At 38.0% G+C, this 72089-nt stretch overlaps 2 protein-coding genes and 1 long non-coding RNA gene across 7 annotated transcripts; 1 reads left to right on the top strand and 2 right to left on the bottom strand.

Moving 5' to 3' along the window:
* On the top strand, positions 2284 to 9689 carry LOC109233101. The gene is made up of 2 exons (XR_002069038.1): positions 2284 to 2912; positions 9242 to 9689. It is a non-coding gene; the product is annotated as an uncharacterized LOC109233101 (long non-coding RNA).
* LOC109233099 (probable peroxygenase 5) lies at positions 17386 to 26079 on the bottom strand. 5 transcript variants are annotated; one of them, XM_019398861.1, is made up of 8 exons: positions 25889 to 26079; positions 24711 to 24724; positions 24521 to 24616; positions 24123 to 24208; positions 19015 to 19109; positions 18426 to 18551; positions 17794 to 17939; positions 17386 to 17702 (listed from the first exon to the last, which is right to left on the bottom strand). In XM_019398861.1, the coding sequence occupies exons 1-8, from the start codon at positions 26020 to 26022 to the stop codon at positions 17689 to 17691; spliced, it is 711 nt and encodes a 236-aa protein (XP_019254406.1). In that variant the 5' UTR covers positions 26023 to 26079; the 3' UTR covers positions 17386 to 17688. The 5 variants fall into 5 exon arrangements, with proteins under 5 accessions (XP_019254406.1, XP_019254404.1, XP_019254405.1 ...); XM_019398859.1 differs by having other exon boundaries at positions 24711 to 24746; positions 25905 to 26079; XM_019398860.1 differs by having other exon boundaries at positions 17386 to 17714; positions 24711 to 24746; positions 25905 to 26078.
* LOC109233098 (ubiquitin-conjugating enzyme E2 variant 1B-like) lies at positions 32551 to 39754 on the bottom strand. Its single transcript, XM_019398858.1, has 5 exons — positions 39485 to 39754; positions 37715 to 37854; positions 33545 to 33670; positions 33342 to 33468; positions 32551 to 32833 (listed from the first exon to the last, which is right to left on the bottom strand). Exons 1-5 carry the CDS (start codon positions 39525 to 39527, stop codon positions 32775 to 32777), a joined length of 495 nt encoding a protein of 164 aa, XP_019254403.1. The 5' UTR covers positions 39528 to 39754; the 3' UTR covers positions 32551 to 32774.

The raw sequence follows: 72089 nt of genomic DNA, 5'->3' as shown, positions 1-72089 counted from the left end.
AGAAAGTGGTTAGTCAATAAACAGGCAAGGTCTTTCAAGTTGAAATCAAGGTTATCATGGCAAGTGAATGAGCAATCGCCCGCAAAGTCAAGGCCACAAACCAACCACCACGTTTAAACTCATAAGTTTTCTTTATTTGAAACAGGGACGAATTCTATGTCCAAATCAAGCTTGGAAGCATGAATTTTTAAGTACCGTGCCCAAATTTTGTCAGCACAAAGGCTGTGCGAGAAGGTTTTTACTTGCAGGTGCAAACTGGGGCAGAAAAATTTTGTTCGTTTTGTTTGTTTTGATTGCAGGCACCCACATGGAAAACAAGGGAACACAGAAAGTTTCACCAATTAGGCACCCACCTGGAGAACAAGGGAAAACGGTTCAGGTTTCAAGGGAAAACAGTTCAAGTTTAGAAGGAAGACAGTTCGGGTATCGGCAATCAGGCGCCCACCTGGAGAACAAGGGAAGACAGTTCAAGTTTCAAGGGAGAGCAGTTTCGAAGGAAGACAGTTCAAGTTCAGCAATCAGGCGCCGACCTGGAGAACAAGGGAAGACAATTCAAGTTTCAAGGGAAAGCAGTTCCAAAGCAAGACAGTTCAAGTTCAGCAATCAGGCGTCCACCTGGAGAACAAGGGAAGATAGTTCAAGTTTCAAGGGGAAGCAGTTTCGAAGGAAGACAGTTCAAGTTCAGCAATTAGGCGCCCACCTGGAGAACAAGGGAAGACAGTTCAAGTTTCAAGGGAAAGCAGTTTCGAAGGAAGACAGTTCAAGTCCAGCAATCAGGCGCCCACCTGGAGAACAAGGGAAGACAGTTCAAGTTTCAAGGGAAAGCAGTTTCGAAGGAAGACAGTTCAAGTTCAGCAATCAGGCGCCCACCTGGAGAACAAGGGAAGACAGTTCAAGTTTCAAGGTAAAGCAGCTTCGAAGGAAGACAGTTCAAGTTCGACAGTCAGGCGCCCACCTGGAGAACAAGGGAAGACCGTTCAAGTTTCAGCAATCAGGCGCCCACCTGGAGAACAAGGGAAGGCAGTTCAAGTTTCAAGGGAAAGCAGTTTCAAATGAAGACAGTTCAAGTTCAGCAATCAAGTGCCTACCTGGAGAAACAAGGGAAAACAGTTCAGGTTTCAAAGGAAAGCAATCGAAGTTTCAAAGGAAGACAGTTCAAGTTTTGGCAATCAGGCGCCCACCTAAAAAACAAGGGAATTCACTTCAGAATGCAATTCAAGTCAGCAACAAAGGAAGCTCACCTGGAGAGTACGAGTCAACAGTCCGAGATGATCAACAGAAGTAATCTCAATCCAGAATATAAAAAAAAGGAAAGGGAAGTGAATCCAAAATGTAGAAGCTGAGACGAGAGGTGGATTGCTCAAGACATGACTGAAGTCACAAGCACAGTGTGTCCGGTCTTAATCTGAAGAAGAATGAACTAGCACCTGCAGCTAGCAAGCGTCAAGGTTCAAATTTAAAGTCTGCATGAAGAACCATTCAAGACTCAAGATCAAGCTTCAAAAGACTTATAGATAGGAATCTTGTAACTCATAGTTGACAGGCTTAGTTAGGTCTTTTTCATTTTTTGATTTTGATGTAATAACAGGACCGCGGACCGGAACCTCGACGGAACCGCACCTCAACCGGCTCTCCACCTCGGTATACTCCATCACTGTTCCTACTTCTGAACTACACATGGCCTGATTCCTTTATAGCCAAGGATATGTAGGCAGCTCAGATACCAGGGCTCGGTCACATTCTCTTTTCTTTAGTTTTTGGTCTCCCTAAATAAGGGTTGGGTCAAAAAACATGTCTAGTCGTTCTTTGTCTGAAAATACTTCGTGTTTCCAGTCAAAGAACGGCAGCTGTAGACATGTGATTTTTTACCCTCCCCAAGATTTTACATATTTTAGCATTTAAATATTTAGTTTAGGTCTAATATAGCTATTTCAACTAGTTTTGACTCTTTTACTTTATTTTATCACAAAAATAAAAATTACAAAAATAGTTTCGTTAATGATTTGTAGTCATACTATTTTACTAGGATTTTTATTTTTTTTATATAATCTTGAAAAAATACCAAAATAGTCTCACAACATAATACTGTCTATTTTAATTAATTAAGATTAGTCTTATATTTTCATGTTATAAATTGTATATAATTTTTAGAAGGAAGAGTTAGTTTTGGGTTGGTTTTTCCCATTTTTATGAATTTTTGTAGTCCATTTTTAGTTTTTGGCCCAATTTTTAAGGCCCAATAGATAAAAACCCATACTCTTAACCTAAAAAACCCTATACATATACACACTCTAAGACCTAGATCCGGGGACTCTAAAAAAAATCCATCCGCCGTTACACCAAGAGACCCACCCCCCCTGAAACTTGGTCTTCTTCTTCACAGACCTTAGGAGACCTATAGGCACATAGAGACTTGAGAAATCCGCCGCAGAACAACAGAACCCCACCCCCTGAATACCATATTCTTCGAACCCACCCCACCCCAAACGTCAAAAGCAGCAACCCCTGCTACCATCACCAGCTCGCCTCACCACCCCTGCCCTTCATCTTCAATCTCCAGACCTTCACAACAGAACACCCAAAACCAGACCCACCAGTGAACAACCAACGACACCCATCCTCTATACACAAACCAAGCGCACAATCTTAACCACACACAACCGCACAACTTCTCACCAGACCCAACCTAGTTCGCCGGCGTTGTTCCTTGCCTTTCTCTCACAGATCTGTGAAGATGTACACATCCAGGAAAAAGATTTACAAAGATAAGGATGTTGGACGTATTGAGTTTGAGTGAGTTGATTTCAGTCAAGATCTGAGGCTGTCGTTCGTTGGTTCCAATTTAAGGCTATTGTTGCGTCCGTTTCTCGATCAAGTTCGAGTTTGCCGGGATTTTACATTGCTGTAAACAAGTTAAGATTTCTCCTTTTTACTTCACTATTGATTTCATGGATTTAGATCTCACCTCATAGCTCTACTCTTTCCTTGCTCTTTTTGTTTTCTCGATTTTTCTCATAGGAATGGTCCAATTTATTTGTTCATCTTGCTCTAATTGTTGTTCTGTAACTAAGTTTGTCTTGGATGTTTGTGTGGCAGTAGTAATTGCTAAAGGATATAACATTAGACATGGGCAAAGAAAGTTAGTTGTTTCTCTGTTTTGAACGAGAATTTGGACCTCTTGAAAAAATCCAATTTACCGTGATAATTCTGATTACAATGTTATGACTATGTATTTTGTTTCTTGTGAAATCTGTGCGAAGGGCAATGTTTTCTCCTGTGGTTTTGGTCTTCTTGTTGCTAGTTTTTCGTGTTTAGGTAATTAGGTGACCCATGTTTAACTAGGAGGTCATTACCCGGTCTATTCCTCCCAGTCTTCATTTCCGTTTGAGTAAATCTGAACTTATTTCCTTGTTGTTCATCGGCACTGAATCTTGATTGTGTTTGAGTGAAGCATTTTTGTTGGAGTCCGTTTTATTTGTTCAAATATGATTTTGGCTTGTCTTGTCTTGAAATTAAGTTATAAGGTGTACTAATTGTATAGTTTTGTGAAAGTAGGAAGTTTTCCTAACTTAGTTGCATAGCTAGATGTAAATTTAGTCCTAAACCATAGGATAAATTAATTTATGAATATGTTAGTATGCTTTTAGACCCGCTTTTAATCTATCATCGTGATTGTGTACACGTTTGCGTGACATGATTACGATCTTTCTCAAAATAAACTGAGGTATGCGTTCACGCAACTTTGACCAAAATTTCTTTATAATAATAAAGTATTATTAATCGTGGACACGTTCGCGTGACATGATTTTTGACGCGCCAAACAAACGGGTACACGTACGCATGACCTGTTTTAAGATAATTTCTTAATTAAAAAGGGAAATGCACATAGGTTCTAAAATAAGTAATTAAGCAATTTGATTAAGCCAAGTATGATCAAAGCGACCGTGCTAAAACTACGAAACCCGGGAATGCCTAACACCTTCTCCCGGGTTAACAGAATTCCTTGCCCGGATTTCTATGTTTCGCAGACATTCAAACAGAGTCAAATCTCCTCGATTCGGGATTCTAAACCGATGACTTGGGACACTATAAACTATCCCAAGTGGAGACTCTGAATTTAATATAAATAATCTCATTTCGATTGTCACTTTTAATTGGAAAAAACTCCCTTATATCCCTTCCGGGGAAGTAAAAAGGAGGTGTGACAAGAATGATAGAACAATAGCTTCAATTTTTAGTGAATTGATTAAAAGTCTCAAATTTCAGAGTAGTCGAATTAGTGAGAGTGAGAGAATACAATGAATAAGGTTCGTTCAAGGGGATTTAGGGGAGGGGTTTATATAGTAGTAAAATCAGACGAGTAAATAAGGAAAGAAGTCAATCAAACATAAACAAGGAAAGGAAAAAAATATGCATGCAATCATAAAGCAACTAGTAAAGCAAAGAAATCGAGAATCAAACCCTAATTAGGGTTCAATATTTAAAAATTCGTCTACTGGTATGAGAAATCAACTATTCTTCCGTGTATATGGACGAGATATTGTCCAGATCTTAGCGATTGAAGTTGAACGGGCTCGAATCCGAGAGATGGTACTTGCCAAGTTTAGGCAAGTACTAAGTAACACCATAGTCTTGCAAGTAACAACGAGGTAACGCGTAAAAGGTAAATAAATCACAGAGGGAATCCATGGTTTGCTCGGATTTGGAGAAGATTGGGGAGGCGGCTAGGGTTTCTGAAGGAAGGAGAAGGAGAGATGAGAGAATACAGAGGCGACGGGGTGGGGACTTTGTCTCTAGGGTTTGGGGTTATGGGGATATAAGGGGAGGTAGGCATTTATTATGGACCGTTGATCATTTGAGACCAACGGCCGAGATTGAATAGGAAACTGGGCGGGTCAGAAGGTAATGGGTCGTTTGGTTGGGCTACTGAGGTTATTGGGCCGGGGGTTTGGGTATGTTTAGTCCGAAAAATAGCTCAAAAATTGGGCCAGCTTTTATAAATGAGAGATTAAAGGGAAATAATTTAATAAAATAGTTAAATAAATATAGAAAAATGTTATTTATGCAAATTAATATTTTAAAATAATATTAGAAGAATATAAAAATGCAAAATATTATTTTGGCCCTGAATAAAATGACAAATGCAATAAAATGCAAAATATAGGCTATTATTACAAGATTGTGCAAATAGCTTTAAAAATACTAAAGTAATTATATAAAATGAAGTAAAAAAATTGAAACATGCATTATGGATGCAAATAATATTTTTAGATTATTAAGCCATCACAAAATAATTTTAAGGAGTAATTAATAAATATTCAAGTAATTTAAATGCAAGAAAATTAAAGTTAAAGCTCAAAAAAAATTATGGAAAATTATATAAAATGCTTGTATAGATTTTGTAAACTAAATAATGATGTTAAATGATGTTTTGAAAGTATATATACTATTTGAGAAAATATGAGGGCAAAATTGGGTATTAACAAGCGCCTCATAGATTTGTGTTTTCCAATAGTTTCCCACCTCCTTCGAGTTGGTCTCTGGCCACAACGTTTTGAACCTCCAAACTCATTAAAAGTTTAACTACTTGACAAACCACAAAAGTCAGGACATAAAACATATTATATTACCGCATAAGCTTCAACGAGCACATGAGTAGGTAAATTGCTACGTGCTTTTTGTTTTTCTGTTATACCATCGGTGGCGTGGCCACCCTATGCCAATGGTGGTCAACACTTCCCCTTAAGATAGTGAGAGGTGGAGTTACCACTCCTAGCTTATTTCAAAAACTGCAAACATCTGCTTAGCTAGTGCCTTTGTATGAATGTCAGCTAGTTGATCGTTTGATCTAACAAATCTTGTGTTAAGCTGCCCACCAGCAACTTTTTCTCTAACAAAATGATAGTCCGTCTCAACATGCATTGTTCTCGAATACATTACTGGATTGACTGTCATATATAGTCCACTCAAGTTATCACAGAACAGTATTGGTGCAGTCTTTATATGAACCCCAATGTCATTGAGAATGTATGTGATCCATGTCATTTCAGTTGTTGTTCAAGCATGTGCTCTATACTCATCTTCTGCACTAGACCTTGCAATTGTTGTTTTGGATGTCCAAGATATACAATTAGTTCCAAGACAGATATTGTAGCATGTAGTTGATCTTCTAGTCGTAGGACACCCTCCCCAGTCTACATTAGTGAAACCATATAACCTGAATGGTTATGAGATAAGATCCTTAAACCAAACTCAATTGTGCCTTCACATATCTAAGGATCCTTTTTACAGCTTGGTAATGAGCGATGTTTGGACTTTGCATGAATTGACTTGCCAAATTCATTGCATGAGTTATGTATGGTCTTATGAGGGTTAAGTATTGTAGACTGTCAACAATACTCCTGCATAATGAAGCATCCACTGGATCATCTACAACTTCTTGTAGACCATGCTTTTATGCTAGAGGTGTGCTTATTAGTTTAGCATGTGCCATGTTAGTCTTGGCGAGCAATTCTACAACATCCTTCATAGCAATTCTACAACATCCTTAAACATACTTAGTTGAATTCCTCCAGTAAAGTAGGTGTGTGTATGCTTACTACCCTTAAAACCAAGGTGAAGCATATGTAAGTTGAACTTGTCAAACCAGGCTCTAGGTTTCTGCTTAAGGCCATATAGTGCTTTCTTTAGAAGGCACACACTGTCAGGATATCTAGGTTCCTTAAAACCTTGTGGTTGACTCATGTGCACCTCCTCCTGCAGATGTCCGTATAAAATGTATTCTTTACATCTAGTTGTCTAATACACCAGTGGAGACTCACAGCTATTGAGAGAACTACTCTTCTAGTGGTTCCTTCAACAACTGGACTGAAGGTTTATTTGAAATCTACTTCTTCAAGTTGTGAACACCCCTTGGCAACTAGTCTTGCCTTGTACCTGTCAATGAATTCACCAGCCTTTATCTTGGTTTTGAACACCTACCTAGAGCCAACTATATCCATACCAGCTGCCTTAGGCACCAATGTTCAGGTCTTGTTTTGCTGAAGTACATTTATCTCCTCTTTCATAGCTGCAAGCCATTCTGGGGAGTTGAGTGCCTCATTCATTGTCTATGGCTCCTTAGCTGCAAACAGACATATGCGCCTTACTGGCATGGTTTTTGATTTTAGCCTTGTCACCATGTGATGATTTTGTGCATTGGATGTGTGATCTGTTGGTTTTGCCTCATCAGTAGGTTCTTCTTGTGTTGGTATAGTTTGTTCATCCTGATTAGATTCAGTGTTGAACCAGTGAGACAAACCAACTTCAAGCTGAAATAATATTAGGTTTAGGAGGTGCACTGTCCTGAGTTGAGTTGTTTGATACTTCACTTATTCCAATGGACTGAGGTTCAGAAGAAGTATCAATTGTATTTGTTCCAGTGAACTCTGACTCAGTAGGAGTGCCAGTTGTGGTCAAGGGAAGACTAGGAGTATTTGCAGCAATGTGATCATCTATTGGTGCAGGAGCTGCTGCTGCAGGTGGTTCGGCAGGCTGGTGACTTGTTGGTGTAGGAGTAGCATGAGCAACAATTACACGTTGATCACTAGTTGGGTCACTATTTGGTGGTGCATTCAACACTTCCCCTGAAGTAGAAAGGTCCACATCTGATTTGAATTGTCTTGCAACCAAGAGAAAAACTCATAAAAGGTAGCAAGATGAGTAGTGTCACTTGAACTATCTAGTGGTGCATCTAGTTGCACATAGGGCAGTGTGTTCTCATCAAAGAACACATGCCTTGAGACAAACACTCTCCTGGAAGGTGGATGATAACAAATATAGCCTTTATGAAGACTATTGTATCCAATAAACACAAGGATAGGTCTTTGGGAAGAATTTAGTTTTGCCTTTCAAGTAGGGAAAATACCTGCATCCAAATACTTTCAGATTATTATAATCCGAATTTCTCCAAAAAGCTTAAAAGAATGGAGACTCCATTTTTAACATTGGTAAGGGCATTCTGTTAATTAAGAATACAACTGCCAAGAAAGCTTCAACCCAAAGGAACTGTGACAACTTTGCACGAAAAAAATAAGGTCAGACATGTTTTTACTATATGCCTATGTTTTCTTGCAGAGACTCCATTTTGCTCAGGTGTATGAGGACATGAGATATGTCTAATAATCCCACAATTATCTAGATGCTCCACAAACTCAGTATTATTGAATTCACTCAACTATCTTCTGAAACTTAACAAAAATATCATAGAATTAAGATGTCAAGTTTTGAGTCATTTCCAACTATTATCTTATCAGGGCCATTATAAGTCTAAAGATTTGACAATTACTTGTTAAATTGGTTATGTGACTACTTGCACCAGAGTCAACATACATGGTCTCATCCTCAGCTGGTGTATTCTGCAGATTAACAGCAGAAAAATATCTTTTGTAGCCTGGTAGGAATAGTCCTACCTGTAGAAGCATTTCAAGGATGTGCGGTTATTCCTTCCACATATTTGATTATTATTCTTGCTCTTTGGTTTACTTATTCTGAGTAGCCTGAGTACTCTAGTTGTTTCCTTGTCCTGCAAGTCTAAAACCTCTTCTTCTTGAGGAGAAGTTTGAGTTTCCTTTTTTGTTTAGAGTAACCCCCACGACCTCTTCTCATTGAGCAACAAAAATCCATGTAATAGCCCTGTTGAGTCACCTCTTCTTCATCCTCTCTCATGTTAAATCCTCTAAGAGAACTGACAAACTGGTTCAAGGTGGGATATGGAGTCTTTCCCAACATGATTGTCCTAAAAGTCTTGTACATTGGACCAAGTCCTCTAGAAAAGTTGATTGCCTTGTTGTCTTCAGCAACGGGCTTGTGTACGGCTGAAAGACCATCACATATTCCTTTGAATTCCTTCAAATATTCATCAAGCCTTTTGGTTCCTAGCATGATGTTCTGTAGTTGCTTCTTAAGCTGAAATTCCTTGTCCTTAGTTGTCTACAGGTATGTTTCCTCTAAGCATTTCCACATCTCTTTGGCAGTTAAAAATCCCACAATGAGGTACATGCTTTCCTCAGTCATTATAGCAGAAATCTAGCTCCTCAGGAGCACATCCTTTTCCTCCCAATCAGTGTTATCATCACCTTTGTCAACAACCTTGTCAATTCCATCAGAGGAGGATGAACTGCTTGCGTCTGGCTTTCTTTCTTTGATGATCATGTTTGTCTCCTTCATTACCTGAATCAAATGAATTATTTGTGTCCTCAAGATTAGGTAGCTTGATGGCTTCAACTTAACTCATCGGGAAGCAATGAGATGGTGCAGGGAAGCAGGTGATAAAGACAAGGAGGTTGAGGATGTTGTTATATCCATGTTTGATCTGGTTTCTGTTTTGGACAGCGTAGCTTTAGAAAGCTCTGGTACCATGTAGAAAAATACAAGATTGAGAGGAGCTTATATTGAGCAGTCAAGTGTTTTCATATATGTTACAAAGATAAAAGTGATTGTATTTATGCAAGTCACAAGTCTGGAGAAAAACAAGGCTAAGTATGTTAAGTCGATATACAATGACTTAGAGTTCTACAAGACGTATGACTATTACATTGAGTTGAATACAAACTCTACAATGCTAACGAATGAAGCTCATCTAGTGGTGATCTTATCCTTATCATGTTCAACTTTTTCAATATTATGTAGTCATTTTCTTTCTAGCTGGATATTTATCTTTTCTCTTAAATTTTCAAGTCAAGTTTTTAATGTTACAGTGATAGCGGAATATACAATAGGTGTTGTAACAGGAAGATTAGCCATGGAAGGAGAAAAGGAGCCATGAGAATTTGTGGAGCCATGAATATATGAAAAAGAAGTAGGAGGATAACCAGGTCTCTGATACCAGTAAGGCATCAATAATAAGTACCTTCAATAACTAAATAATTACAAGTGGTATTTATAATATATATATATATATATATATATATATTATATATATAATAAAAAATAAAAATATTAAGCTAACCTTCTAACTATACAAAATATATATCTAGCAAAATATATTAGTTATTGAAGTAAAGTAGCTAGTACCAGCAGTGGCGGCTGTAGCTTCCAAGATAAGAGTTCAACTAAATCCAATAACTTTTATACGGAATTTAGACAAGGACAAAGGGAGAGCATTAGCAACGGGTTTGAACGAATCCAATAATTTTTGCTCAATGCCTATATTTTTACAAAAAAAATCTATTACATATGTAAAAATATATAATTGCGAACCCACTAATTAAGAGAGATATGGTTCAGTGGCAATTCAGAACCCGTAAACTCCAAATGCTAGCGTCGCCTCTGAGTTTAGATAATACGTGTAAAAATTACTAAAATTTCAATAAATATTGCGTATTGAACCAATTATTTTTAAAATGCAATGAGTATAATAATAAAACCATAAAGAATGAACCCATAAAGTAAAAATCTCGAATTCGCATCTTCACGAGTACCATGGTCATTTTAGGCATGCAAAATGTAGGCATTCCATATTTGGAAGGTAGGACTAAAAAGGAAAAAAGGACAAGTAACAAATGGAAAGATAAAAAGAAACTCTCACTTCTCTCTAAGAAATACCAACCCCACCAATCAACAAAACAATCCTATACCGGAAATCAAACAAAAAACCACACTGATCTAGAGAAACTACCTCCAAAACTACCGGATATTAAATTCCCTCAGTTAACTGAACCCATCTCATTCAAGGATAAACTCCTAACTAATGAACAAGAGAGAAGCTTCTAAATATCCTCACCCCCCTTGTATTTATTGCCTATGGCTATTGATATCATCGAGGAAGAAGGGGAAAAGGCTTCTGAAGCCCAGGAGAATGAATATACGGTTCCTATAACTGGGGAAGACAAACAACGCATTTATTACCAATGGAGATTCTCAGTAATAATCAAACTCCAAGGAAAAAATATCCTTCACCAAATTCTCAGACACAAATTGACAGATGTTTGGAAGCCAACAGAGGTATTTTCACTAATTGATCTTGTTGAAGATTACTACAAAGTGAGATTCAACAAAGAGGAAAATATGGTAAATGCATTACAAAATGGACCGTGGTTCATCTTTGGTCACTTTCTATTGGTGCAATGCTGAGAACCAAATTTTGTACCTTCAAAAGCCAAACAAACACTCACTGCAATTTGGATACGCCTACCCCCAGCTCCCCACAGAGTTTCATGATGGGAAAATTCTGAAAAAAGTGGGCAACACAATTGGAAGGCTACTCAAAGTTGATGCCTGCACAACAATAGCTCTACGTGGGCGTTATGCCAGACTTTGTGTCGAATTACCTTTGAACAAACCAGTTAAATCTAATGTATAGATAGGCTCGCGTAAACAACAAATCTTATATAAATGTGACAAGCCCCTTTATTTGAACTTTGGACATCTAGGGCACTCAACAAGCCAGTGCACCAAGATTAAGCAGCAGACAACTAACCTAGTAACAAAAGAAAAAGAAGACAATGAGCAGAGTGGCTACATGCAGGAGAAAACATCCAGGACCAACGAGGGATGGAAGACAGTCACATTTCACAAAGGGAAGAAAAGGCATGTGATGAATGAGAGCTTAGAAACATCAACAATGGCAGGTATAAATGTCAATATTTTTTACGCCACCACAGGTAAGTTCCTTAGCTCCCAAATATTAAACTACAAAGCCCGTCCTAAAACAATCTCTCTGGAGATAACAGAACGGAAAAAAAAACAATTGCTGGGGAATACCTCACAAACAAAAAAGATATCCATTCAGAAAACCACTTTTCAGCTCTAATGGAACAGGACATGGTTTTGGATAATACCACAAACCAGCCACCCGAAAAATAAAAGAAAACAATATAGAAACCAAGGAATTACATAACGAAGACAACTCAAATGGACACGTGTCCACCATTACAGACTGCTCACCTAATTACACTCTCTGTAATACTACTAACGGAAATAATCAAACTACTACTAATCACGCCTATACCGCAAAACACTCTACTACTGATAATAATTGCCCCATGCATGCCACAAGTGACAAAACCTACCTGTCAAAACAAGAATCATCCTTGTTCCAAATGGCCAATGCCATGGAACACGTACCCAAAACCCAATCTGCTCCCTCTCTTAATAAATACTCTACACTACTCCTCTCAAATGACATGCAAATTGAATCCATAATCATTGAAACAGATTCAGTGAATTTTCGAGAAACCAACAGCGTTCCTAAGTCCTCTATAAGATCTTCCACTTTAATAAAAAATTCCAAGAATACCTATCTCCCACAGGAGACGTTACAATCGCATTCAAATCCTACGTCACAATCAGCTTAAAAACATGGCAAACCAAACATCTCCCAATCCACAAACAATGAATACTCCCACGATCTTTATCCAACCCCCACTGCCAGAGAATCACCAACCACTATCTTGGGTAGAGTTGGGACTGATGGGTCATGTCATCTCTTTCAATATCATGTTGGATGGAAGAGAGTTAGTGATTGTACTACAAAACTCGCACTATCTCGCCCAACTAATTAGGGTATCCAGTTATCGATGAATAACTACATGAACCATGTTTGGGTGAACAATATTCTTCACCCAGTAGCACCAAACTTGACTCCCAATGCAACTCAGATGATGATGGGAGAGTGGAATCTGCCACCCCATTTGTTCCAATCCAAAATGCAAACTCAGTGACGGGTCTACCATTCTTCACTCCGGAGATTACGACCAACATCAACCCAATATTTACACCATGGAGTGCACATGCAAACCAAACTTTAACTCCCAATGCTCAGCATGCACCTCCAATACCTCATCAGGTCCATCACAGCCTCATGCACAAACAAACTTACCACACCAAGAGGACATGATGGAGGAGTCAGTGGAACTCATCAACTTAATCCCAGAATAAATAATCGAAGATTCAAATCTCGACGAGGTAAAACTGTTTATCTTCACGGAGATGCAAGAACAGAGGCAAATTCTTAATTGTCCAATGGCACTTTACAAGTGCACAATGGACATAAGAGCACTAGTCGATCCAACAGTAGGGCAACATGCAATGATCCCAGTTCCCTTTCAGAGAAGGAACCCAGTGCATGCACCAAGAGTGCTGGAGAGTGGAGACCTACACAACTGGAATATCAACATGAATAGGGCTATCTCATTCATTATATGGAACGTTCGTGGTGGAAACAATGATAATTTCAAATTAAATTTTAGGAAAATAATTGACACCCTCGTCCTTGCATGGTCACCTCTTGGAAACAAGAATGGACAACCATATGCCTCTTTTAAACCCATTTGGTTTCTCCGACATGATCAAAATTCCGGCTGATGGACAATTGGGTGGTATGGTCATCCTATGGGACCATACTCTTGTCAATGTCCATAGCTTTGTTCGTAGAAGCCAAGAAATTAGTGCAACCATTGAGGTAATTCCTACTCACAAAACTTGGTTATTTACCTCTATATATGCTAGTACTAAAACTAACTATAGAAATCAAATGTGGAATAACCTTATCAACATGCACGCTAATTTTAAGTGCACATGGCTAGTAGGGGGACTTTAATGATGTATTAGATTCAAACAAAAAATTAGGTGGTAACCATGTTAACAGAAATCGTACTAAATACCTTTGGAGCTGCATTAATAAATGCGACCTCATTGATCTAGGATTTAAGGGATGCAAGTTCACCTGGACAAATCGTAGGAAGAAAAATAAAGGTCTTATTATGGAGAGAGTAGATAAAATCTTTGCTAATAGCGATTGGATCAGTTGCTTTCCGAATGCATCAGTAACACATTTATCAAAAACTCACTCCGATCACAACCCTTTACTTCTTTAAATAATCCCTAAATTAAACATTGCCTTTCCAAAACCTTTTAGACTAGAAACCTATTGGTGCAGGTACCCCGACTTTAACAACCTAGTAGAAGAAAGTTGGAAGGGATCTAGTTACCTTGAATCGTCTAATTCCTTTCTAGGAAATGTTAAAGCCTGAAAAAATAAGGTCTTTGGAGATATCTTCAGAAAGAAAAAGAGAATCCTGGCTAGGTTAAAAGGCATCCAAGAATCCAAGCACTACCTAATAGTATCTTCCTTCAACAATTAGAACATCATTACAAATTGAATACAACAACTTTCTGAAAATAGAAGATGACTACTAGAAACATAGAGCCAGAATCTCTTGGGTTCAAGAGGGTGATGCAAATACAAAGTTCTTTCACATCATGGCATCTAACAATAAAAGGAAAAACAAAATTATGTTCTTTAAACATGGTGCGGGTGACTGGATCAATGATCCTTTGGAACTTCTAAAACATACCCACCAATATTTTCTCAACACTTTCACAACATCCCATCAATCCACCAACTGGATGAACATTCGTCGAGATCCTACAAGCTTCAATAAAATTGATCTCAAGACCTTCGATAATCCTTTAAATGCCTTTTGAGGTCACAAATGTTGTTTTCTCTTTTAAACCCTTTAAGGCACCAAGGCTAGATGGTATACATCCTTTTTTCTATCAAAAATATTGAAAAATCGTTGGGCCATCAGTCATAAATTATTGTCTCCCAGTATTCCGCAACAATACACTCCCAATGGGTATTAATAATACATATACCTGCTTTATTCCAAAAATCCATAATGCTAACAATTTAAAAAAAAAAAATTGGCCAATTGGGCTCTGCAATATGATGTACAAAGTCATTACTAATATTATTGCTAACACAATAAAACCATTTCTCAATGACCTGATTAGTCCATTTCAAGCAAGTTTCATTAAGAGTAGAAGAACTAGTGATCATGCTATCATAGTCAAGGAAATTATCAATCAATTCAAAAAGATAAAAGGGAAAAAGGACAATATGATACTAAAGCTAGATTTAGAAAAGACTTTTGACCGACTAGAATGGTCACTTATCTATCGTACGCTCAAATTCTTCAATTTCTCACCATCAATCTCCAAAATTAATCATGCACTGTATTTGTATAAGCAATATAGCAATCCTAGTCAATGATTCAACTACTGAATTCTTTAGTCCAAGCAGAGGTATTAGACAGGGTTGCCCCTTATCACCTTATATCTTCATACTTTGTAGGGAAATGTTCTCCCGTCTAATCTATCATGAAGTAGACATTTGCCAATGGGATCCCATACACCTAAGCCCCCGATATCCCGGCATATCTCACCTATTCTTTGCTAATGATCTTACTCTAATGGCTAGGGTGAACGAGAAATCATGCAACTCCATCAAAAATAGCCTTTCTCTCTTCTGCAAATTATCGGGCCAAAATATCAATCTCCAAAAATCAAAGATCATTCTTTCAAAAAGACTGTGCCCCTAATTTAGCCAAAGAAGTAGCAAGCAGCTTCAACATCAACATAAGCAATACTTTTGGGAAATACTTAGGGTATCCAACTCTCCAGAATCAACCAAACCAAGGGACTACCAATTCATTATTGATAACATGCAAAGAAAGTTGACTTCCTGGAGAGCAAACTTTCTTAATATAGCTGGCAGAACAACCCTAGCGATCTTCACCCTAAACTCAATTCCTAGTTATGCCATGCAATACACCTATCTTCCTACAAAAACCGTCAAACAAATAGATCGTATCCAACACAACTTTATCTGGAGATTAATGAATCCAAGAAGCTTCACTATGTAAGCTGGACTAGTATTACCAAAACAAAAGAAGAAGGGGGCCTTAGCTTAAAAACAGCCAAAACCGAGAACTTAATAACATTAAGCAATCTTGCTTGGAGGATTCTCACAAATCCCACAGCTATATGGTCGAAGCTCTTCATCTTCAAATATGCCAATAAAAATCCAAAAATCACCACCTCCTTCACTTGAAAAAGTATCCTCAAAGAGTAGTTGATTTGCTCAAAAGGTATTACGTGGCAGCCCAGTAAAATTCGAACCTTAGTCTTTGGACTTCCAATTGGGTACCAAACCTTCAACCACTAAGACAATGCATTGAAGGACCTCTTAGCAGAGGAGAATCAACCATCAAGGTCAAAGACATCTTTTCTAATGGCCAATGGGATCTCAAAAGAATTTCCTTTGATATTCCAAAGGAGATTAAGATCAAAATTGATCAAATACCAATGCAATTAAAGCCTGGGAACAATATACACCGGTTTGGAATCTCAACACCAATGGGTGCTTTATTAGCATATCTTGTCTTAACATTATCAATAATACCACCATCCATCAATATGACTTCATGTGGATATGAAAATTGAAATGCCCTAATAAAATAAAATTGTTCCTTTTGCAATGTCTTCATAATAGAATTCCTTATCGCCAATACTTGCAGCATATTGGTATTAACATTGATAGCAACTGTCCTATGTGCAATGAAGGAGAAGAGTCCATTGCTCACATCTTCATTCGATGCCCCATAGTTCAAACCCTATGAGACAATCTAGGAATCAAAAATCTAACCACAACTGTCACAGAGCACTGGCTACTTCACACCAAAAATCTTAGGCCAAGTTTTAAATCACCCCACATTGACCGGCAAGACCTCTTTCCCTTTATAATATGGGGAATATGGATAAATAGGAATAATAACAACACCAGCAACACAACTCTCCGCCTGTCACTCCAAAAAATTCTAAATCATTCCCTAGAATTCCACTTCATGATCAAAAAATCCTTCCACTCAAACCATCACAACTATGCAAATAATTGGCACGCCCCACAGAAATGTTGGATAAAACTTGACATATACGGAGCGTTCGAAAATTCTAAGTGTGGCTTAGGTGGAGTATTTAGGGACAGTACGGGAAAATGGATATTAGGATTCCATAAATACTGTCATGGCCTATTTCCTTTACATATTGAATTGCAGGCACTCCAGGAAGGGCTACGATTGGCGGACAGGTTTGACCTATTCCTATTGAAAATAGAAACGGACTCAACGGAAGTGATAAATGCTATTAACAATGGACATGTGATACTAGCTAATCTGATTTACTCTTACAGGTCATTAATGTGCCAGGAGAAGGGCCTTCTACTACGACATAATTTCTGACAAGGAAATGCAGTTGCGAACGCTCTAGCAAAAGAAGCAAAAAACAAAGAAAACAAACAATATAATCCGGGAAGAACTAAACTGTTTGCTGAACCGCCTCTTTTTGTGAAACATCTTACCAAGGATATGAGCTGGGAATGCAAATTGTCAAAACAACTACCTATCTCAGTTTGTAATATGCTTAGAACTCTAGGAAATCAAAATATTGCAAATGACAAAAGCTATTTGTCTGCGGGGATATCTAGCCTCAATGTCATCTCTAGTGACACTATGACATGTAATATGTTAAGCTCTATTTAGTAAGTAACATAAATCCTATTAGTACTCAAAAAAAAAAGATAAAAAATTTATTAGATAACAAGAAAAAGAGAAAAAGAACAAACAATTAAAGTGTCATAAAATGAGACAAACTCACTTCCTATCCACACAATTCAAAGAATATTCCACAATTACAAATATTATGAAAATCCACCAGATTCCAGCTAACACTCCATGTATGATAACTGTACTTCTTGTTTCATTGTTGCTACGGTTATAGCTACACACAAGGCACAACTGCAGCAGACGATTTCAAGAGCCCTCCATTTTTATGAACTTGATGTAGCTCTGAAGTGAAAATAAAATTATATCACAATTTTTTCCCTGTTCAATTTACTGGAGAAATCAATTGCAAAATATATTTGAGAAATAATCAAGAATTAAATTTAATTAGGAGATGAAGATTGATAATTACACTTGCAATTCTTTGATTGGTGCTCCTTGGCCATTTGTTCAAATAGGCTACCATCATAAACACCTCTAACCTTTTCTTTTCCCAACAATCCATGCTGGTCTTTGCAAAGGAAATAAAGGATTTTCCACTCTGATAAAGCAGCAATGCTGCATAATCCAGTTTATTATATTATTACTTTTTTCAAGAGGCCATAAAAATGGAGTTTAACTTTTATAAGCCACAATGTAAAAGAACTTTTATATATTAAGTCATCTAAAATATAATAGCATGTAAATCTAGCAGTCAACCTCGTGAAAATAGCACGGGCTAGCCAGTTTTGGGGCTGGTAATTGAAAAATAGCTAGCATTTGGAATGTCATTGAAAAATAGCCACTATTTGCTGTAACACGGAAAGTTTTAGCAAAATATACTGGAGATTGGTGCACATGTGTTTGAACTTCCAGCATATTATGCTGGAGATTGGTGCACATGTGTATGAACTTCCAGCATATTATGCTGAAACTCCAGTATATTATGCTGAAAGTTCACATGTAAAAACTTCGAACTCCATTATATTATGCTGGAATATTTTCCAGATTTTATAATTTATTGTCCTTTAAAATCCAAACTTGACAATAAGAAATTTATATTACCGTCCCTTAGAGTCCTTTGGTTGCTCATTTGCCTTAAGCATTTCATCCAATTCCTGGGCTGTCAAGGCGTTTCCATTTGAACGTGCATGTTTCCTGAATATCTCTTCGAATTTTTCCTGAACAAACCTTCAAAATGGCAAGATAGAGTTTGAGTTTCGCTGTTCAAGCATGCTAAAATATACTACTACTTTACAAGCAGTGTAGAACCCTTGTTAAGCATCAACAATAAGAGACTGAAGTTTTATTCACTGACGATGTAAAGAATTTATTTGTGGTTATCCAACTAATTTATTTCCGGAAGCACTTTTTTGAGAAGTACTTTTGAGAAAAACACACTTAAAAGCACTTTTTAAAAGCTTGGCAAACACTAATTGTTGCTTAGAAGTACTTTTCAAATTAATTAGCCAAACACAAACTACTTTTCACAAAGTTCGGGAGAACTCAGTAACTTTGATCAAAACTTTGCATTAGTATGTAAACTCGATAACTTAAAAGGACTAGAATTTCAAATTTATAAACTTCAAATTCTAACTCCGACGAGTAGAGGGAGAGGTTCTAGTGGAGCAAAAGAGAGGCATGAGATGCGTACCTTCCTTCAGTGTCATAGGCTCCACTATCACTGCCATGCTTTGCTAATTTGATGTTCTTCACTTCAATAGGAAACAGTAAAGAAGGCCACTTCCCCTGTGCATGGTACAGTTATAAATAGTTATCAGTTTCTTCCCTCCATCATTTTTCTCAAGCAAACTATATATTATTGGTGAATATATACTTTGTATTTAAGAACCAAATTCAATTCTTGTCCTTTTTTTAATTAACAGTACGTCCTCGCAGTGGCGAAGCCGGAAATTTATCTAGGGTGTACAAAGCTGAAAGAAGTAAAAAAAATCCTCAATAAAGGGTGTTACAATATATGTTATATACCTCTAAAATCTAATGTTTTACCTATATATACAGTATAATTTTTCGACGAATGTGGTCAGTTGACCACCTTTAGGGCTATATAGCTTCGCCCTTGCGTCCTCGCATGTCTAAATCTTGAATAAACTTGATTAATTTGTGAATTGAAGTTGTATCACTTATGATCATAGCTCTATCATTTCCGATAGTTCATTGATCTTTAATTAATGAAATTAGTTCAATAAAAGAAAGTGGGGTTTGTTCAAAAAGATTGACATTATCTTTTTATTACTCTGTTTCAAAAACATTGACACCTTTCAATATTTCCTTAATAAGAAGTATTTATAGTCATACAAATGGTATGGCGGGTTTCATACCACAAGATTCAAAAGTTTTACAGCCACACAGATGTTATGGCTTATTTAAGATCACATATTTTAAAAGTCTTCCTTTCTTTATTAAAGCTTGTGCCAAGTCAAAGTAAGACAATTTTTTTGAAACATAAATAACAAATTACAAGTCAAAATAAGAGATTCCTTTTTGCTATATTCCGGTTGTTATGAGCTTACTCTAACTCGTGTCTTCCACACATGGACAGTCTAATAGGTTATTGGCCAAGCTTCTAAAATTACCTTATTTTGAAAAGCACTTTTGGTGAAAAATAATTTATGTTTGGCTGATCAATTTGGAAAGCATTTTTGAACAGCAATTAGTATTTTGTCAAGCTTTTAGAAATGCTTCTAAGTGTATTTTTCTTAAAAGCGTTTTTCAAAAAAATACTTTTGAAAGAAGCTACTTTTTTTTTTTTTTTTGCTTCTCAAAAAATACTTCTGCTTCTACTCACAAGTACTTTTTTTTTTTCCTTCCTATAAACTTTGGCTAAATACCTTTAACTTTGAAATTGGAAAAGCTTAGCCCAACAGATTATAAATTGTTTTCATTTAAATTCAATTACATGTAACTTCATATGAATAGTGCCTATAACTTACGTAATTCTCTAAAAGGTGTCAAAACTATGAGAATCTTTTCCTAAAAATATTGGAATTAGAAAACGTAACAAAATTAGAAAAGAATAACTTCAAAACGTCATTAAACACACCATGCAAGATAAGGTTTCTAACATGTTAAAGTGTTAATACGACAATTTATGTTAAAACAATTTATGTTTGGCTGATCAATTTGGAAAGCATTTTTGAGCAGTAATTAGTATTTTGTCAAGCTTTTAGAAAATGCTTTTAAGTGTATTTGAGTCCGTTTAGATTAACTGATTGTAAATAGCTGATAAGCTTGAAGTGCTGAAAAGCTTTTTTAGGTGCTGAAACTGATTTGGATAAAAGTGGTGAAACTGATATTAATAGCTGATGTGTTTGATAAAAATCAGCTATTTTTGGCAAAATGACTAAAATACCCTTGATTTTTCTTTCGAAAGATTATAAATTAAAAAAAAATTGTAAAGAAAAGAATTAACACCAAATACGGAATGAAAAGAAAGTTAGAAAATTTATTTTGCGAAAAGTATTTTGTGAATTAAAAATTATTATTAAGGATAAACTAGTAAAAATGTTGTCAAATTAAAAGTGCTTATAAACTGAAAAGCCATAAGTTGAGGGTGATCAACTTATGACTTATGACTTATGGCTTACTTAATTAGCTTATAAGCACTTGGCTTATAAGCATTTTGGGTGTTTACCAAACGCATAGATAAGCCAAAAAGTGTTTATAAGCCAGTTTCACCCGCTTATAAGCTTAGCCAAACGCCCTCAATTTTCTCAAAAATATTTTTGCAAAAAAATGCTTTTGGAAAGAAACTACTTTTTTTTTTCTGCTTCTCAAAACAGCTTCTGTTTCTACTCAAAAGTTTTTGTTTTTTTTTCTTCCTAGAAACTTTGGCCAAATACCTCAATTTTGAAATTGGTGAAGCTTGGCACAAAAGACTATAAATTATTTTCAGTTAAATTAAATTACATGTAACTTCATATGAATAGCGCCTATAACGTACGTAATTCTCTAAAAGGTGCCAAAACTATGAGAATCTTTTCCTAACAATATTGGAATTAGAAAGCATAACAAAATTGGAAAAGAATAACTTTAAAACGTCATTAAACACACCATGCAAGATAAGGTTTCTAACATGTTAAAGTGTTAATACGACATGAAAGGCAGGTAATCTTTGGTTTATTTAATTTGCATGTGAACAAGACTGCCTGATTAATGTGCACTACTTAATTAGGGATAAAGTAATTACCAAGAATATGAAACTCAATTCATGAAGTGAAAGGAATTAAGATAGGCATCTGCCAGCTTGCTCCATATTTGGCACTTTCCAAAATCATGTGCATATTAGAATATATGACAATGTGTATAGAAAAAATTAGTATCTTATTGCTCCACTTTTGGTAATATTAGGGTCCATTTCCAGCCAACCAAACCACTTCTATAAAAGCTTTTACGAAAATATTTTGCCTAAATATAAATTTTTCACTATCAATACTTTAACTTGTTTAACTTGCTGTAGCAAGTTGTTTGTGTTATTTTCCAGATTACTAATAATGTAAATATTTTTTTCGCTGTCAATATAGAGTAGTTAAACTCTCTTAAATAATGGAGTAATATATTGATACTGTAAAGTGCATTTGTTTTGTTCTCCTACAGTGAAGTGTTTATTTTCTTTTTTTGTTTCTCCAGAAGGGAAGGATCCGTCGTCATATATGTGGATACTAATATTTTAGCAGAATACCTAAAACACCTTCTAATTTAGCACAAATTATTTAGTTGCACACCTAAATTATGACAAGTCCCAAATTTATGTGGTTGTTATTAAGTCTGTTCTTTTATTAGTAATCTCTCCGTTTCAATTTATGTGAAACTTGTTTGACTGGGCACGAAATTTAAGAAAAAATGAATACTTTTTGAATTTATTATCCTAAACAAGTCAAAAAGGGATCTAGAGTATTTGTGTGGTTATAAAAGCTTCTCGTTAAGGGTAGAATTGGAAGTTTAAGCTAAATTGTTTCCAAATTTAGAAAGGGGTCATTCTTTTTTGAACAGATCAAAATTATTATATTAGTTAGTGTTTTGATGGGAATATTTGAGAAGAGGTTGCTTTGTCCCTCATTGGAAAAAGAAAGAAAGGAAGAAAGCACTTCTTCGTCTTACATGATTTGAATATTTTAAAGATGTTTTGGAGGGAAACTAGAATTTGGCTATATTAGTAGGCACTTGGGGCACTTGGGCCAATTAAATAGCCCAAAATTTATTTCTTTTAGCTACCTATTAATTTTATTAATTAATAAAAAAATATTTTAATTATTAAAACGTTTTAATTTTGAAAAAGGTGACTTGTTTTTTAAAAGGTGCATATTGGCAAAGGTTGAGTTTGTTAATCCTAACAGATACCTAAAGGGTTTATAAATACCCCTTTCCTCTCCAAAACGAAAATCATCAGAAAAGCAACAGTTTTATCTTCTTCTTTTTCTGCTATCTTCAATTCACAAAGTTTGTTCAAGTGGAAATTTGAGTTAATTGATGGTACTCGAATTTCAGAGGCTTTGTAGAATCCTGGAGGAATTCTGCCATATTCCTTGCTGCAACGAAATTGGGAGGCTTGAATTCCTTAAGGACAGTGACTACACTATCAAGGCCTAATTATTTCGTCCCTATATTCTGTTATTTTTTCTAACAAAGGAAATAGGTCCACATAAACTGGCACGGAGGGAGTATCATTTTTCTTCCCTCCTACGACAGGGAAGGGTGCTTCTCATAACCCTTGCATCTACAAATTAATACGTAAGTAATAGTTCTCTTCTTTCTTTTTTCTATTCCCGTGTCCGGTATCCGCATTGGGGTCTGACTAAATTCGGATTCGCTCCGGGAAGTCCCACATTAGGGTAAAGCGCTCCCTAACAAAGGCAACTCCATATCCAGCAAATAATAATTCTCTCTAGTCATGCACACCCGGGGCGAAGCTCTGTGCCAAGGGTGGTCAACTGACCACCCTTCGTCGAAAAATCATACTACGTATAAGGTAAAATATTGACCACCCTTCGTCGAAAAATCATACTACGTATAAGGTAAAATATTACTTATTATTGATTAAAAATAGATTTTGAACACCCTTGCATAGCCCACTGGCCCTTATTGAATTTTCTGGCTTCGCCACTAATGCACACGTCAGAGAATAAAGCTGGAAATATACTTCTGATCACAGCCACAGGCTTATTATCTGATATGAAACTTTACCAATAGAATCTTGAATAAATAAAATAATTAGCTTCATGGACAAACAATTCGTGAATAAATAGATTTGACAATATTTTAAATCATCTTTAGGTCTCAATTCTTCGCTTTCCACTGTGGAACATTAATCTAATTAACTCTTCACTCATTCATACAAAATCTTCTCTTCAAGTTAGGGAAAAAGGGATATTTTCTCATTTATTTTTTTCAGTTTAGTTCTTCTATGTCATATGTGTTAGTAGAATAAGTCAAAGATTATGTTAATTGTTTTGATTTGTTTACCTAATATTTAGGAGATTTGGTTTCCGTTACCTAGAGTTTAGTAAGTAGTACCTATTTTTATGCTTTGTTTCAGCAGATTCTCATTGCTATTCTGGTTTCTGCATTAGCATAACCTCACTTATTTATTTATTTTTGACAATATTAAGTATGAATAGACCTACCATAGTCTTTCAGTGTAATTCTGTTTTATTTCTTTTACGATCTTCAAAATGAGATTTAGATTAAACAACTTATTAATTCAAAAGAATCATATAAAGAGACAGAGATAGAGATAATTACAGGTCGAGTTTTGCGACTGAGGCCAGCATTAATAAAAATGGAGGCGAAAACGGAGAGAAAAATACCACTTCCTATTTTCCGGAAACCTGATAAATCAAAGAGAAGATTGTTTTCAGAAGAGAAAAAAAAAGAAAAAGATGATACATAAAATGAAGTAGAAAAGTAATAATTAATAATGTGGAAATTATTTTGTAAAAAAAAGAAAAACGACAAACGAACAAAAAGATATTTTCCAAGGAATAAACACGAACGGTCGAAAGATGACAATTCAACTCAAAATATCACAAATTAGAATTAATTGATCGCTTGGCCACAATTGCTTTGTAGTTTCCTACTAGCTCCATTCAAACTATGCTTAAGAAAAAATGACATTAAAATATTTAAATAGAAATTAAAACCTTGATAAGTTTCCCATGGGTAAATAACTCCATCCTTGTTGATATCAAAGAACATAACATGTTTTTCCAGAGGAGTTGGCTCTTTCTTCTCAACTCCTGCATACCAAATTACACGAATTATATGTAGCTATTTTAAATTTTCAATCACAAAAACTTAAAAAGAAAAAAAAAGAAAAGAAAAATCGCATACCCTCTTGGTGAATGCTGTTGTAAGAAGCCATAAAATCTATGAATAAAATGAACAGAGAAAGAAGATGAAAATATCAATAAGAATTTGGATATGAAAGATTGGAAAGAAAAGAATAAATTTTGAGGTTGCTCTTTAACTCTTTCTTGCTGTGTAGTATTCGTATTTCACAGAATAAGTGTGTATATATACAACACCTGAATTTTCTTAGTAGGACCAGCACTACACACCTGGATTTTCACTTTCGCATCTGGAATTTGGAATCTTTTTCATTTTATTTTCATTCTCTTTTACCTTTTTCTCTAATTTAATTTGTTTATTTTCTTGACATTATTTAACTAAAATATAAAGCATGTGCTGGATCTGGAGTAGTTCGTTTTTTTTTTCTTAAAAAAAAATTGTTGTAATCAGCTTTCAATGATGTATACTTCTCACTTAGTCTAAAAATAGAATCTCTTATTTCTTAAAGAATGTATACTTTAGGGGAAATGTTTTTTATGATGAAATTATTAGGTGGTATATATTTAGCGTAATTAAATAGGGGGAAATGACTTCTCACTTAGTCTAAAAATAGAATCTCATATTTGTTAAAGAACGGTATACTTTAGTGGAAATGTTTTTATGATGAAATCATTATGTGGTATGTATTTAGTGTAATTAAATAGGGGGAAATGACTTCTCGCTTATGTAAAGGTTATCAAAGAGGGGAGACTTCACCTATTGCCAAGGTTTTGGTTTAGATTCTCGTATCTCTCGGATACGCAGACTTTATTCTACTTTGTGAAAATAAACAAGTTGTTTCCGATAAATCCTTGATTCAAAGAAAAAAACGCTAACAAGCTATGATTGTGAAGATAAAGAAGTTGTTTCCGATAAACCTTCGACTCAAAAGAAAAAACCCTAACAATATTATGACTCTGCATTAACTAATTCGTGAAAAAAAATGGTCACAAAATTAAGATAGTAATAATATTGTTGCTTCTTTCTTTTCTTTTCTTTTCTTTTCTTATTATTATGTTTTTGGTGGGCTCATAGTTCACCGCCTAAAAAATATTAGATTTAAAACGTTGAAGCAACAGATCGCAAAAGCAACTTAATTATTTGGCTTGAAAGTTAAAGCATCAATCTAATAAAGCAACAACAAACATTATTTGCTTTATGAAGAAATAACGTATTTGTACTTCCTTTCGTTCTTGCCTTTGCCCTTTAGCTTTACAAGATGCTTCCGTGAAGCATTAACGAAGGAAAATGCGTCGTCTGTGTGGGGTCCTTGAGAAATAAGGGCTTGAAAATTTTGACTCTTGAATGATCTCATGATTTGTTATATTTTTGGTATTGCAGTGTAGAGTTTGGTTTACGAATGATCTCATTGTTCAAGAATTTCTGTTATTGCATATGTATATATATAGCTTGGTTTACATATGGCATCATTCAGTTGTGAAGATCATTTTCTGACCAGCTTACACATACCTCCTCAACTATTCTATCGGATATATATTCTCTCATTAGTACAAGTGTCGAGTAACGTCTCTACCTTCAAGGCAGATGGCATAACAGTTTACAGGGGCGGGTTAACCATTTTTTTTTTTTTTTGGTAACTAACTTTTGTATTAATCACCTTTGAAACTTTACAAAACTATAACTAACCACAGCACAGTTAGTTATCTCAAAAGAAAATATCTCAATCTATACTCCTCACTATTACTATATACATGAAGATCTCATCTAAACTAATTTCCTTCACACCTAAAATGAAAAAATTTCCAATAGTTCTTGAACTCTGCTGCCAGCTCGCACATGACAAGTATAAACAATTTCTCGAGCAATTGCTTCCCAACTTCTGGCCTTCTTTTCAAACACTCTATTGTTCCTTTCAATCCATATAGCATAGACACATTCCGCATATACCAGTTTGAATAGTTGAGCTTGTTTAGATTTCCCTTTAGCCCTTTTGATAGCCCAAGTAGCATGCTGATTCCATTCATCTGGTGCTTGTTGCCATTGTAGCCATTTCTGCATTATCCTCCATATAGCCTTAGCATAGTCATATTCTACAAACAAGTGGTCTCTAGTTTTCAGTTCAGCTTGACACAAAGAGCAAGTATTGTCCACTTGTTATACCCCATCGCATTAGCCTATCTGTTGTAGCCAACCTCCCCTGCAATACCAACCACATTATAAAGCTTGCCTTTGGTCTTGCATCATTCTTGAACATAAGGCATTTCCAGACTACTGGTCTCATTTCAGGGAGCAATTTGTAGTAGATAGCATTAGTCAAGCTCCTTGAGCTTGAAGTTGCAGGGATCAGATGCAGTTCATTCCTCAATTCCAAAAGCTTTCTAGTAATCCAGCTGGCTTGTGTTGGAACTGTTGCTTCCAGTAGTGGCTTCCCTTTAATATAGTAAGTGTGGATCCATCTAATCCATAGCTTGTCTTGTTTGTGAGCAATATCCCAGCATGTCTTGATTTGAGCTGCTTTATTCCATAATTTCATGTTGATGAGGCCTATTCCACCCATAGACTTAGGCAGACACACTCTATCCCATGCTATCAAAGCTTTCTTAGTGATTGAGTTGCTGTCTGACCACACATAGCTTCTGCAATAACCTTCTATAATCTTCAGAACCTTAGCAGGGATAGAAAATAGTTGGGCCCAATATGCTTGCATTCCAAACAAAACTGACTTCACTAATTTGTGTTCTCCCTGCAATGATAATTTTTTTGCTGTCCAAGAGGTGATTCTGGCTATTATTTTCTCTATTAAAGGTTGCCACTGTATCAAAGAAATCTTCTTAGTAGCTAGAGGCACTCCCAGGTATTTAAAAGGTAGATGCCATGGACAAAACCCAAGTGATTCAGGATGTTGGTCGTTCTTCCTTTTGACTCCACCAAAGTACACACTGCTCTTCCCAAGATTAGCTTGTAGTCCTGAGGCTGTAGAGAAGGTTCTGAAGCATTCATAGAGTGCAGAAATAGAGCTCAAATTTCCTTTGGCAAATAGCAGTAGATCATCTGCAAAACTTAAGTGTGTTACACCTAGTTTTGCACATTTAGGATGGAATTGATAGCTTTTTCATCCTTCAGTTCATTGAGTAGCCTACTCAAGTACTCCATGGCTATTGCAAATAAGAAGGGAGATATTGGATCTCCTTGTCTCAGCCCCCTAGCTGCATTAAAGGGTTTACTTTGTTCTCCATTGATCACCACAGTGTAGTTCACAGTTTGCACACATTCCATTATCCATAACACAAATTGATCAGGAATCGCAAGCTCAAATAACATCTGTCTCACAAAGGGCCATTCAACAGAATCATAAGCTTTTTGTGGTCAATTTTGATCATGCACCTAGGTGACAATTCTTCCTTGTATAGTCTTTAACTAACTCATGGGAAAGGAATATGTTGTCAGCTATTTTCCTCCCTGGGATAAAGCCAGCTTGAGCTGCACTTATAATATCTGGCAATCACAGCCTGCATTCTGGAGGCAAGGATCTTGGCAATCATTTTGTATAGGACTATACAACATGCAATAGGTCTATACTCTTTCACAGTATTGGTTTGGAAGTTTTTTGGGACTAGTTGATAGCAGTACAATTGATTGCCCTATACAATTTCCCAGTTTTGAAAAACTCTTTGACAGCAGCAATAACTTCTTTCTTCACAAGGGGCCATACCTTTTTGAAAAAATAGGCATTGTACCCATCAACCCCAGGGGATTTATCATTTCCTATTGAGGACAACCCATCATATATCTCCTTCTCTGTAATTTCTGCACATAAGCTTGTCCTTTGTTGTTGAGTGAGAACTGGCCCTTTCCTCATTGTTTGCTTATTTACTGCTGGTAGAATGTGGGCTGCTGAACCCATCAAGCTTTTATAGAACTTGATTATCTCATCTCTGATTTCCTCTGGATCTTCTAGCTTCCTATTATCAAGAGATGTTAGCTCAGTAATTTGTTTCCTCTGTGTCCTTTCTTTGATCAATGCTGAGAAGTATTTATTGTTTGAGTCTCCAAGTTTGATCCATGTAGCTTTAGCTTTTTGTTGTAAGGCACACTCTTCCATCAGTGACCATTTCTCCAGCTCCTGCAACAACTTTCTTTCTTCTGCAAGCAAATCTGTATTGTCCCTTAATTGCATTAGTTCTTGAGTGTTTTTGAGATCTTGCCTTGCCTTCTCTATTTTTTGTCTGATAAACTTGAACTCCTCATTGTTAAGCCTCCTCAAGTCTGATCTCAGGTTCTTCAATTTCTTCCAAATATTCTCCATACTATTTGTGGAAAAAGTGTTCTCCCATATTATTATGGGCATAAAGCCAGAGTTTAATGGAGGCCTTAAACTTAAAAAGAAAATCTTAATTTATTTGATGTCTATTTTTTTTGCTTTTGAGATACAAAATTATTTTTGTTTTTCTTCTAATTATTCCTTTTAAATTGATAATATAGCTAATTCGCTTAATATTTCTTCAAACATTGTTGATCTTAAGTAAGTCTAAATCGTTTAACACTTTTAATTCAAAAAATAAATCTAAATCATCAATATTAGAGTGACTATTATATTTTAAGAAATATTGAGAACACGCGCTTCAAATTGTTTACATCTATTCTAAAGTGAACTTCGCTTGGTCTACAATAGATAAGAAGTAATGAACTTTAAAAAAATTCTTAAAGACTTTGTGACTATCAACATACTAATCAATTTTTTCTTTCTATAAATTATACCATTATTATCAAGTTCAATTTCTATATTTCAGTGGTGAATAATAATCTTTTTTTTTTTTGGTTGAGCAGTGTGACGAGTAACAAGAACCTTCAAATCAATTAATGTTGTTCAACAACAATAGTTGAGGCATTGGCATAAGAAACTATGGCATGAAAAATGAGAAAGAAACTTAATTTACGTATGATGGTGTTGCACTCCCCATCTTACACTTTTAAGTTAATGATAAAATCCAGGTGTAAAGGTTCCATACATGTAGAACTCCATAAAGTTTGTTTGTCTTTCTTAAATTCATCTTCTCACTATTTAGGGGAAACAAAACTCTAAGAACCCAATTGGACATAGATATTTTCCCCCTTTTTTAAGCATTAAGCAGGTTTAATTGTTTTTTCAGGTAGAATAGTCAAATTGGGATGATTTTAATACTTTTTACAAATGGTGGAGTATAAATCATATTTTATGATTTTGGGAAAAAGTACATTCAAATACATTGCAAAAGTTATAACCAAATATAACTTCATATTCAAATCAAACTTGAGTGAAATTTTGAATTCCAAGAAAAACCTGGAAATTTATGTCCAAATGCCTACTAAGCCTATAATCTATTTTTGCCAAAAATGGTGCCCCCAAATTTAAGGGCCTTAAGCAGCGGCCTTGCTGGCTTCACCTTTGAGTTGGTCTTGACAGTTTACATATCACTAGCGATTCAACACAAAAGTGGCTCTCTACAAATCTTTTTTTAAGCAAATCCCACATCGAAATGTGAGGGCAAAATAATTAGTGCATATAAAATGACAAGTTCAAGATTAAGCTGTGAAGCGTAGTTTGAGTTAAAGCCCAAGCTAACAAAACTATGAAACAATAGATTGGGCCGCTACAGTGGACAAACTAATTGGACCTAAGCACTAAGCCACGGGAGAAATTCAAAAATAGCCAGATTTACAAGTGGTCGTTCAAAAATAGCTCAGTTTTAAAAATAATCGAAATCTAGCCACTTTTCATGTAAAGATAAATCTGAGCGAAAACACTGTTCAAAACCCAGAAAATACACCAGTATATTATGCTGGAGTTGGACCGGTCTCTGTTGCAGCAAAACAGTGGCTATTTTTCATTGACTTGGTAAATGTTGGCTATTTTTGAATGACCAGTCCGAAAACTGGCTAGACCGTGCTATTTTTACCTAAGCCACAAGTAGGGATGTATATGAACCGAGTTGGTTCGGTTTTATCAAAACAAAACCAAACCAACTATTTCGGTTTGGGCTGGTTCGATTTTGTCGGATTTTTGGATTTTTCAAATTTTTTGCTACATGAATATTATTTTTCAACCTTACTTTGTTAAAATTATAGTTAAAATTTTGATAAGTTGAATATATGTTCAGTAAAAATTAAAAAAAAAGTTGACAAACATATAATATATTAGAACATTTTTATGGGTGATTGTTTTAGTAACACATGATAGTTATTTTCTTAATTATCTAACATTATTTTTTGTTGATGTACGCTTTCAAAGTTAATCGAAATTAATAATTAAGCATAAAATTGATATGATACCTAAACAATGATATGTTCTATTTAAATTTAAATTATCAAAATACTATTTCAAATTCGAAAAAAGATATAAGAAATTTTGACATATTTGATAAGAAAGTGATACAACGCATTATTTAAAGCAAATAAAATGAATGTATTTCATAGTTATATAAAATATTTCACTTCATGAGAAGATCCCAAATATTTCTAGATATTTTTTTAAAGAAAATTTTATATAAAGTCTTAAAAGTATATATAAAAATTATTTATTTATATGTCAGTTTGGTTCGGGTTTTTTTTTACTCAATACCAAATCAAATCAAACCAAGCTTAATCGAGTTTTATAGTCGGATTGATTTAACTTTACGATTTGGTGCGATTTTCCGATTTGATTTGATCATCCCTAGCCACGACCTTAATTACAAATTTACATATGGCGTAAAAATGACGCCGGCTGGCCACTTTTTGGTTCATTTCTTAATGTTCCGCCACTGTTTGAAATGTAGTTGAAAAACACAGCTAGTTTTTCATTGGAACGTAACAGAGGCCAGACATCCACTTCTTTGAGATGAAAGCTTTGGAACTTTGAGAATTTCGGGTACTTTAGTATTGACCCGTTTAACATGGATGAGAAAATTATGTGGTAATATTTAATTAAATATTTATTACACCTCAGATTTGTGTATACATGCGCGCTATATTTTTGCACTGGATTCAACTTTTGTGGTAAAGTGGAACATAAAAAATAAAGATGCGGGGTCAAAATGAAACATATAAAATAGAGTTGGCGGGCCAAAACGAAACAAGGTTGAGATAGAGTAGCAAAATGAAAAATGGTGCCAAGTTGAATAGGTTGTATATGTATTTGGCCTTCTACAAAAGCAAGACTTCTCCCTTAAGTTTCTACTCCTACGAGTGAAACCCCAGGACAGTACTATAATAGAGTTGAAAATTGTATGTAAAACTTCAGCACATTATCGTAGAGTTAGAACTATGTTGGATTTCTACCATTAAAACCCATTACACTAATTCCATTTATAAAAGTTCAAACTTTCGTATATTATGTTGGATTTCTATGTAACCTAAAATAGAAAAGAACTTAGACGAGACTCCGGAAAAAGATTGATCATCTATACAAGTCATTACCCTCTAAGCAATGACTTCTTCTTCGATAGTAATTGGTAAATGGTAATGGTTAAAATACATTGAGGTTAAATTCTGGAGTCTCATATCAAGAGCAGAAGTAGTTTTCAAAAAGCATAAGAAGGCAACAAGAATCTTACATCAAACTTCCATCAGGCAAGAGATTTGATATCACAACACATTTTGAGTCTTACTCAAGTAATGGACTTAAAAATAGTACACTAGATATACCTGTGAAACAATTAAAAGTAGAACTTATGCTTTACTTTTATGTAAATTGCAGTATTATATTCATCTACCCTGATTTCTGGAAAAAGATCTTGAAATGTGGATTCACATAAATATTATTGTTCCATAATCAACATTTAAGCCATTTCAATACCTTAACATGCTTCACTGACTATTTGAGGGGAAGTCCGATCGACTTTCTCTTTAAGCGCCATCACTGGTATTCTCAGACAAACTTGAGCATCATTCAGGATATGATTAAGTCATGAAACTAGTTTGCCTTATTTTCACAGTTGGAAAATTGGCATTAAACAGCACTCCATCCCATAATTAAGGAGGATTCAATAACAAGTACAAAGCATATACGTATCTATACATACTAAGACAATATCTGGAATCATCTAAGTATTAAGGATATACATTATTATCTTTCAGTATTTAATCCAATTACATAATGCAGCATTTCACCACTAAGCCTTTCTGATCCACCCGGCCCTCTTCATTGCCTGACAAAAGAAAGTACAGCCTTGATTCAGATTGATATCGCATTTTTTTTCAACATCCTATTTGACGTAACAACAAAGACCATTACCTAAACTGCTCGTATTGAGACATTAAATCAACATGCCTCAACATATACTGAGATATAGACATGACAAACTGAATGAAGGGGAAAAATAAATATGCAGACGTGTAGATGCTCCCCTTTAGGAACCAATCCTCTTCTCGGAATGCAAATTCTCTTTGGTTCAAATTAAACAAGCAGTGCAACCTAGCTTTTGTTCAGGACGTTGATGTTATGTAAGATACAATTGAGGAACTGTGCAATATGTGACTATGTTTTGTAGCACTAGCTTAGTGCTCAATCTCCTAATAATAACATTATTTATTACTTATCAAACAATAAAAAGTTAAACAAGCAGTGAAGAAAGACCAATATGTTTTAGTCTTATTAGTTCCTATATATCCATTAAGAAAATAAAAGTATAAAAGATCAACCTAGTGATGACTCACCGTCAGAAGGCTGAGATAGTTTTCGATTTTGGGGAGACATCATTTCCTTTTTCAACTGCATCAATATATCCTCCATTGTGTTTTCCCTCTTCCAATCAGCAAGCATCGGGAAAAGACGTGGCTCTACCTGATAAACGTTCTCACACATAAGCATGTTTTATTAATATCAAACCTAATAAAGTCAAATAGAAAGTAGTACCTACCACACCAGTTTCATAATTTACGCAACTCATGTTAATCCTGGTCTGGAACCTTACACCAGGTGGCTCGTCTGGATACTCCTTTCCACAAAATAGTTTCAACTGATAGATCTTACCTTCATGTACAGTCTGTCAAGCATTGCATGTCAGTTACCGCACATAATATTTGATCTCATTACTGTCAAAGTCCCCATGAGTAGCAAACAATTCTTTTATCCGTCTTACAAAAATGATTAAATACAAGCTAGAGGCACATTTGATCGAAAGGTTGCTGTCTTCATTCCTAATATTGGATTAACTGCATCAAGACCCCTAGCGAGGTTTCCAACAATTACAAAAGGCCAATTTTTATTTACAAAAGACCACATTTACTTCAACAAAACGGTAAACAGCTTAAGTGAGAATTAAGGTCCACTAATTTATCAACAGCTTACTTGTCCATATTACCTCATCAAATTTCATTTTATTACTTAAAATATATCTTTCTCCCCACCTACTGCTGACCTCTTGTTTCTTGTATCACGCGTGGTGGTTGAGAATCAATTTATCCAGAAGTGCAGAGGTGACCAGCTGGAGGCAGGTCTCATTACTCTGTCATTTTGTACTTTTCTTTCATTATAATATTTTCAGCTAAATTGCATTGATGCTTCACTTATTTTATGTACCCGTGTAGAATAGGTGTGATGTGGTCCTCGTGCAAATCCGTCCAACCAACAACTACGCCTCAGTCCCAAATAAGTTGGGGATACATAAAACTTGCCAATTCACGATTACAGATACATAAAAATTGGCAAATAAAAAAATGTGAGCGCCCATACTGAGTTCATGTAACATAGATTTTCATAAGCATTTGAATTAGAAAGTATGAAGGTTGTGAGATTAGAAGGGTATCGCAGTTGGTAGGCAGTACAGCAATTAAATTTTTATTCAAATGGTATCTGGGTTAATAAGAGGACAACATTGGCTTGTTGTTGAGGTTAAATGTGTTGGACACCGTCGCACGGGGCTAAAATTGAAACTGAGGTAAGTGCAATATTTTCATATTAGTATCTTATCCAAAGAGTAGACAAGGTATGTTTAGGCTGTGTTACAACGGCAGAATCAGTACACATCAAACACGAATGACTGTACGGGTATGTGCAGCTTTGCTAATTTTTAGTGTGCACCCAAAAATTCACACTAAGTACTCACTCATGCCCATGTCACGCCCATCAAACACTCATACAGTGATATGTCAAATGCAAATGCAGGATTCATGTAATATGGTCCACTTTGGTCATCTTTTTCCCTTTTTCCTTTTTTTTCATTGTGTTAACTCAAAATTTCATCTATGGGGTTTTCTTTTTTTTTTATTTGATGAAAAGGTAAAACAAAAAGCATCAGAGCAGATATCACGCAAGAACTACACTAAGATAAATTCAAAAAATTCATAATCAAATTGCACAGATGATACCTTCTAGAATGACATTAAGTACAAAAAAGAAAAATTCAAAACAACCAAGCACCTCCATTACAGCAATCAGAACTGTCGAAACTCTTTGAGGTCAACACCTAGAAAATGTGCCGTTCCCACAGTTTATTCAATCTGAACTACATTTCCTAGGTTTTTCTTTCTCTCTTCTTGTTCCCCATTTCTAGACTGTTTCTCGCTCTTCTATATCTGTCCCCCTCATTCTTTATCTATCCCAAAATAATAAACAAGCATTTCAGGTACAGAACTTGCAGGTAAACCCCTAGAAAATTTCCAGCAACAGCCTTATTAGTCTTTTTTTTTTAATAACCGTGGTGTCCAGGCCGGCTTTCGCGCAACTCGACTAATTCCATGGGATGCCTGTTACCTCTCACCAATAACAGCTACCGGGTAACTCTATCCACCTTATTATTCTAGTTTCTGCTATCTACAGTAGGATATCTTTTTATTGTTAGTTTCTGCTATTTACAGTAGGATATGTATGCTACTTTTGACTCTACCATCTTCTTATGACCAAACAGTCTGAGTTTAAAGATTGAAGCCCTTCGACGAAAATCTAAGCGTAATTTTCAAAGTTTTTGTGGCTCAAGTGCGTCCCTAGTTCCTTAAGGCGGAAACTTAATTATTTTTAGATGTATTTGAAACAAAGTCCTGTGCACAAACTTGCTTGTCAAGTCATTAAGTGGCAAAGAAAGTCTAGGCCTACAACTAATTACAAATTCACATTTGCACTCTAAGTCAGCACTCTTGGTTCCTCACAATTATGTCCTATACGCACTGTATCATTCTTTCTCTAGCAGATTATATAAATGGTTATAACTCATATCCAGCATCTCTCTCCCTTTCTGCATCTTCTTTCCTTTGCTACTACTTCTACTGCTTACCTTCTACCTTCTTCCTCCTGGACCTGGGTCATTACCACTGCTCCCTAACTATGACGCCCTATTACATGCATTATATCATGCTTTCTTTAGAAGACTCTAAATGACAATTGAGTCAAATTCCTTATTGTGAACGGATTGTGTCATGCGTTCTTTAGCATATGAAAATTCATTATGAGTCAAAATTGACATCCCGTAAGAGGGGATTCCTTCTCTCTCTCTCCGCCTCTTCATTCTTCCTCGACAACTTATTTACCACCACCACCACCAACCCCAACCTTTTTTGGGATAACGGTGGTGACAACGGTGGTGTTCGAGCAATTTGTATGTACCTCGACTATTCAACTGGGTACGTGCTACCTCCCACTAGCTCAGGTACCGAGTAATTCTGCCCACCAAGGCTTTAGGCACCCTCTTCTTCTTCTTTTTCTACTGTTGCGACCTGTTCAAAATGAATGGACTTGTAGCTGCTATAACCTTCTTCAGAAACAATCTGAACACTTTGAGTCAAATTGGCCTTGGAAAATACTATGGAAGACCAAAGCACCTGTTAAGGTAGCCTGTTTCGGGTGGATGTCTATAGGAAAGCATGCTTAACCCAAGACAATTTGCAAAGGAGAGGTTTTCCTTTAAGCAACAGATGTTATCTATGTGAAGAGGATTTGGAATCAGTCAATCATCTTTTTATTCATTGTAACTTTGCTAAGCAATGCTGGGAGCTTGTCCTAAATACGTGTGGTGTAGCTTGGGTTATGCCGTCAGATGTTAAGAGCTTGTTGGAGAGCTGGAACGGGCAGAGGACTGGAAGGATACAAAAGCAGATCTGGAGAACAATCCCTTTATGCATCTTCTGGACTATTTGGACAGAGAAGAATAATGCTTGTTTCGAGAATAAAAGGAACCACATCTCTAGAGTCAGGAACCTTTGTATGCAAAATCTGTTTTTTTGGTGTAAAAGGAGTATTCTAGAGAGTATTGATCAGTATATGGAATTTTTAGACTCACTTGGAAATATGTAACTAGAGATTGATGTAGGGTCTGTCTTGTTTGGTTGTACTTTGAGTACCTTCTTGGTACATTTATTAATAAACTATTATCTTATCAAAAAAAAAAAATTTCTCCAATAAATTAGCATATAGATAAGGCATAATCAGCCCCAAGTCCCCTTGCTCTCAGAAACATCTTAGCGTTAATTTTTGGATAGCCACCAAAAGGTGTCCAACAGTAAATGCAACATCAAGTCTATAACATAGACGAATTGTGATCAAATAGTCAACAAAGTTAACAGTAGCTCAGCCCCAAAACCAAATTGAAAGACTCATTTACATTAACAGAAGAAAAGTACCATGAGGGCCTAATTAGTCACAACAGTACAGCTCGATAGTTATTGAACAAGCAGGATATATGAATAAATCCTAAACCTGGAATTTGATTAACTGTAGGTCCCATTTCAATTGATTGATGTGAATCATAATGAGAAAACTCCTCGTGTTAATGTGACAAGTATTTTCATTGAAAGAACTCAAATATATTTTTTACTTTGTTAGTCCTACAACTGGAGTAGTAAGATCCCAATTGACATCTAAATTGACAGGATTGAAATCCTTCGAAAATGACTAATAACATACTTTAGATATCAACATAAGAGTTGCACCTCATTAATTTTACATCCAAAAATATGATTTCTATGTGCAAATAACTAGATGTCAAATCACTTGCATTCAAATGGAGCAACAGGAAAGCATGATCAAGCTATCCAAGAGCACAGAAAAAAGAGGAGTTACAAGAAAAAATGTGAAAGAGTTGAGAAAGAAAGCCTACATTAGGAGGACCAATTATAGTTCCTGTCCATGACTGCATGAACACATCATCCGCGTCATCCATCCCGTAGCTGACAGTTCCATCCCCTATTCCCTTTTCTCCTCTTTCGAGCTCTTCCAATAATCTGAAATTCCTCGGGACTGGACATGAACACAAATACTATCAGGTTAATATTATGGTGTGTGGGATGTAGCACATTAAGAAGGGGCTTCCTTGAAAAAGACTAAAGACAAAGTTACTGAAAAATATCATGTTATTGCAATTATAAATGAATAATTAAGCAGTTTAGAGCCACAAAAGGGGCAGTATAGAACTAAATGCCATTATACTGCATGTAGCATTGAGCTTTTTAAAGAAAATTAATGTCAAATCGAATAAAGAAAGGCATCCCTAAAGTCTTACAATTTGATTAATTCTCTTTGAACTCCAAGTAAAGAGGATAAAAACACTTCCATTAGCAGAGGAATTCAGGATTTGAATCTAATGGGTTCGAGCTTCTAGCTTGTTTATGTTACTGGGTTCTTAATTAACAATTGATACATATTTAGTGAATATCTTAAGATAAATACAGGGTTGGAACAAAAGTTATTGGGTTCGGGCGAACCCGCTAGACTATGCTAGCTCCGCCACTGTCCATTAGCCTTATATAAATTACTTGAGCTCCAGACAGCTTTCTCGTGAAAATAGTTGTTTTTAGAAAGCTAATAAATTACTGATTACGTGCTTACCACAATTATCAGCATTCAATTAAGGTGATGCAAGCAAACTAAACAGAAAACTCAAAGTGGGACCCAGATTAGAACCTCCGTCACCTCCATAGATGAAGTTAGCCTTTTTATTTTCTACTTGGAAACTTGTGAAGATTCATCCTCATTTGGAGCTACAAAAGCAAAGTTGCTTGAGCCATTCGTCCACTACTCTAATCAAGAACGCATAAGCGTTTAAGTCGTGTTCAGTTTGATTCGTTTTTGACAATGCTATGGATGAATATAGCTGTTAAGCTTCTTCTTTTTTAGAATACATAACCGCAGTCAGTATTTAAAATTACAGAAAAATCACTTGAAGTTCTAGTATTCCTACTTCATTTTGATCATGTTCTTTTACACTAGTTGCCCGCCCATCACACTCCAATATTTACAAAATTCTTATAATATGGTATGTCATAAATCATATTCCCCTTCTTTACTTCCACATTTTTCACCATCCACATCTTAGATACACTGCCCTGTCTCTACAGTTAGATTTAGATTTCAAAAAAAGAACACACACACATTACCAAATTAAGAAAGGAAACTCGAACTCCAGAGTAAATTAAGTCCCCAGTAGTCCTATGAATCGTTTCTTATTGAATTTTGCACAGAACCTCCAAACTTGGCACCAATTCAGCTGATACCTTTACCTTAATGGGCAAACATTTCTGTCAACAAAAACTTCAACTTTCCCATAAAAGCTGACACCAAGTTCACCAAATTCATTCAATATGCTAAAAATTTAAACTCTCTGCGTCAAAAAGGCAAATAATAATATGCCCACTTAGCCCAATCTGGGCAAAACCCAAGAAAGAAACCCTACACCCAAATACCACAAAAGGTTTTAAACAGCACAAAAAAAATACATAAACTGGGAAGCACATGAATTCATAACAAACAAAAAAAGACTTTCAAATAATATATAAAACTGTTATACAGAGATTTACAACTAGACCAAGATCAAGTTTACAATTAAAAGAAGAAGAAAAAAAACTTGAAATTTAAAGATTTTGAAGCTTACCTACAACTTTTGATGATCCTTCTGATCCCATTTCTGGCAGCATCTAAAACAGCAAATTAAAGGTTTTTGAGTTGAAAAACCAAAAGGGTATTCCTAAAAAAGAGTAAGAAAGAGGCAACAAGAGAGAGAGAGAAAGAGAGAGAGAGAGAGAGAGAGAGAGGGGTGGGGGAAAATGAAGAAAGTGGTCCCAAGATCAATACAGCAGCTTTATGGTGTACTATTCACAGTGAGAAGTTACTTTCACAAAGTTTTGAGGATAAGATTCAGGTAAGAGGGAGAAAGATTTAATTTTGCTGTTCATTACTTTAATTATATACAGTAATCATTTTCACAGAAGATCACTGGAAAAAAGAATGTAGAAGATTTGCGGAAAATTTAAGTAAAAAAAAAATCTAGGTAATTGTGATAAGAGATCATTTTCTTACCAATTAGTTTTGTGGTCCATTATACAAATAAAATAAAATATATATTAAATCTTTAAAAAAAAATGTTGTGTAAAATAACTGAAAATAAAACGTAAAAACTCTTTGCAAGATCGTCTTTTAACTCTTTAGATGGTAGGTAAAGAGTTGCTCTAATGAGCTATTTTTTGTATTTTTAAAAGGAGGATTAAATCATTAAACAAAAGAAGAAACGAATTGATGATTTGTTCGTCGTGAGCACACTCACTAGTCGCCACATATTACCGCTGAATTGGTGAAGTTGAGAAGAAGTTACCTAAGGGTCGTTTGGTTTGAATACGGCTTATGCTACGATAAGTTATGCTGGATTAATTATTTTGGTATTATTTTTTATTTATTGTTTCGTATGTTGTATTAAAAATAATAATTGCATAATTTCTAATAAGAAGGTATAAGTTATTCCGGCACTAATTATCCCACCCCCTATAAGCTATAAGTTATCCTGGTACTAATTTTAATCCCGAGATAACTTATACCAGGTTTGCTAACCAAACAAAGTATTAAGGTGGTATAAAATTTTTATATCAGCACCATATTTACTTATACCTCATACCAAACAACCCCTAAGTTGTTAAACTAGTCACTTAGCTTTGATTTTGGATTTTCATTTTAATTCAGCGCCTTGTTTTCTTATTAAATTAAATTATTCATAAATATTAGTCGGTCTAGATTTTCATTAATGTGATGCTTATACTTTTTTGAGCCGAGGGTCTATTGAAAACAGCATCTCTATCCTTACAAGGTAGGGGTAAAGTATGCTTACACACTATCCTCCCTAAACCTCACGGTGTGGGATAATACTGGATATATTGTTATTGTTATTGAGAGAAATTCAAAAATAGCCAGATTTACCACTGGTCGTTGAAAAATAGCCAAGTTTCAAAAGTCATCGGAATTTAGCCACTTTTTATGTAAAGAGAAATCTGAGCGAAAACACTGTTCAAAATCCGGAAAATACGCCCGCAAATTTTACGGGAGTTCCAGCATAATATGCCGGAGTTCGTACACAAATGCACCAGAACTCCCCTAAATTATACGGGACCGATCCCTATTGCAGCAAATAGTGGTTATTTTTTATTGACTTCGTAAACAGTGGCTATTTTCCGATAGCCAACCGTAAAAGTGGCTATGCCACGCGATTTCAACATTGTTATTGTATAAATATCAGTCAGTGCAGATAGGCACACTAGTGAAGAGAATTAAGCAGTAATCTTTGGGTTACATTTTATATGATGCATTTTGATTATCTAAAGAATTTAAGAAAAAACAAAAGACTTTTGAAATTTTAATCTAACACAAAATAAAATGTAAAATTTAAAATTAAAGAAAAAAATAAGTACATCACATAAATTGAAAAAGAAGTTGTACCTATCAAAAAAGTTAGATAGAAACCTTTATATTAGTGACAATTACAACCGCATACCTCATAGTTTGAACACGTTCACCGTAGTTTGATAACCAGACAAATACTTCCCTAGCAACACTTGGTATAATTGACATACTATTACTAGTATTTTAAGTTCATAATTTTGTTGTCAATTGAATTAATACGTTTTCTAATATGTCACATCCCCTGTATGATATTCCTGAGGGATAATATTGGATCACAAAGGGGGAAAAAATTATGATAGTAACAATAACATTAGCAGGAAAAAATGTATACAATAATTTTTTTAAAGAATTAGAACATTTCCAACTCGTAGGTAAGTATAGTAATTTTTTAAATAATCATGCAAAAAGTTCTCTTATTGCCTTGCAACTACCTTATTCAGTTTATACAAAAAGTATAAAAACAGCTAGTACAAGCTGTAGTAGAAGACAAACTATATATAAACATCACATTTTTCGTCCCCGCTGCTTGTACAACCTTTGGAACTTCACTACAACCAAGCATAAATGATAGCAAGATTGCAAGTCCAAATAGGTTTTGAAAATGTTATTCAGATATTTAAGCTCAAATCTTGAACACAAACCACAATTCCTTTTTTATTTAACTTAAACAAAAACTTCTCAGTAGAGACTGAGGCTCCTTGTGAATCCGTAAATCTGAGAAGTATAAATTTTAAAAATAGCCAGATTTATAACTGGTCGTTCAAAGTAGCCCAATTTCAAAAGCAATCGAAATTTAGCCACTTTTTATATAAAGATAAATCTGAGCGAAAACACTGTTCAAAACCCGGAAAATACTCCAGTATATTATGCTGGAGTTCCAGCATAAGTATACTTGAACTCCAGCATATTATACTGGAGTTCCAGAATAAGTATGTTGTAACTCCAGCATAATATGATGGAGATCCAGCATAAGTACACTAGAACTCCAGCATAATATACTGGAGTTCCAGCAAGTATATTGGTCCAGTATAATATACTGGAGTTTGGAGCACCAGTGCTCCAGTCTCCAGTATATTATACTGGAGCCAGCAAAGTATACCGGTCCAGCATAATATGCTAGAGTTCATACACAAGTGCACCGAACTCCAGTATATTATGCTGGACCGGTCTCTATAGCAGCAAAATAGTGGCTATTTTTCATTGACTTGGTAAACGCTGGCTATTTTTGATTGACCAGTCCGAAAACTGGCTATACCGTGCTATTTTTACGCAAAAAAAGGATGGTCCCCTATGCATTTCATTTTTTCCGCAAGCGAAAAAAGTATCGTCGTCATAGTGAACCTCTTCTTGTGATTGGGATAAAATAGATGCCTCCCCACCCGGGGGCGAATCGAGTCGGAGTTTTTTTAAGTAGTCACCGACCTACAGTTATTCTTAGACTTCCGTGCTTGGTGGAGAAGAAGCAAACAAAAGTTATTACTGAATCAACAACCAACAAGTTTACAATTAAACTAGGGCATACTTCAAATATAAAAGACTAGCATAATTTCCAGTGACTCATGACAAGTAATGAGCAACTAGATTTGCTTATCTCTTCACCTAAAGTAGAGAAATATTAGGATTTCTTCTTAACAAGAAACGACAATCTTCTAAAAGCATTATGATCAATGTAAAATCTTTACTTGAGGAGTTACAATAAGCACAAATTCCTAGGCATCACATTCAACTATACTAGGAACATTAAATTATTTAATCAACCAGACGAGAGCAAAACATAAATTTATATTTTCAGTATGTCTAGCATTGATGCAACCTCGAAAAATCGAAGAAGCTGCAATTACAAAAAAAAAAAAATCTTCTGAATTACATATAAAATCCTTGCTCCACTGTAACCCCAAATAAGAAAAATGATTGCATCTACATTGTATTTTCAGGTCCCACGTGGAGGCTTAGGCCAAGATGGGGTCACAACCCGAGTGGAAGCACTCACTAGACCTCCAATCGCATTTCAGACACGACAATATCCCATTAGCACAACAAATCAATGTTAAGCATTAACTTTCAGTACTAATAAGCTGCACCCAATCAATTTCAACAAACAAATCATCATTAACTTCGAATTTTCAGATTCAACTTGAAAAACAGTAACTTAAAACTCAATAAAGGAAATAAGGGTGAGGAAGAAGGGTGCACTTAACTACAGGATGCCAAGTATTTGATTGAAAATTCCAAATTGGGAAAAACTTGATGTATGGGTAAAATTGGTTGATGACAACCGGGCGAATGACGATGTGACATGTGACATTAAAGACGGGTGGGGATGTGAGTCAGCAAAGTCACCGGTTGCAAGCGGCGAGCGATCAGCACCAAATAAGCCCCCGAATACAGAACAACCGATGACATAGATTTGCAGCATTGCCATCAGGTAACATTCATTGAAAAACTGTTACAGAGAATATCTGCATTTAAAGGCAGTTGTTATGTGCCCATCAATGGCAAATTTATTCTCATTCAAGAGTAGCTTAATTTTAGGATCTTTTTTCCTTAAATAGGGTTATAAATAACAGGGTTAACAACCATTATAGGGACACGAAACACTCTGCACACAAAAGCTATGATCTACTATCTTGTTACGCTCAATTTGAACACCTAAACAATTGCTTTTACTTTTGTCCTCGAAAAGACTAAGTTCTGAGTCAGACTTGTTATCTCCTTTAATTTCAGTCGTTAATCTTATTTTTATAGTTATTTATTTATCATTTTTGGATCAAATCGATTCATTTGTCTATAAACTATGCTATAAATTTAACTGTATCGTTTTACGGGTAGACAGGTTTTCGCCCACCGTGGGGCATAGATAGCTGCGAAGTTTCTTTGATCCATTCGTTTGTTACTAACAAAGTTTTGACTCTTTCCTTAGTAAAAAATCGAATATGGCAGCTAATGATGTCAACAACGCTTACAACGTTGGAACACACAATGAATGAGAAAAGGCGTCCCAACGTGATGACTCAATCAGCGAGACCCGCAACGAAGGGGGTAAAACAACCCTGGTTCGCAAAAGTCAGTACCCTCGGCATGTATGGGGCACAACTCCTGATGACACGGAGGATGAACACATTGTTGAAATGGTCAAACTCTTTAGAGAACAGCAACGAGTAATCATGGATCACCTCTCAAGGCAAGATCGGTTGATGACGGAATTAAAACAAGCATTGCCGGGTGCCTCTAATAATGGAAAGGCCTCGATTCCTCCCAGTGTTCTAGAAAACCAAACGGCTCAGAGAACCAATAACAATACCCAAGGGGTGAAGTCGATTATGACGAAGCCGAAGGGACCAGTAGTTGATCTGGGAACAATAATGTGAACTGTCCTTTCAAAATTAAGCTCTTTTTTCTCTCAAATAAAAACTTCATTGGCGCCAAGCTTAAGGGAATGCTAGACGTTTGGTAATTTCTCCTCCGACCAGGATAAAAGATCCCATTGAAGCGGCTTTTCGAATATTTCCTTGAAGCCTAAATATGCAATGCAAGGATATTTACAATTTTTTTCATGAGAGAGATGAATGAACGAATGGGTTAGAATGCGAAGGAGTTTCACACTCGAATGGATCAGATTCCGGATGTGCCACTGGTGTTAAAGGATCTATATTCAAAGAAGTACATGCAATTGTCGTTTAAACAAAGTGCGACACAAGAATTGATCCCGAAGAGGTTCAAAATGCCATATATACCAAAGTATGATGGGACATCGGATCTACAGGAGCACATCACGACCTACACCACGGCAGTGAAAGGGAACGACTTGGCTCAACATGAGATCGAATCGATTTTGTTGAAGAAGTTCAGCGAAACCCTCACGAAGGGGGCCCTGACATGGTATTCTCTCTTACCTGAGCATTCAATCGATTCTTTTGAAATTCTTGTGGATTCGTTCATCAAAGCCCATGCTGGAGCAAGAAAGGTCCAGGACAGAAAGGCGGATATATTCAGAATTTCGTAAGGAGAATCTAAGTTGTTGCGGGAATTCGTAATCCGGTTCCAGTAGGAAAGGATGTTGCTACCAGCGATTCCGGAAGAGTGTCCAGTGGAGCCATTCACAAAAGGCCTAAATCCACTGAGTTTCGATACCTCCCGAAAATTGAAGGAGAGCTTGCTCTAGTTTTAGGCAACCATATGGGCAGATGTTCATAATCGCTACGAATCGAAGATAAGGATAAAAGATGATCAATTTGGTTCTTCGGTGTCATCCAAGGGACGAGGTTGCAATAAAAATCAGAATAAGTTTAAAAATGACTCCAATGCAGATCGGAGGTCCTCTAGTAATCGTTTTCTACCATATGAGAGGATCGATGGGTGTAGCAGTAAAGGATTCCAGTCATCGGATAGGTTAGCTTCCAAAAGAAGGACAGATCATGGACAGAATAACAGATCATTACAAGAGAAAGAGGTTCTAGGATCCCGAGATCCTGCATATCCTAGGTTATCTAATTACAACTTCAATATCAGCCTAGTAGAAGTGTCAGCAATGAGGAATATCAAAGAAGCACGGTTTCCGAAACCAATCCGATCGGATCCTAGCCAAAGGAATCCTAATCTATGGTGTGAATTTCACGAGACTTGTTGATACTCAATTTTTCCCTATATTTTTATATATGCATAAATACCTAGCATATATATGCATATATAAGCATGCACAAGGTTTTTATAATTTTTTCCATAATTTTTAAGGATTTAAATTGATTTATCTCCTTCCCTTTTATTCATAAAGTCCTCAATAATTATCCCTCAAATTATTGTTGTGATGATTTAGTCATTTAATTTCCATATTTATGCCAAATATGGTTAAAATATATTTTGCGCATTTTTATAATTGCATTTTGTATTTTTAAAGCTAAATTGCATATAACTGCAATATTAGCCGCATTAATGTATAATTACATTTATATGCATAAAATCTGCCTCCTATATTTTTAAAAATGTTAAATATCTATTTTAAATCATTTTGGTATACAAAATTATTTTCCAGAAATTATTTACTCCCTCTGTTTCATATTAAATGAGGTACTTTCCTTTTTAGTCTGTTCCAAAACAAATGACACATTTCTAAATTTGGAAATAATTCAATTTTAAACTCTTCATTTTACCCTTTTTGCCCTTAATGAAAAGCTTTTATAGCCCCACAAATGGCATGACCCCGCGAACCTTTTGCCCCTTAAGCTTTTAAGACCACGAGTTTCAAAAGTCTTCTTCTTTTTTCTTAAACTCCGTGCTGAGTCAAACTACCTCAAATAATATGAAACGGAGGGAGTATTATTTATTATAAATTATATGGGGAAAATTGGCTATTTAAAATATAGCCAGATCTGCATTTCAATCTTAGCCCAATTTAAAACCAACCCCAGCCCAGTTTCTAACCAAACTACCCGACCCAGACCCTAAACCCGCCTACCCGACCCAAGACCCGTCAAATCCTGGCCGTTGATCTAAAAGATCAACAGCCCTCGTCCGTTCATTCCTTTTTTATCCCAAACAACCTCTAACCCTACTTCATTCCTTAGAGACCGCCGCCTCTGTATTCTCTCATCTCCTCTCCTCTCTCAACCACTCAACCTAACCATAGCTCCTTCAACCGCCGACCTTCTTCTCTGGTCTTCTCCGGCCCCGTCAACTCCTAAGCCTCCAATGACCCCTATAATGCTATGCTTGCCTTCTCTAAGTTCTTCAAGGGCCCCGGGCAACGCCGACTTGCATCTAGGGTTTGCTATTTGGTTGTTCTTGGCTACTGCGGTGCTATTTCAAGCAAAATCACACTGTATTTGTCACGATCTTTGGGATTCTAGACATGTTCTTTCACCTCTCCTTGGGTTTCTTCTAAAACCCTAAATTCTGCCTACATCACTTAGATCTGTACGTTTTAAAACGATTCGAGTCTGTTTCTTTGATGTTTACACTGCTCTTGAATCCCTTTTACAAGAATCATCGATTTCAAAGTGTTTTCCCCTCCTTCTAAAGTTAGGGTTTTCGGAACTTCTTCTAAAACTTTGTTTAAACTGTTTCTTTATGTTTAAACTTCTATCTCTTGCATATTTTGACTGATTTATGATCTTACTGCTTTTTCAACTCGCCTATGTTAAAAGCCCTAATTTTTCTAGATTTTCTTTGTTTGGTTCTGTGTGTTAGCATGACTACTCGATTCTTGTTTAAGTTTCTGTGATTACCTTGCCTCGAATGTGTTCTTACTGAGCTTTAGCCTAACTTATACCGCCTCTATGTGATTATGTTCATCTTGATTTTTCAGACTTGCCTCTTTCTATCAATACTGTTTAACCTGCATGTTTGCTGTGTCTGATTGCTCTTACTCTATTTATATGTTGAATACTGAATCGTGACTCCCTCTTGATTGATTCTGGATTTCCTATTTTTGGGTTTGATTGAAAGACCTTCCTTTAAACCCTCAATTTCGACCCCTTCTATTCAAATTAACTGATTCACGTACCTTGTCTGTTGTGGTACTTTATTCTTACTGACTATTTCCTTAATTAGAGTGTTCTGAACTTAGCCCTAATTGTTTACCCTATACTTACTGAATTTGAATCTTTCCTTATTAGTCATACACTGATTTCTTTTCTTAGTTATTACTTGTTCTTACCGTTTGAATTAATTCCCTTAACTTAAGGGAGTACTTGTCCTGATTTTTCTCTAATTGATTTTGAGTTCCTTAATTACTATGCTACTATGATTTTTACCTTATTTTTATCTAATTTTGAACTATTATATATACATACTCTCTCATTAACACACACACGAACTTTTTGGTTCAAAAAGCTCTCTCTCTCACACTTAAACTTTCTGCTCTTTCTTTGTGCTGCTTGCTCTTATTCTAAGTTAGCCGGCTGCAAGCCAAGGCTAACTATTGTGCTCTCCTGCTCCTTCATTTTTGCTTACTGTCTTCTTTACTGGTATGTTTTAATTTCAGTTTAAGTTCCAAAAATAATATGGTTCTTTTATTGCTTCAGTTCATCCTGTTTCTAGTTTGCTTCTACTTATGGTTTTGCTGTGAAACTTGCAGTTAATATGATTAGCATATTATGAACCCCCCCCCCCCCTCATTAGGATCGATATGAGCATGTTACCCCCTTATGTAGTATGTTTGCACTATCTGTTTTCTGGTATGAATCCCCTCTATGTAGTCTGTACTCCTGACTTGTATGGTTCTGGGATTGGTCCTAAATCATATGGACCCTATACTAAACTTCCTTAAGCATTGCTGGTTCTATGACTATGTCTGATCAGTTGTGTCTAAGCATGTCTATACCAATTCCTAAGACCTTTGCATGTTGTGTGTTTACAATCATGCGTTCTATGTGTCCCCAATCCCCATCACCCTTGTGTGTAGGATCGTTCCTCCTGTTTTGGTCATGTGAATACTGCTGATGTGGTTTTGGACTCCGTGTTTGATTTACTGTTGTCTAATCTTGTAATTCTCTCCTTTCAAAGTTGTTTTACTGCATGACTCTCTCTTTTACTCTACAAAACTGTTTCAAACAAGTTTTTTTTAACATTGTTTTCTTACTACAACCCTTTCAAACTATGTCAAGCACTCCCACTCTACTCCTAAGTCAATAGGTTCTGCCCCCTCCAGTATGTGTACTGCCTTGGTATCCTCTTGAGAACCCTCTGAACTCTGGCATACTGAGGCTGGCCCTTCCACACTGCACTTATTCGATTTGGTTACCAAGTCTAGGTGTAAGCACTGCCCGGGATCCTTGAGATCCTTAGGGAACTTTGATGCACCTGGACTATGACATTGTCTATGGAATTTGGGCATTTGAGGCTATTGGAGGCTTTGGAAACCTGGGCCTAATTAAAGTCTCCCTATAGAATAACTTCTTATTTTCTTATTTATTTATGTAATTCATTCATATGATCTGTAATAATTTGTAAACGAATATTGGGGTAATTAGTAAAAAGGGGTGGATAGTTACATGCTTGTGGGGTAATGCGGGTAGAAACCATGCCTATAGGACTTTACATTTTATTATGCTTGCCTTACCATGTTAGAAACCATGCCTATAGGACTTTACATTTTACTATGTTTGCCTTACCATGTTAGAAACCATGCCTATAGGATTTTACTATGCTTGCCTTTCCATGTTAGAAATCATGTTTATAAGTCTTACAATCAGTTTCACAAGTAGATGCCATGCCTATAGAATATAATTTAACCCGGCTTCTGTTACGATAAGTGTTGCATGTTTTTATTATTTGACATCATGCCTGCAAAGTTTCTGAAATCTTTGTTTAACAACTAGATATCTTGCCTATAAGGAATGTCACCAAAAATTCTGCCTAAACTAGTTTAAATAAATCAATCCAGTCCGCGTTCAGTCACTTCGAAACTGGTTTAATTAATGGTTTATTTTCCCTGAAACGAATTCTTTAAAAACTGCTTTAATCTATCATTAGACAGCATGCCTATAGGGATTAAAAGGTCCATTTTAAAAACCTGCCTTGTTTCACTATATAAAATGTAGTCATCTGTATGTATAGGCAAGCCTATAGGACGTTTTTCGAATATGGCAACCCTGAAACCGTTTCTGTGACTTAATGTTCTTCGGGTTTAACAGGCTTTTCAAAAAATCAGTAGGCAATTGACAGGGCTTTCCTTCTGAGTTTATAAAAAATAAACTGCTTGTCTTCTGTATATTCATTTAGACATCCTGCCTTAGGATACTGTTTAACAAAAATGCCTTTATTTGTGTGTGAGTCGTGCTGTTTATATGCTTTACTTGTGGAGGTAAACTGCGCCTCTTATTTGTTCCTTCCTGTTCTTGTTGCTAAGAGTCCTATGTGTTATTGCTTGTCGCCTTAGTATTTTCACCTTTTAAACCTTAGGAGTCTGTCTAGAACCACCTATAGGTAGAGGTCCTAAATCCCTCCAGGACCATTAAGAAGGGACGGGTAGCAGCATGCAATAGAGATCGCTGACCAACACTCGTTTTTCATGACCACTAAGGGGATGGGAAGGGTAGATATGGATATGATGACCGGTGCACTAATGTCACGCGTAGCTCCTTTCTAAAGAGTGATTACCGGGCATTGTACTGATGTGATCCTATAGGTTAACCAACCTAGGACCCCCCCTCCCAAATTCTCTTTACTTGGAAACTTTACTTTTTTTTATGCACACGACTTGTTTAAATCCTTGTCTTATACAATGCCCAACATGCTCTACTTGCAATTATTTGCTTCAACTGTTTATTTTGTTAATGGACTAATTCATAAGTATAAGTTCGGCCGAGACCCACAGTTGTGGACCAAGAGGGGTGCCTAACACCTTCCCCTCGAGGTTATTTCGAGCCCTTACCCTAATCTCTGGTAATGCAAACCAATCTAAGAGTTAATCGCTATAGGTGTCCTAACGCACCATAATCCGTTAGGTGGCGACTCTTCAAATACCCAATTCCCAAAAGGAAATGAGTTATTACCCCCATGAATGTCGAAACCCGGACTTCTCCCCGCGAGGAGGGAAAAAAGGGGGTGCGACAGGACTCACGGCCACAGAACTGGGGACTGCTGTCATCTTCGCGAGGAAGTGGCGACATTGTTGAAGAATGGACATCTTAGAGAGTTTCTAAGTGACCGCGCCAAAAACAATTATGGCCGAAGTCGGGACAATGCAGAGCCATCAAAGACAACAACAGGGTCACCTCGGATGACAATCAACATGATCTTCGAGGGAAGCGAGGTTAATGGGGTGATATTTTCGGCAGCAAAAAAAGACGAAAATATCAGTGACTCAAGGCAAGAGGATCCGGGAAGTCTCGTAAGATGATGTCACCACGGAAGAAGATGATGAAGGACTCCTTCTTCCGCAAAATTATGCCTTAGTAATCTCTCTTAATGTTTTGGATTTCAAAATTAAACGTGTTTGGTGTATCCAGGAAGTTCAGCCAATATCATACAATGGAGAGTCTTGGAGCAAGCGAAGTTAACCGAAAATATAATTCCAGAAGCTCCTAGCTGGCTTTAATCTAACAAGTGTGACAACCCGAAGAGAAATTCTACTACCCACTCATGCTGAAGGAGTAACAAAGACCACCTTGTTCAAAGTAATATATGGCGACATAGGTTATAATGTAATCCTCGGAAAGCCGTGGATACATGAAGTAAAGGTTGTGCCCTCGACCTATTACCAATTGTTGAAGTTTGTGACACCTGGGGGGATCAAACATATAAGAGGAGCCCAACTGGCGGCAAGGGATATGAACGAAGTAACCATTTCCAGCAGCAAGGGCAAAGAAACCAGTAAATAGCAACCACAGGAGTCGATGCCTCCTCCCTTTCCGATTAAAGATTATAAAGATGAGGATTCATAGGAATTATATAAGGTGCCGAGGTCTTTTTAGGTACCAGAGGAGACAGATGCAACCAAGTCAACCGCAGAAGAGCTCGAATAAGTGTTTTTGTTCGAAGAATATTTGGAAATGAAATTCCATTTAGGAACGGGGTTAAGTCCCAAACTTAGGTTAGAACTTATAAATGTTCTTAAATCTAACGTTGACTGCTTTGCATGGTTGAACTCGGATATGACAGGTATTCCATTGGAAGGTAGCGGTCCACAAACTAAGCTTGGATCCAAACTTCCTACCTGTAAGGCAAAAGAAACACCCGATAATATAGGTCAGGAACAAGTTTGTTAAAGAAGAGGTAACCCGACTACTTAACATCGGTTTGATCCGAGAGGTAAAGTACCCAAAATGGTTAGGTAACATAGTAAAAGAATAACAAATTTAGGATGTGTGCGGATTAGAATCATTCTCGTTGCCGAACATTGATCAAATGAGTGATGCTATGACCGGACACGAGTTAATGAGTTTTCTTGATGCTTATTCCGGGTATAATCCAATTAGGATGAACCCATAAGATCAATAAAACACTTCTTTCATCACAAATTTTGGCACATATTTTATAACGTGATGCCTTTGGGCTTAAAAATGCCATAACCACTTATCAGAGGCTCATTAAGATCTTTTCACTTTTGAAAAAGAAGAATGACTTCGTGCGGACTCCAGAATGCCAACAGGCATTGAAGGACCATAAAAGATACCTATCCAGAACTTCGTTGTTGTCAAAGCCGAGGGAAGGCGAATAACTGCTAATTTATCTAGCAGTCTCAGAAGAAGCGGCAAGCGTCGTCTTGGTTTAGGAAGAAGAAGGTATGCGGTTTCCTATTTATTAAGTTAGTAAGATATTATCATGAGTGGAGACACGTTATTCGCACCTTGAAAATCTAGACTTAGCTCTCGTAGTTGCCTCTCAAAAGCTTAGTCCTTACTTTCAATGTCACCCAATAGCCGTCGTGACAACTTTTCCCTTATGGAATGTCCTTCATAAGCCTGACTATTCAGGCTGTTTGGCTAAATGGGCAGTTAAAATGAGTGAGTTCGGCATTGAGTACAAACCTAGGGCTGCAATCAAGTCACAAGTTTTGGGCCACTTCATGGTCGATTTCAGTCCGAGATTAATGCCTTTGGTGGCTAAGGAAGTCTTGCTAGTATTGGGAACGGCATGGGGAGTTTTGACCTTGTTTACGGATATGGCCTCCAACATAAAAGGGTCTGGCCTCGGGGTAGATCTAATCACGCCCTTAGAGAAAACCCTGAGTTAGGGCATTAGAACTATACCGTTAACTAATAATGAAGCCAAGTACGAGGCTTTGGTTACAGGGCTCTAACTATCTCGGGGACTAGGTTCCGAGATAATCGAGATAAACGCGACTTCCAGCTGATGGTGAACCAAGTGTGTGAAATTTTCGACACAAAGGAGAAGAGCATGCAACAATACTTGAACAAAGTTCAAGCATTGCTTACACGATTCAAAGAATGGTCAATCGTCCACATCCCAAGGAGGAAAACATGGAGGCAGGCACATTGGCTAATTTGGGTTCGTCCACGGAGATGAAAGGATCTGATTCCGGTGCGGTCATTCAATTGATGTATTCGATATTGGATGTGGACGGCTACTGCGAAGTAAATTCAACCAAATTAATTTGGGATTGGAGGAATGAGTTCATTGAATATCTCAGGCATGGTAAATTACTCGAGGACCCAAAGGTGTCGCGGGCACTACGAACCAAAGCAGCTTGTTGCTGCCTCGTTGATGGACAGTTATACAGGAGATCGTTCCAAGGACCATTGGCTTGGTGCCTAAGGGCATCAGAGGCAGACTACATGATGAGAGAAGTCCATGAAAGAGTCTACGGAAACCACTCAGATTTGTTAGTTCTCAAGTTAGTTAGGGTTGACTATTATTGGCCCTGGATGGACAAGACGAAATAACATTCATCCAAAAGTGCGACAGATGTCAATGTCATGCATAGTTAGTGCATCAACCAGCAAAACTTAAGCATTCGGTGGTGTCCTCATGGCCATTCATAAAATGGAGGATGGACATAGTCGATCCCTTACCGCAAGGTCCCGGGAAGGTAAGATTTCCTTTAGTTTTAACTGTTTATTTTACTAAATGGGTTGAAGTAGGTGCTTACCAAAGAATCGGAAAATGAGAAGTGGTTGACTTCATATTAGACCACATAATCTGTCAATTTAGAATACCAAAGGAGATTGCTTGTGACAACGGGTCACAGTTCGTAGGTTCTAAAGTCACAAAGGTTTTGGAATGTGATAAGCAGGGATTTTGACCGCTTATTTGCTCTCTTTTACTTGTGTTTTAGCTCAAAAATGCTTAAAGGTATTCCCGGAAACTAACAAAATGTGCTTGCTTGCAGGAATATTGGAAAACGAGCCAAAGAAGTCAAAAATCAACTCATAAAGGAGTCAAAAATGAACAAGACCCAAAACAAGGCAAAAAGGTCAGCAATGCGGACTGCACCATTCTAGTGCGACCGTAGAGGGGAGATTCAGAGAGTAGTGTTTGGGCCAGCTAAAGGCATGCAGACCGTACCAAAAACGTGCAGCCGCAGGAGGTCAAGTGCGGCCGCAGTCATTATTATGCGGTCCGCAGGATTGAAGAATCAGAGAGTTGTTTCAAGTCCAAAAGCAGGGGAGCGGACCATATCACTTTTTTACGGCCGCATAATCAGAAGTGCGGCCTCACCCATTTTTATGCGGACCGCAGAAGCCCGGAAGTTCCAAGCCCAAATTCCCAAGATTGCGGACCGCACGATAATTGTGCGGCCACAGAAGCCCATTGTGTGGACCGCACCAGAATTATGCGGCCGCACAACCTTCGCAGGGGCATTTTGTCAGATATTTTTAGTTTAGTATAAATAGTACTTTTTGTCATTTTTAGGTTAAGTTCAGTTTGTAGAGGTGCACCTGAGCCGTTTTCTTTAACCTTTTAATTAATTTTGTACTAGATTAAGTTCAAAACATTAGATTTTCTTTATCCAATCAATTATTATGCATTCTATCTTAATTTCTTCTTGTATTTCTTTATTTTTCATGAGTAGCTAAATCTTTAGCTAGGGTTGTGGGCCAACCCTAATGTGGGTACTTAATGGGTATTTATTTTAGAGCTTGTTTGTGATTGGGTTAGTGATATTTAGCCTTGTTTATGCTTGAATTCTAGAATTAATGGTTGCAAACGTTGATTCATGCATTTTTGACCTAGTCTTTACTTGAGAACAAGAGACTAAGTCTAGGAAAACTTGGCTAACAAGGAATTGGGGTGAACTCAAGAAATTGATAGCCCCAATTAAAGGGTCAAATCTAGAGATAGTAAGACCAGACTTGAGTATATATCACTTGATTTGTGCAATACCACTTGGACTTGAGAAAGCCAAATTGGGCAAAATCACTCAAACTACCGAGAGGTATATAGTGGGTAATTGCATGTGATAGATATATTACGGCCCCGACTAACCAAACCTGCCCTAGAGTTTACAACCCGTTAGGTAACCACCTAGGTGGAAGTCACGACCATAGATCCTTTATCATTTGAAAAACAACCAAAACCAAAAACATTGTCTTCTAGTTTATTACTTGCAATCAATAGCTTAAAGTAGAAATAGAAACAACCAACAAGAATGTGGAAGTGCAAATTGAGGCACGTTATACAATTGCACTAGGTGTATACCTAATCCCATTTCTAACTCCCCGAGGATTCAACCCCAACTCGTGTTAGGATTTATTATTGCTTCGACCGCCTCACTACCTATACTTGTGGTTTGAGTTTGGGCGACATCAAATGTTTGGCGACGTTGCCGGGGAGTTAAACAGAATTAGCTATATATCTAGGTTTTTGTGTGCTTTTTCTTCTTTTCCTTCTGAGACACTATTTTTTTTTGAACTGATTTTAGGTACGAAAATGGCTCTCAACAATGAGCCCATCGGAAATGTGCCATTGGGGGAGGAAGTGGAAGATGATGCCATGGATGAGGTTCCTCTTGAACCTCAAGCTAATAGACGAGGCCGCCCGCCTCACGTTAATGTGCCTTCCCCTTCCCACCTCCACCAAGAGCGGCATCCCACTGACAATTACCAAATGAGGGTTATGCAAGTGATCGCCCCGCATTAGGGCGGGCAACTTCCGAATCACCTACACGATGCTTACACTACTTGAGCAACGGGGATTCTTCACCGGGGCTCAAAATCAAAATGCTTACGAGCATCTCAAGGGGTTAGTCGATACTTGTTGGGGGAGCAAGCGAACAAATATCTCTGAGGACGCGCTGAGGTTGAGGCTATTTCCCTTTCTCTACGGGGAAAAGCATTAGACTGGTTAGAGAGGTTGCCCAGTCATTGGGATGAGTTGGCAGAGAAGTTCATCTCCAAATTCTTTTCTCCGGGACATATAGCGACGCTTCGAGATGAGATTCTTGCTTTCAAGCAAGAACCCAATGAGCCATTGCACGAGATTTGGGAAAGATATCGTACCATGGTTAAAGAGTGCCCGATAATGATATGACTGAGGCCATGATCCAATAGACCTTCTACAAGGGGATCAACATAACTATTCAATGTGTGGTTAAGCAACTTGCCTGGAGGAACTTTATGAACACGCCATATGCCGAAGCTTGTGAAATTCTTGATGAGATGGCGGATACCTCTTCGGCATGGCAAAGTAGAGCCAATGTTCCGCAAGGTGACCCTAATGTTATTCACCTACACAAGGAGCTACATGATCATGGGCAAGCTATTGACGAGTTGACAACTACCATGAACCAATTGGCCAAAGCTCAGCTTTAACAAAGTTCAAGGGCTGAAACAAGTGCATGTGATGGAAGGTGTGAATATGATGGTAAACAAAAGACGGCAACAAGGTCAACAAATGCAAAGTCGTTCGGAACAATTTTTGCAAGATGATAGTGGTTATGATCAAGGTGATTCATTCAATGATCAAGACGAAGAAGTTCGATATGTCAACAATTATCAAGGTCAAAGAAACAATGCTCAAGGACAAAATCAACAACAATGGAGGTCACAAGGGAACCAAGGTAATTGGAACAACCAAAACCACCAAGGCAATTGAAGTGGTGGCAATCCGAATCAAGGCAGTTGGAACAATCAAGGAAATCAAGGCAATTGGAGTAATCAAGGCAATTGGGGTGGCAACAATCAAAACAATTTGGTAGGAAATAACCAAGGAGGGTGGAACAATAACAACAACCGGGCGTCGGGTTTTCAAAGACCCCCGATGTTCCAACAACCGAGCAACCACCTCTCTATCCTTCTCAAGGCCCGAGCTCTTCTTCCAATGAGATGGGTAGAATTGAAAACATGTTTAAACAGATGATGGAGAAGAATGTCGACTCCGATGCTCAATTAGCCTCGCACAACACTTCTATTCGGAATTCGGAGGTTCAATTAGACCAAACCTCACAAGCTTTGAACACTCGTCCTAAGGGGGCACTACCTAGTGATAGGGTGGCAAACCCGAAGGGTGGGAATAATACGGGACATGCTATGGTCGTGACTACTAGAAGTGGAAAAGGTGGAGATGCAACCACCTCAAATCAAAGAAGGATTGTGGATGAAGATGTTGTGGTTCAAGAGGATGAAATCACAAGAAATATGGTTCAAGCTAATGAAGAAGTGAGAATTGATATAGATGAAAGTGTGGAGGAGACGCAAGAAGAGGTGAACGCGTCTAGGGAACACGTGATTGACATGCCGGAACCTGTGGTGCCAAAGGCTAATGCACCAATGCCAAGCCCTCTTCCTACATACCCTCAAAGGCTTGCAAAGCAAAATAGTGAAAACCAATTTAAAAAGATTATTGATATGATGAAGAGTTTGTCAATTAATGTGCCGTTGGTTGAGGCATTGGAACAAATGCCGAATATGCAAAATTCATAAAGGATTTGGTAACCAAGAAAAGATCAATGAATTGTGAGACCATAAAGATGACTCATCAAGTGAGTACTATTATGCACTAAATGGCTCCAAAGTTGGAAGATCCGGGCGCTTTCACAATCCCTTCCACTGTTGGGAGAGCCGAATTTGCGAAAGCATTATGTGATCTCGAGGCAAGTATCAACTTGATGCCCTATTCGGTGTTCAAAACTTTGGGAATTGGGCAACCAAGACCCACATGCATGAGGTTGCAAATGGCGGATCGAACAATGAAGAGGCCTTTGGGTATTATTGATGACGTATTGGTTCGAATTGACAAGTTTATCCTCCCAACGGACTTTGTGATCCTTGATTGTGAAGTGGACTATGGGTGCCTATCATATTATGAATAGACCTTTCCTTGCTACGAGGAAGGCTCTTGTTGATGTGGAAGTCGGTGAGCTCACTTTCCGGGTGGACGAAGAAAAGGTGGTCTTCCATGTGTGCAAATCAATGAGGCAACCGAATAGTAATGAAGTTTGTTCGTTCGTGGATTTGGTGACGGACGTGATTGCTGATGATGCTAGTGCCACAATGAACGTTGAAGACAAATTGGAAGTCGTTTTGCTCAACCTTGATGATGAAGAGGAGAGTGATGACTATATGGAGTGTGTAAATGCATTGCAAGGCATGGGGTCGTACACTTATGAGCCCCGAAAGCTATCTTTGGATCTTGAAAACCGTAAGACTCCTCCAACAAAGCCCTCAATTGAGGAGCCTCCTACCTTGTAGTTAAAGCCATTGCCCCCGCATCTCAGGTATAAATTCATTGGCCCTTCTTCCACTTTACCGTTATCCTTTCTTCTTGCTTAACTAACATATAGGTAGAGTCCACATTGGAGGTGCTACAAAGGAGGAGAGGATCAATCGAATGGACTTTGGCGGATATCCAGGACATAAGCCCCGCCTTTTACATGCACAAGATTATTTTGGAGGAGGGTGCCAAACGCTCCATTGAACATCAAAGGGGGCTAAATGAAGCAATGCAAGATGTGGTTAAAAAGGAGATAATCAAGTGGTTAGATGCCAGGGTTGTGTACCCCATTTTCGATAGCTCGTGGCTCCGGTGCGATGTTTCCCAAAGAAAGGGGGCATGACTGTGGTAACAAATGACAAGAATGAATTGATCCCAACAAGAACCGTTACCGGGTGGAGAGTGTGCATGGACTATAGGAAACTCAACAAAGTCACTTGGAAAGATCATTTCCTGCTTCCATTTCTTGACCAAATGCTTGATAGGTTGGTCGGACGTGTTTTTTATTGCTTCCTTGATGGATACTCCGACTACAATCAAATTCTTATTGCTCCCGACGACCAAGAGAAGACCATTTTCACATGTCCTTATGGTACTTCATCGTTTTCAAGGATGCCTTTTGGGTTGTGTAATGCACCGACGACTTTCAACGGTGTATGATGGCTATTTTCACCGACATGGTGGATGATATTCTTGAGGTCTTTATGGATGATTTTTTTGTGGCTGGGAATTAGTTTAGAGATTGTTTGAATAATTTGGATAGGGTATTGGCTAGATGTGAGGAGACAAATTTGGTGTTGAATTGGGAGAAGTGTCACTTCATGGTCGAGGAAGGCATTGTCCTCGGCCACAAAATTTCAAAACATGGTATTGAGGTCGACCAAGCTAAAATTGAGGTGATCTCCAAACTCCTTCCTCCTATATCCGTGAAGGGAGTGAAGAGCTTCTTGGGTCGTGCGGGTTTCTATCGCCGATTCATCAAGGACTTTTCCAAGGTGGTGAACCCATTGTGCAAACTTTTGGAGAAGGATGCCAAGTTCCATTTCAATGAAGATTGCATGAAGGCATTCGAGTTGCTTAAGTTCAAGTTGACTGCTACTCCTATTATCACCGCACCGGATTGGAGCTTGCCTTTTGAGCTCATATGTGATGCTAGTGATGTTGCGATTGGAGCGGTGTTGGGGCAAAGAGTCAACAAAATCTTCCATCGGGCCTACTATGCTAGCAAGACCGTGAATGATGCCCAAGTTAACTACACAGTGACCGAAAAGGAGTTACTTGCTATTGTTATTGCCATGGAGATGTTCCTGCCGTATTTAATGGGTACTAAGGTGATTGTTCACACCGACCATGCGGCGCTTCGGTATTTGATAAGCAAGAAAGATTCTAAGGCAAGGTTGATGTGGTGGGTGCTTCTTTTGCAAGAGTTTGATCTAGAGATTCAAGACCGCAAGGGTAGTGAATATCAAGTGGCGGACCACTTGTCCTGATTGGAGGAGGAGGGGAGGACAAATGATGGCCTTTAGATCATTGATTCCTTCCCCGAAGAGCAATTGTTAGCCATTTAAATGACCGGTATGCCATGGTTCACCGATCTAGCCAATTATCTTGTGAGCAGCATTGTACCGAATGAGTTCTCTTCATACCAAAGGAAGAAGCTTAAACGGGATTGCTTGGATTATTATTAGGATGAGCCGTATCTTTTCCGGATATGTGCCAATGGTGTGATCCGGCGATGTGTGCCAAAAGAAGAATAACGGGGGTTCTTGAGGCTTTCCACTCTTCACCGTATGATGGTCATCATGGTGGAGCCAGAACAGCTACAAAGGTTTTGACTTATGGATTCTATTGGCCTACCCTCTACAAGGATGCTAGTGAGCTTGTCAAGCATTGTGATGAATGCCAAAGGGCCGGTGGGATTTCTAAGAAGAATGAGATGCCCCTTACCACTATTTTAGAGATTGATATCTTTGATGTTTTGGGTATTGATTTCATGGGACCGTTCGTGAGCTCTTGTGGGAACACTTACATTTTGGTAGTTGTGGACTATGTGTCAAAATGGGTTGAAGCCGTGGCTTTACCCAACAACGAAGCTTGAAGTTTGGTGGCATTCTTGAAAAAGAACATCTTCACAAGGTTTGGTACTCCGAGGGTCATTATTAGTGATGGGGGTTCGCATTTTGCAACCGGGCTTTTCATACCTTACTCACCAAGTACGGTGTCACTCATAAAGTCTCCACCCCCTACCATCCTCAAGCCAGCGGACAGGTTGAAGTCTCCAACCGGTAGATCAAGAGTATTTTGTCAAAGATTGTGAATGCCAATTGAACGGATTGGTCAAGAAAACTTGATGATGCTCTTTGGGCTTATAGGACGGCCTACAAGACACCGATTGGGATGTCGGCATACCGATTGGTGTTTGGGAAGGCGTGTCATCTTTCGGTAGAACTTGAACATAAGGTCATGTGGGCTTTGAAGAAGTTGAACCTTGAGTGGGTTGTCGCTGCAAACCTAAGAGTGGCACATTTGAATGAGCTTGATGAATTCCGGTATCATGCCTACACAAGTTCGTCCCTTAACAAGGAGAAGATGAAGTACATCCACAACAAGGAGTTTAAAGAAGGTGATCTTGTTCTATTGTTCAATTCCCGGTTAAGGATGTTTCCGGGTAAGTTGAAATCTAAATGGAGTGGCCCCTTTGAAGTGGTGAATGTAACCCCCTTTGGTGCTCTAGATTTGCAAAATAAGAACAATGAGTTGTTTAGAGTCAATTGGCACCGGGTTAAGAATTATCTTGGCAAGGTTGGTGATGACCACATTGTGGCGGTTCTCCATTTCAATTGAGTGGTAATTTGCGTCGTGCTGCGACGTTAACTCAGGCACTTCTTGGGAGGCAACCCATGTGTCTTTTTCTTTCTTTTATTTTTCTTTAGATTAGATAGGCTTTGCTTTGTGCTAACTAGTTTTGAAGTGTACGCAGGAATGGATGTGCATTGCAGGGACTGTGCAAGAAAATTTGGCTAAGTGTCAAAATGCATGGTCTCTGAAGTTTGGTCTGTCAAAAATCCTTAACAAATTGCGGTTGCACACATTTTTGTGCGGTCCGCACTGATACTGTGGCCGCACTCATTTTTTTGCGGTCCGCAGCAGGTCTTCACAGGAACATGTAAGGAGTATGGACCGCATCAAAATTATGCGGCCGTACTCAGGTTGGTGTGGGCCCGACGGGTCACAACTATAAATAGAGCTTCTCTCATATTTTTACACTTTACACTCTCCGACTAAGCTAACACAGTGCATCTTCCCATGGTTCTCAAATCTTCCCTCATTTCATCAAGTTAGATTCTTACCTGCATCTTCATTATTGTTATGTTAATTTCATCTATAGATTCTTCATCTTTGGTTTTGTTTTGTTCTTTGATTTAGGGTTAATTACATGCCTCAAAATGTCAATAGTTAGTCCTTTCTTGCTTACAATCATGTGGGTAGCATACTAAGTGTTAATTGGGGTCTGGGTAAGTAGCTATCCATGTTTAATTGTGCAAACCATGTCTAGATTGTGAAAAAGTTGCATGAACCCTAAGTCAGTGCCCGTAACTTTCAAATTGTGCGGCCGCACACTTTTGTGCGGTCCGCACTAGAGGCTATGCGGCCGCACACATTTTTGTGCGGTCTATGGCCCTCTGAGTTAGGGAAATTGTATGCATAAATTGTGCGGCCGCAATCAAAATTGTGCGGTCCGCAGTGGACTTGTGCGACCGTACTCATTTTTATGCGGTCCACACTGATGAAACATCAGAGACCCTAGTAGTCTGAACCTGGGGCTGTACGGCCGCAGTCGAAATTGTATGGTCCGCACTCTTGGTGCTGCGGCCGCACTCACTTTTGTACGGTCCGCACTGGGCAGTCTGTGGCCGCACTCACTTTTGTGCGGTCTGCACTACCCTTCTTAGACTGTTTTGCTGCAACCTTCAATCATGCTTATGTATACATTATGAGCTTCAATTTTAACTGATTTCTCATTCTTTTGTGTTGCAGACAAGGGTTCGATCACGTGGCAAAGGAGATATATCAAAAGGGAAGGCTGAACCTTCCCGAGGCCGGGGTCGAGGCAGAAGCAATCTCCCTCTAGCAATCCAAAGGGCAATAAGTAAAAATTCCACAGCCAATAGATCCCCTGATACCTATGAGAGTAGTGAGTATGTCCTCTCCGGTGAAGCTTCTGAGGGTAACTCCGTGCAAGCACAGTCGGAAGCCCAATCACAACAACTCCCGAGGAGATTTCATTTGGTAGATGAATCTCAGTTGCCAGTTCGTCTGAAGGTTCGGAAGAGGGTAGTCAAGATTCTTAACCCTCTTCCTCACATGCTCCACCTGGTCCAATCAACCTAGACGATGATGATGATGTCCGAGACAATGGTAGAGGGGGAAATACTGCAGTGAGAGGTTTAGAGAGGTCAAGGAGGCCAGAGATATGGAAGGACAGATTTGTCAGTGCCAATGCCTTCACAAAGTTTAGGGAATGGTGGACACAGAGGTCGCTCACTCTTGAGCGACAATTTTTAATGAAGGATTTGCACAAGCACAACCCCAATGTCCTTAGGCAATTCCAGGAGCGTAAAGGATGGAAATAGTTCACCAACAACATCCTAAATGCAAATAAGTACCTGGTCAAGGAATTCTACGCAAATGTTGCTCACATCAAACAGGGAATTAAGGTGACAAAAGTGCGGAATCTGAAAATCCGCTTTGACTCCTGTGCACTGAACAAATATGTGGGGTTTGAAGAAGTAGAAGCGGTGCAATACTTGGAAAAGCTAGCTATGTGTGACGCAGCTCGCCCGTGGTTAGTTGAGATTCTGGCAATCCCAAGGTCAACACCTCCGTGGCTCACAGCAGGGGTTCCAATTGTCCGGGCCACCCTAAACTTTGAAGCAAAAGGGTGAAGTAGCCGCATTGACCCATGCCTCAATGGAAACATGCTCCCACTTCCCCGTGCAGTTTTGGTGGCTTCGATTATGGCTGGGTATCCGACAAATGTTGGTGTCATCATGTCCACCAACATCACTTTAGCTGTCCAAAAGGGTGAGAGATCCTATCCGTACCCGAACTTCCTCACAGAATACTTCAAGGATCAAGGGGTGGAGCCGAAGTATTATGACACCTAGGTAAAAGCCAAGAAGCCTTTCTCATGGTACCACGTCCAGGGAGCTGACAACCCGAAGTTCAAGGGTAAAGCTACTACCTCTACTGGACAGTCTGAGGAGCCAGCGGTATTAGTTACTGATTCAGTTGTCGAGCCTTCCACAGCAGCCGGTACTTCCATTGTCATAGCAGCCATGCCACCTTCATCCTCCGGACCACCTTCTTCTGTTAGATTATCAGTGCCACTACTAGTGCCAGCTTCCTCTACTTATCCTCAGACTGCACTGCGAGTCTCAAATTGGATGCAGGCAACTACCACGAAGCTGACTGATATATCCAGTGTTGTTGCAGCACAGTCCTCAGCCCCAGCAGAGCAACAGCTACCTCCATCGGTGGAGGAAACATTGAAGAAGATTATGGCTGACCAGAAGACTATCATGGCTAAAGTGGTGGCGCAAAGGAAAGTGATTGAGGATTTGGGCAAACAGGTCAAGAAGATGCGGAAGTCTCAGCATCAAAGAAGTCGGTGGATAAGCTGAGAAAAGAGATTGAGAAGATTACATCTGCCAGTGATCTACCATTGGACCTGCTCATGGAGTCAGCAGCCCCAGCAGCACAAGCACCACCAACAATACCTGAGGCACCAGAGGCAGCAGCTAGCCAGTTTGAGGAGCGGGCTGCGACTGCCCACACCGCTGAGGAGATGATCCAGATGCTCAGAAACCTTGTTGTCCCTCAGCTAGGTGATGATGAGATACAGCTTGAGACCGAGGGTACTGATGATCCTATGCAGACTGAGACCACATAGGGAGTTCTCTTAACTCTCTACCCTTTCCCTATTCTTATTTTTGTTAAGCATTGAGGACAATGCTTATTTTCATTTGGGGGTGGTCTATTTTGAGTATTTGACTTTGACATTTGACATTTGGGCTGTAATAACTCAGATACTATTTTTCTTTCATCTTTATTTTCCTTTGGTATGTACATATTCTCCCCATTTGATGTAGATATTCATTTCCCTGATGTATATATTCATTTGATTTCGGTTTGTATATTCATTTATATCGCTTTTCGTAGTTTATTTCATAGCTTCTTTAGTTTGATTTTCCTTAATAGTATAACTTCTTATTTACTTTAGTAGCTTTTTTTTAATTTGCTAGCTTCTTTTTACGTTTTGAGTGAACAATAAACCTTTGGTTTTCTTAATGCCACGGTTCTTTCCAAAGGTGGATTATGTGTGAACCGGGTGGCTCTTCCCAATGATGGATGGTGTGACAACCTTCTTAAGGGATTGAGTCTGTTCTTTTATGTTTTGGCAAATATAGTAGTAATGAATAAAATGGGTCCAAGCATGCTTCACTTGGTACCAACACATTTACCTATGATTGTATGGTTAAAAACAAGCTGTTGGCAGAAAATAGCTTTAGTTGTGACCCTTTTGACTCTTGTGTTGACTTAAGCAGTCATTGAATTGTTTAATTCAAGCCATTTGTGATTCTCAATCTTAGCTAGGGTTGTTGTGGGACCTCGACTCTGTTCTCTTTAGCAATCCAAAAGCATAAGAGGTGAGACGTTTAGTTACAAGTCCAAGTATCCGTGCTTATGGTCTAGAACTTGCCCCGAATGTTTGTCTAGGCAAAACTCTAAGTGCAGCTTGAGGAATGATTGTAGGCTCTCCTTGATATAAATTGAAATTTGAAATCTTCTATAGCCGACCAATGTGATATCCCTAGTCAACCCCTTTGAGCCGAAGCTTTTTTCTTTCAATAACAACGTTACAAGCCTTTATCCGTTTTGTAATGACCCTCTCTTGGCACCCGATCTTTCCTTAGTAATCTTGAGAAACGGTTGGCAAAAACGTGATACAAAGAAGAGAAAGACATGAAGAAAAGTGAAGGCAAAGAAAAGAAAGAAAGAACAAAAAGAAAGTGAATAAAGTGAAGAGTTGAATGGAATTCAAAAGCAAATAAGGAGGTAAGGCTGAAGTAAATAGAAAAAAAGAAAAATGAATGTCATGATCAAGAAAGAGTGATGTTACGTCCCTCTAGTTCCCCCGAGGAAGAAGAAAATGACTCAAAGAGTCAAGAAAATATGAGCCGAAAAAAGAAAATGGAGTGCTTAAGGAAAGATGAAACCATTCTATTCCAACAAGTCCTGCCTTGATCCAGAAACCTTCATTACATCAAACGCAAAAGCCCTACATGATTGCAAGTTGAGTGAGCTTACATTAGTGGTGATTTACATAAGGGGCAAGCTTATGGTACTTAAAGCCGGACTTGTGACGTTCTTTTGAGAGAGATGAGCGAACTTTTCACAATCCTTGCTTCGAGTGTTACATTCTAAAGTGAAATTTGCTAATGGAGAGTAGAGGAGGAGGAGTTTGGGATCCACAATGACCTATATGAAAGAGCGAGCTTCCTTGATGAATAGAGTCAACTCTTGATGCCCTAGTGTCACACTAAAACTATTGTACTCAAAAAGTCAAATCATTGCGTTGTTGATAATTCATTTGTGTTGTGGGTAATTGTTGGTCCCAATTGATGCGTGATTGATTCACCTTAGGCTAGCTGAAATATCCCCTTTTTTCTAGCGAACGTGGGGATTGCCTTATTTGCTTGAGGACAAGCAAAATCTTAAGTTTGGGGGAGTTGATAAGTAGGGATTTTGACTGCTTATTTGCTCTCTTTTACTTGTGTTTTAGCTCAAAAATGCTTAAAGGTATTTTCGGAAACTAACAAAATGTGCTTGCTTGCAGGAATATTGGGAAACAAGCCAAAGAAGTCAAAAATCAACTCATAAAGGAGTCAAAAATGAACAAGACCCAAAAAAAGGCAAAAAGGCCAGCAGTGCGGACCGCACAATTCTAGTGCGGTCACAGAGGGAGATTCAGTGAGAATTGTTTGGGCCAGCTAAAGGCATGTGGACCGTACCAAAATTGTGCGGCCATAGGAGCTTAAGTACGGCCACAATCATTATTATGCGGTCCGCATGATTGAAGAATCAGAGACTTGTTTCAAGTCCAAAAGCAAGGAGTGCGGACCACATCACTTTTCTGTGGCCGCATAATTAGAAGTGCGACCGCACCCATTTTTATGTTGACCGCAGAATCCCTGGAGTTCCAAGCCCAAATTCCCAAGACTGCGGACCGCACGATAATTGTGCGGCCGTAGAAGCCCATTGTGCGGACCGCGCCAGAATTATGCGGCCGCACAACCTTTGCATGGCCATTTTTATCAGATATTTCAGCTTAGTAAAATAGTACTTTTTGTCATTTTTAGGTTAAGTTCAGTTTGTGGAGGTGCACCTGAGCCATTTTCTTTATCTTTTTGAGTAATTTTGTACTAGATTAACTTCAAAACATTAGAGTTTCTTTATCCAATCAATTATTATGCATTCTATCTTAATTTCTTCTTGTATTTCTTTATTTTTTATGAGTAGCTACATCTTTAGCTAGGGTTGTGGCCCAAACCTGGTGTGGGTACTTAACGAGTATTTAATTTAGGGCTTGCTTGTGATTGGGTGATATTTAGCCTTGTTTATGCTTAAATTCTAGAATTAATGGTTTCAAACATTGATTCATGCCTTTTTGACCTAGTCTTTACTTGAGAAAGAGAGACTAAGTCTAGAAAAACTTGGCTAACAAGGAATTGGGGTGAACTCAAGAAATTGAAAGCCCAAATTAAAGTGTCAAATTTAGAGATAGTAAGACCCGACTTGAGCATATATCACTTGATTGTGCAGTACCCATTTGGACTTGAGAAAGCGAAATTGGGCAAAATCACTCAAACTATCGAGAGGTATAGAGAGGGTAATTGCGTGTGATTGCTATATTACGATCCCGACTAATCAAACCTACCCTAGAGTTTACAACCCATTAGGTAACCACCTAGGTGGAAGTCACGACCCTAGATCCTTTATTATTTGAAAAACAACCAAAACCAAAAACATTGTCTTCTAGTTTATTACTTGCAATCAATAGCTTAAAGTATAAATAGAAACAACCAACAAGAATGTGGAAATGCAAATTGAGGTGCATTATACAATTGCACTAGGTGTATACCTAATCCCATTTCTAACTCCCTGAGGATTCGACCCCGACTCGTGTTGGGATTTATTATTGCTACGACCGCCTCACTACCTATACTTCTGGTGTGAGTTTGGGCGACATCAGAATGATTAAAGATAAAACGAATTACGTCTTCTCCATACTACCCGAGTGCTAATGGACAGACGGAGTCAACCAACAAGGTAATTTTTCAAAACTTTAAAAGGAAGTTAGAATATGCGAAGGGAAAGTGGCCAGATGAGCTTCCGGGAGTGCTATGGGCATATCGGACCACTACAAAGCCGAGTACAGGTGAAACACCATTTTTACCCATATATGGTTTGGAGGCTTTGATACTGGTGGAAGTGGGGGAACCGATCATAAGGTTTTTCCAGGCGAACGAAGAAGCGAACAATGAGGCATTACTTATCAGATTAGATTTATTTGAGGAGCGCGGGGATCTAGCATATGTGAGGATGGTAGCAAAAAAGAAAAGGATGGAAAGATATTACAATCGTAGTGCAGATCTCCAATATTTCAAAGTTGGGGATTTGGTTCTAAGGAAAGTTACTCGAAGCACTTGAGAAGTCAACACCGGGAAGATGGGAGCAACATGGGAAGGACCTTAACGAGTTTTAGCTATAACCGATAAAGGCTCATACGAATTGGAAAATCAAGACAAAGTTAAATTGCCGAGCAATTGGAACGTGACTCACCTCAAAGGGTATTATTACTGAAGATCCTTGCTGATACTAAAAATATGTACTGCATTCATTTTTCCTTCGATTAGTTTTTGTCCTGATCAGGTTTTTAGGCATGTTTTTAATGAGGCAGCAACATCAACATACTACGAAGAAAGGAGCATCGGCAAAGGCAAGACTTTCAATATCAAGGCACTAAATTTCTTCCACCAATGGGATCGACGACCATGAGATCATGTGGAAAACAACTTGTGGATGGTTAAATAATCTTTGGTTCGATGGCAAATCTTCCAAAAACTTAAAGAGATTATTTAACCATTCACAAGTTGTCTCCACCGCTGAATCAACAGCATAAAGTATAAAATGAAGGAAAAGGCCTTCGATAAATGCAAGACTTCCAGTGTTCGAATTCTCATACTTAGAATTCGACCACTGGGGGACTAATATATGTTACGGAACCAAGAGTGCCACGCAGATTGGGGACTATTAGAACTGGGATCACTATCTTGTCGGGACTAGGGATTGCATGATCAACTCCGTAAAAATAAGTTGTAACAAGTTAGCCATATGTATTGGCAGCTTTAAGCAAGTGAATGTTCATGCAAGTATACTTTTGAATATAGAAGGAGTAAATCAAAGTCCTTTTGTTTTTATCGTATTTCTTGTACGAGTGATAAGTTAATTTCATTTATTATTTGAGAGTTAACAAAAACTGAACAGGAACGTCCTCTTCAAGAGCACCGTGAACATAAGGGCCCTCTCTTATGAAACTCTCATAGTAAAGGGTAGATTCCGGAAGTGTGTATGCCCGGAATCAAAAGCTATCAGATGCAAAAATATTCCCGAAACTTTATCAATTAAACGAAAAAGAATATTTTTGCATAGCACTTAAGCAAAAAGTTTCTTTATTAATTAAAGCGCCAAACTTAGTAAATTTTTTTGGCATAATTACAAAAGGTAATAGAAAAAATTTATACATCATTGCTGCCAGAACCCGAAGGGAGAGAAAGGTCTTCATTCCCCCGGTAGACGAAGGTTGTTCCGCTGCCGGTTTGGGGCCTTAATCTTCTTCGATCTCCCAAATACACTGAATTTGTATTCGAGGAGTCAAATGCAGCGGGCCGAGTAGGAAGGTTCTCACGAGCGGTTAACTCCAGTTCCCGGGCCTTGTAAATGTAGTCATCAATGTTGGCAATGCCTTCTTTGGCCTCCTCCAAAGTCTTCCTCTTCATATGATACATGGCGTAGGTTTTCTCGAAGACAAGGGAATCTTCTTGGTCCTGGAGTTTTGCTTGGAGCTATTCAACTTTGCCCTGGAGATCTTCATTTTCAGCCTTTATCGCTGAGTCTGAAATCAAGCTCAACGTTGGTAGTTGAGTGAAGTCGGTTCTGCTCCATGAATCTCTTGAGCCTCTCTTCCATTTTGGCCCTCCTCTGCTCGGCAGCAGTGTCTTCCTCAGTTTTATCACGTAAGCCAGCCTCAAAGTTGTTAACTTGTTCCATGAAGGCAGACTCGCGTGACGTGAAGCCCGACCTATTTAGCCTTCGCTTCCTTGAGGTTCTCGTGTAGCTGGGTGGCTTCTTGACTATGAGCCATCATGTTGCTGTAGTCGGGCCTCGAGCTCATCTTTTTTAGCGGCTTTGGCCTCCAACACCGGGAGGCGCTCAGCGAGCTGATTCCTCTCAGTCAAAAGTTGATCTCGTTCTGAAGCAAGCTCTTTCTTATACAGAATCAACCTTTGTAGGCCCTCGGAGGCAAGAAAGTTGGCCTGAAGAAGGGATAAAACCAAGATTATTACTTCGAAACGTAAATTGAAAGAAGGGGAAGAAAATAAGATTGTTACATGCGCCGAGCAATGCATGCTGTTATTTATAAGGCACTCCCCTGAAAGGGAGTCCATCTTTTTTCGGTCTTTCGCTGAAGCCAGCGGCTTTAGGTAATTGGCAAGCTCCACCAGCTTCGAGAGAATATGGAACTCCTTCAAAACCGAAAGAGTGGCACTTCGCCTTCCGTCAGTAGTCGGTGATAGAGTAAGGTCATGGGCCGAACTCCTCATACTGGGGGCATCAGAAAAGGGAATCAACATTCTTAACCAGACCCATTTACCCTAGAGTGCGTGAACTTCCTCTGATGATGGATTTTGAAGCTCTACCGACTGAGCACTCGGTTAAGCTGATGAAGACCTTTTTCTTCTTTGAAGAGGGGCGCCTTCATTATTAGACCCTTCTTCATCATCAATGACCATTGTGACAGGTTTAGTTGATGATCTTCTCACTCTCTTTTCCAGAGCCCCCGTCGAGGAGGTGTGCTTCCTCTTTGGTTTCTTACTTTTTGACTGGAGACTCCGAAAGGAGGCATCCTCATGGGAGGCTCGAGCAATCCATGAGCTCTGCTCCGATTAAGGGCACTTTGCAGTACCCGCTCGGCCTCCTCGGGGTCATCGAGAGCATCAACATTGGGGCATACAACAGAACCCCTCGAAAGCCCTATACAAGCAAAAAGACGGTTAGTAAATTGTTCTTAAGTTGTTTTACACAAATAATATTGAAAGAAAGAAGAATTTTTCTTACCATGATTCTTGGCTCTCCACCCGTATTTAGGAGCCATTTCTTTCCATCGTCGGTTTTCTGGAGTGGTGATGTCTAGGATCTTTTGAACCCATTGGGCCAATCCTTGAACCTGTGGTGATTTCTAGCGAGTAGCTGGAACAAGGAAAAGGAAATGTCAGTTAAGGGGAAAGTTTCTTTCACGAAGAGAAGAAACAAATATGCGAAGACTTACGGAAAAAGATTCTATGCTTCGGGAAAACTAGCGTTGCGGCCAGGATGATGTCTCTAATAGAGATAACAACGAACTGTTCCATTCATCCATGGTCATTGTCATGATCAACACTGGTGAGGAGAGCATGATGACCACACTTGCTAAGGTTTAACACTCCCCAACGGAAAATCTTGGGGGAGTAAAAGTTCATCATGTGCGCAAGAGTTAGGATTTTCCTAGTCTCAGAGCACAACTCACAAAGACAAGACACCGTACGCTATATAGATGGGCCTAATTGTGCCAAGAAGACCTGCTACCGGTGGCAGAACTCCATGATTATTGGGTCAAGTCCTTCACATGATGCCAAGGTGAAGGGACCCAAAGTGTAGAGGTATGTATAGACATACATGAACGCGCTTTGGAGTAAGTAACTCGTTCTACACCATCTGGGGCAAAGATTTCGATATTGTTATAGTTGCAATCCTCCTTCACAACAGGGATGCTAGAATGACGAATGGAGGAAGGCTACCTACGAACAGGCCAAAACCTTCCACTTGTGAAATTTGCAGGTGCTTTTTGCTCCAGGAGATCAGATGCAGTACTGAGGTGAAGTGGTATGATAGTGTTTAAGGTTGGAGGATCAGACTCGACGGCAGCCTCTTTGGTTTTGTTTTTTCCCGGGCCTCCAACGAAGAGAAGACCAGTATTTTCCGAGATAGCAGTGTAAGAAGACATGGTGGTACAAGATCAATGAAGAAGTTCTTACTGACAAAGTTGAATGTTGTAGAAAAGTTCTAGGAAAATCCAGAGAAGTAGAAAGAGTTCTGAAAATAGTGAAAGTAAAGAGTAAAAATGATGAGTCGTTGAGAGGTTATAGACGGCAAAAATCATGGTCATGGTTACCTCGAAAACAGTCTGAATCACGGAGCAACACATGTTCAGGTTATTAAATACGAGAAGACGTGCGTCCTTTCAAATGTCAGAGACCGTTCAAGAACTTTTCTGCTAAGAAAAAGGATCCTTATCTGCTTTCCGGTAACACTAAGTT

Source organism: Nicotiana attenuata, chromosome 10 (genome assembly GCF_001879085.1).
Source record: "Nicotiana attenuata strain UT chromosome 10, NIATTr2, whole genome shotgun sequence".
Taxonomy (NCBI): Eukaryota; Viridiplantae; Streptophyta; class Magnoliopsida; order Solanales; family Solanaceae; genus Nicotiana; species Nicotiana attenuata.
Note: the sequence above shows the minus strand (reverse complement) of the source record. Positions and strands in the feature narration are given on the sequence as shown.

Bases quoted from the DNA above. Each gene is read 5' to 3' on its own strand.
- LOC109233098 (XM_019398858.1), bottom strand. From the start codon at position 39,527: ATGCTGCCAGAAATGGGATCAGAAGGATCATCAAAAGTTGTAG. The intron at 33,469-33,544 runs GTAGGTACTACT...AACGTTTATCAG, and splicing joins TAAATTATGAAACTGGTGTG to GTAGAGCCACGTCTTTTCCC. The intron at 32,834-33,341 runs GTGAGTCATCAC...TTCTTTTGTCAG, and splicing joins ACTATCTCAGCCTTCTGACG to GCAATGAAGAGGGCCGGGTG.
- LOC109233099 (XM_019398859.1), bottom strand. From the start codon at position 26,022: ATGAGATCATTCAAGAGTCAAAATTTTCAAGCCCTTATTTCTCAAGGA. The intron at 24,617-24,710 runs GTATGCGATTTT...TTTGGTATGCAG, and splicing joins CAACAGCATTCACCAAGAGG to GAGTTGAGAAGAAAGAGCCA. The intron at 19,110-24,122 runs GTAATTATCTCT...TACCATGCACAG, and splicing joins TCAGTCGCAAAACTCGACCT to GGGAAGTGGCCTTCTTTACT.